Below are 72,089 nucleotides of genomic sequence, written 5' to 3'. Positions count from 1 at the left end.
GTAGTCGCAAGCGGGTATCAATAAATATTTGCAGTAACAGCTGAGAAGAAGAAAGGCCAGACATTACATCTAGTATTACAGACGTCAAGGAGGCAATGGATTGAGCCGGAATTACATACAGTTAATCATCTAACAAGCGTGTGGTGTGACGTACTTCAAGTGGAGAAGAATAAACAATAGTAGCGTTGTTCCTTTGTGAATCTCCGTGATAACGTTTCCTCAAATGTCAAAATCATATGTAAAGAAGTCAGGATCATAGTCATGTGGTTCATGGAAAGCAGCCTCATTGTTATTATTGTAAATAATGAAGTTAGAATTTGTTTCAATGTTAATTCTTGAGTAGCAGAAAAAGATCGGAAAACAAATAGTGAGCACAGCTCTTGTATGCGAGTTAAAGTCTTTAAAATTTAAGTTGAGGCCTAAATAACGTTTGATAAACTAAATATAGCATTGAGCGACACTAATTTATACAGGCCAGTATTAATCGATAACAGTGGACTTGTAAATCTGTATGAATTCGCTCTAATTATTTTGTTCGAGTTTCAGATTGAACCCAAGATGTTGCCTATATTTGTGAATAAGAAAGTCCATATAGAGGAGATGTTCGAGTAAACCAGTAGGATCCTGGTGGATCCGCAACTCTGTCGAGATGAATGAGATGGCTGAAAAAATAACCTGATGACCAATACCTGTGGAGAAGCGAGGAAGTCAGATGAGTAGTCGAACCTTGCCCTTCTTGTTTACTTGTAGATGCTTATAGTAGAAGTAGATCTTTTTAAATGTCACACAGGTGATATAAAGTGAAATAACTTGAATGTTCTAACGTGCTAGCGGTGTTGGTTTAACGTCATATAATGCTACTGCGTATATTAGAATAATGTTTTCCGTCGGTGAATATTAGGGTTAGGAGATCTTTTCTGCGTTGTCTTACGTGTTAGTGGAACAGCTGTGAAGTGAGTGTGATCTTGAATGCTACAGGTAAGTTTGAAGTACCGACGTGTGAGATATTTGATGTGGTGATGAATAATTCCGCGGAGTGTTGTGATGTGTTTTGTGGATCGATTCAGTGATGGTTGTATGAATAATAGTGAAGCTCTTCAAAGATATTTTAGCTCATTTATGTAGGAAATGATGAGTATTTTCGTTATGTGGTGGACATTATGTGGCGTAAAATATGTAGGGTCATCTAAAGGTATAGTTGACGGTATAATTAGAGAATGATTTATTGAGTGGTGAATTGCGGTAGTAATTTAATTCTTTGAGATGGCCAATGGTTAGGATAGTGTTATTGAGAGGTATTTCCGCCGCGTATGTTTGAGTTTATTAGATGAGCGAGTTTCGTAGCGTTGATTGAATGCTTTTTGAGGAGATTGGTTAGGCATACGAGCTGACTTGAGTTTAATTTGGTATCACATGGATAGCGGAATGTATTTTACGAACACACGAGTAGGATCTTCGACAAGCTACTCGAACGATAATTAGATTGTGGGAGTATTGTCACCTGTACTGTAGATCAACTTGTAGCATTGCTAGATGTAGTAAGTTGGCGATGTAGAAGTATTTTCCAGCAGGATGGAGTGGAGCCGATGCAACGCAGATCGTCTGGCATTTGATCGTTCACTTATTTATGACAGTAGTTGGTACTTTATTTCAGGTGCAGCCATATGATGCCGTTGGTTGGATGGAGACATGCATTTATTTATTTATGGAGCAATGATACTATTATTATGTATTTGAAGAATTTTTTGTTTTTGTGTTTATCATGCGCCGTTAGAAAATTCAAGTTATTATTCAGTTAGTTAGAAGGTTATAATGAAGTAATAGGAAAAGTAGAGCAGGGAGGACAGATTCGTCTAATAAATACGTCAGCGAATGAACAAACAAGATGAATGAATAGAAACTGAAATTGCTGATTTTCCATTATATTAATTTACATCTATTTAAGTGAATCAGTGTTGTATAATGATGAGATTTTAATTTAATGACTGACAATTATTTTTCAAGATGGACTTGATTGTTTTAATGCGGTGCGATAAGAGATGCACAAGGATAATTTATTTTACGTTGTTCAATTGTAGTCAGTTAATTTCATTTTATTAAAATGATTATACTTCCAATTTCTCATTCCAACTTTCATTTATGCCTAATTTAAGTGAACTCATTATTTCGAGACTGATGTTGGATCATTACCAGGTTAATTATTGATAGGATGTGACCGCTTTCCTTCCGAAGGGCCATGACCTGAGTGGAGGATCATGTAAACCATTGAATTCTAGTCGAGCGCATTATGAAATTTATTATCATCTTCGAACTAGGCGTCCTACGAACGGTCACAATATATATACATACACTTTCGCAACCGAAACAATTACAGACTAGACGCGTGACGCAGGAAGTGGGAGCGAAACCTACAATCCCGCGGTCGCTGCGAAGTTCGTTTTTCTGCACACACCAATGCGGGACGCGGGAAGCGGGAGGTAGAGCGAAATCTACAATCACGCGGTCGCTGCGAAGTTCGTCCAATACATTACTTCCTTCATGGCTATCTGTTTGAGGAAGTTCGTAATGGTTTCCTCACGTTCTGTTGCTTCCAGGAGTGAATGCAGAAGGCGGTGCCGATACTTTCTTTTTCGATATTCCAAAACGGCCTGATCCATAGGTTGTATCAAACTTGTTACGTCAGGGGGCAAAAATAAAGCACGAATTCAATCACATATTAGTTCAAGTTCATCTGGACGTGCCCCTGCGTTGCCCAGCAATAAAACAGCTTTAATAGCCAGACTTGGTCTCAGTAGAGGGAACCCACAGTTCGATGACATGGCGGAAATACGCAGGGAATGAAATGCTGTAGACAAATCATTTTAAATTTACGAAAATGAAAATCCAAATAACGATCGGATTTGCAAGATTCCACTCCACTCTATGTATGTTTGTTTCAGATTTATAGCTACTGGAGATTCCTATTCTACAGTTGGTCACCTTTCCCGGGTCGGATTCACAACATTTGGTGCTATTGTGCGAAATTTTCGCCAAGCCCTTTGTGACAGAATGCAAGGAATATACATGCCAGAACCATCTACCGAAACATGGATAGAATCAGCTCAAGCATATTACAGAATGTAGCAATTTCCAAACTGTATTGGTAGTATCGATGGGAAGCACGTTACTATAGAATATCCGAGGAACAGTTGATCAAATTATGTTTGTTACTTCAAGAAATTCTCTATTGTACTTTTATCAATTGCTGGTCTAGTTTACAAGTTCCTATGAGTTGACAATGTGCATTCTGCACAATTTTCTGAGAGAAAATTCAGCATATTAAGAAGATTTAGATCCACCGGAATCAGGACTTGGAGCCTTTGAAAATTTGACAATGATGCACGTCGAGCACCCGCTGTAGCCTTTGCTGACCGTGAGATTTTCTTTGACATGCATAACAACAATGTATAGAAAGTTTTAGTATACATCTTACATGTATCTGGAAGTTTACGAGTGGAGAAACGAGTCCATAAAAAAGTCACAAACAAACAGTGATAATTAAAGAACTGATACTTACCAGGTATACGTAGTTCTTTTCCTATTTCATCCCACAACATATCTTTCTTCCTTACATTACTCATGTCATAAAACATTAGGTGTTACTTAACGCACTCTCTCAACAGTTCAGTCGTCATTGCTACTGTCACAATGAATGCGGGACGCGGGAAAACGCTGCATGCTGCGAATTGAAAATGGTTCGCAGCAATCCCGCCATGTAGGAGGGGAGAGTGCCGCACCGGTGTGAATGGATCCACATCCCGCTGTACTCATAGTAGTTCGCGACGGGATCGTTCCTGCTCCCGCTTCTGCGTTCCGCGTTGGTGTGCGCAGACCTTTTATTTTGATATTCACCCGCACTTGTCCAGCCTCTCGATTTTGTGTTTAAAGTATTTCAGTCACGAAATTATGTATTTTCGATGCGAGTTGATATTCTGAGGTGTGGTTGTTATTTTGGAAGAGACGATTTTGGCTACTCTTGTCCATACGTATTGAGCCTCTCGGTGTTGCTTACACCTGTCTACGTATAACATACTCTATACATCTGTATATGTAAGTAACAATCCCATGTTTTACCATTTTTTGTTCATCAGTTTATTCATCTAATTTTCATGTGTGTTAATAAATCCCTCATGGTTGCACCCGTTCTTTCATTTGGGGAGGGGTACGGGTTTACGTTTTCCCTGTTTCCTGTCATTATTTGCCTACGTACGAGTCCCGCTCCACACTGTTTTAGTTTGTTCCGACCAGTCCACGAGGTGAGTATCGACGTGTGGATGGTAGCAGGAGGTTCGCTGTGGTGAGTATTGCGTGTAGTGTGTGTGAGTGAAGGAGGTACTTTTGGATGGTTCTACGGGACCCGGTACCGGTGGCCTACTGGACGAGGCCAGTAACAGCACGGTGCACGCTCCTAGCTAAGAGCGCGCTCATAACCTCACATGATATTACGCTGCCTACGTGTCCAGGCTTAACCTTAAAGAACTCGTGTTTAACCGCAGGCCGCAGGGGTTAACCGTAGACACCCTAGTTCGAAGCATGAGTCCGAGCTTAACCTCACAGATCCCGGGTTCGACCTTAGACCTAGGAGCGTTAACTTTACAGACTTAAGTTCGATGCTGAAGCTAACAGCATAACAGTGCAGGCTTAACCTTACACGATGTTAATAGCTAAAAATGCAGGCATAGCCTTACACTGATCAGGCGTCAAGCTAACATGTTGCCCTTCGCGATATCCAGGCTAAAAGTCCAACCTTAACGTTACGCTGACCAGGCGTTAACCTAACCGGTTGCCCTTCCCTACACCCTGAGATAAAGTACAGGCATAGCCTTACGCTGACGAGGCGGTAACCTAACAGGTTGCCCTTCCCTACACCCTGGCAAATAGTATAGGCATAGCCTTAAGCTGACCAGAAATTAACCTTACCGGTTGCCCTTCCTTACACTAGCTCCGGTACAATTTTACACGCTAACTAAAAGTCAGGTTTGACGTTACGCTGACCAGGCCTTAACCTAACCGGTTGCCCTTCCCTACACCCTAGCAAAAAGTGTAGGCTTAATCTTCCGCTGACCAAGCGTTAATCTAACTTAACCTCGCCGGACGTAGAGTTGAACTTGGAACAAGATGGCGGTTATAAGGCTTAATACGTATGCTTTATTCATAGGGACGTATTTCCGAAGGTGACCTTGGGGCTTATAGCTGAACTAGGAACAAGATGGTGGCTGCACATAGGACTAGGTAGATGGTTTAAGGCTTAATACATGTACTTTATTCATATTTTTAGTGTCTGTAACTTGGACTTTGACCCAGAAACGGAGATCGAGTTTGGGACTCCCTTGAACTAGAAAAGAACTACTGAGAGACTGAATTTCGGCACTTCGGCGATACTAACACGTATTTAGTAGGACGTAAAGCCAATATCATTATTAGTGGTGGAATCTAAACTTGAAACAAGATGGCCGTTACGCATGGGACTAGAGAGATGGTGTAAGGCTTAATACATGCGCTTTATTCATAGTGGGGCGTAATTTTGAAGGACACCCTCAGGGGCGTGGAGCTGAACTTGGAATTCCGAAAAAGATGGTGACAATACATGGTGCGTAACGTGCTATTGGGCTTTAGTGATTGGAATATTATTTTTTCAACATTTCGTGGCTATAGATTTGACCTCTAGAGACTTAAAATTGCCTACTGTAATGATGACATCACTTGGAGATTAAAACTTCGCGTTCAGAACCGAAGTAATATTCGCAGTACACATGACTGGGAATGGAACCCGGGGCTCTTCCCTTTGGACTGTTGATTATCTCGCCAAGTAAATAATTGTGCGTTCAATTTGAAAACACCCAATATTCCAGCTACAAAAAGTCGCCGAACCGTCTAGGATTCGAACCCGTAGCTCCTCTACATGGGTAGCTAACAAGCATGACTCTACATTAAAAGCTTGTGTGTTTAATTGAACCACCTGGCTTTAGCGTAAAAAATCACCGACTGAATTGGGTTTCGAACCTGCAGCTTACTGGGATATTCACACAGCTCAAGTGATATTGTTTAATTCGATACACTTAACGTTTGAAAAGTTCTGTAAATATAATTTCGAAGTTCCAACGTGATTTTATGCTGAATACTCAACATGCATGCACAGTAAAAAAGACAGAACAGCGCTTTAACCGTCTAAGCTATTCAGCTTGCCAATTAATTTGCTAAGTGTTGAAATTGCAGTCCCCGCTTCACCGAAAATTTAACTGTTAAGTGTCGAAAAAACACACAAAAAAACACAATGATGATAATAATAATAATAATAATAATAATAGTAATAATAATAATAATAATAATAATAATTATAATAATTATAATAATAATAATTTAGAGGATCCAACCCACATTCATACTCAATACTCAACATACACACCCTATACGTACATCACCTGCGCGCCCTTAACCGCACGGCCAACTTGATAGGTAATAATAACACTCGCTTTACGTCTTACTTACTACACCGAAAACTTTTGAAATGTTCGCTAATACCTTAGGGGCTTGGAGAATGGTGCACATAAGGGGCCAATATCTGGTGGTTTCAAATGGCAGATGGTTACGAGTTTGGCTAGTGACGAAACTGAAAGCGATGGAAGAGAAGCTCAAGCAGGAAGAAGACAAGGTGACAAACCAAGATAGAAGGCAGATCGCAGATCGGGCGGTGGGACGAGACGAGGTAAGAGTCGAGCTCAACGCAGGAGTCAGTGGACGGAGCAGTAGCAGTGTGAGAAATGAAACGAGGATTCAGGAGGTGGTGTTAGAGGGAAAATCTACAGCGGACACGTGCATAAAAAGGTGAAGGTTAGAGGGACGAATTGAAAGGAAGAGAAGTTCTGAACAGAGGAAGAAATCTAAGTTTAAGAGACCTGTGGGGTAAGAAAACTAAAGGTGCGGGGGACAAGGAGGGCAAAGTGCCCTCCAAAATGTTAAGAAAAGAGGGAATGGAGGTAGAAGGAGACAGAGCTATAGTAACGAGAAGTAAAAATAAGAGAGGAAATGACTAGATTGGAAGATATGGTTTGTAAATACTGAAATATTGTTAAGTAAATTAGGTAATAAGAAGGTCAAAAAAGTAGTGGAAAGCTTTGACATTGTGGCACTCAATGGTTGGAAATAGGAATGGAGATAACATGGCGGGGGTTGTGGTCAAGTATAAGTCCAAGAGAAAAGAGCACAATAAGGGTAGAACGCCGGTGGGGGGGGGGGGGGGGTGAGTGGGGCTAATGAAGGAAGAGATTAGTGAACTCGTAGAGGACGTTGAGAACGAGTTGGAAGATGTGGCCTGGCTTAGCTTTAACATGGAGAGGGAGAAAGGTAGGGTAAAGAAGGTATGCTTAGCTTTTGCATACTGCCATCCCATCTCCTTATACGCTAATGATAAATTTTTTGAAGATTTGTTATTTAATCTAGAATTATAAGTGTGAAATTTGAAGAAGATGGAATGTTGCTGTTTGGTGACTGGAATGCTAGGATAGGTGAGCAGCGCCCAATTTTCAAGAAAGAGGATGAAATGAAAATGAGGTGAGGAAGAAGTGAAGATAAAGAAGGAAATAGTTCCGGAGCAAAACTCTTAGAATTGTGCACAGCAGGAAATGTCTACATTCTGAATGGTTGGTGGGATGGCTATAGGTAAGGGAACTGACATATATTGCAGCTCAGGGTGGAAGCGTCATTTAGTAATTAGCTCGGAAGACATGTTAGGGAGAATCAAAAGGATGGAGGTAGGAGACTTGATTGAATCCCACAATGCACCGGTCTGGGTGATGATAGAAAGAAGTGTGGGTGAGGTAAGGGATGGAGAGAAAAAGAGGAGTATTGAGGAGGGTTGAAGTTATATTAAATATAAATGGACAAGAAAGCTAAAACAGCAATTAGATCCCCTTATAGGAAATGAGCTAAAATTAATGAGATGTCACTGGGAAGTAACTCTGAAGGAAGACAATGTTGACAGAGCGGTGGAATTAATTGAATACCCAATTAAAAGGGTATCTCGGAGAGATGAAAGAAGAGAGGGTAGGAAGGGTGGTATAACAAGGAGTGCACTGAATTAAGGAAAATAGTAATGAAGTCGCTGAAAGAATGTAGAAAACGGAGGGAGTAAAGAAAGAAAAGGCTTCTGTAAATTTAGGAAAGTACACAGACTTAAAATTGTTGAGAGGAAGAAATTCTGGATGAAGGAACGAACAGAGTTCATAAATAGAGAGTGTAGGTTGAATCAACCCGAAAGAGTCTGGAAAAGAAAAAGTAAATTCATAAGGGAGGGAAGAGGTTTGATAAACAGAACATTGATTAATATTCTTCCGCGAATTATTAGGAGGGAAGGACAGATGGTATCATGGAGAGGGGGAAAAGGTCATATGGAGAGATATAGAGGTAACAATATATGAACTTGATAAAGAAATATCAAAAGAGGAAGTAGTGGAGTTAATGGGTGAACTTAAGAGGAGGTCGGCGGGGTGAAGTAACGGAATCAACAACTTGTTTTGGAAAGAAATAGTAAAATACAGACAGATGATGGAAGGCATAGTAAAATTATTAAACAGGATCTTTGACGACGACGACGGTAAATTTCCAAAAGAGTGGGAAACAGGGATTATATGCCTAATCTATAAGATGAAAGGTAACAAAAATATCCCAAGTAATTATACAGGGATAACTTTACTGGGCTCCTTCAGCAAGATTTACACAGGAGTACTAGCTAACAAACTGATTGACTGGGCCGAAGAGAATTCGGTATTACTAATTTTTCAGGGTGGTTTTAGGATGGGTAGAAGGACGACAGATAATATAATGACAGTGAAGATGCTCCTAGAAAATTACCTGAATAGGGAAAGAGGTGAAGTATACTTAGCAGCCACAGATTTTTAAAAAGCGTTCGATACAGTGAGCAGAAGAGCGTCAATAGAAAAATTAGGAGATGGGGGTGTCAAGAAAGATTATCCGAGCGAATGAGGCTGTATACCAGAATATCTAATGTTGCATAAAAAATTGGAAGAAAATATAATAAGTAATCCGATAGATTGCACGGTGGGATTAAAACAGGGATGGAAGTTATTGCCGATTCTATTTTTATTATTCATAAACGATATATTGCAACGGCACGGAGGAAATAACTGGGCGGCGCCGGTATTAAACGAGTTAGAGATCCCAGAATTGATCTTTGCTGATGACGTGAATCTACTGACCTTAACAGGGGGGTATGCAGAAAAGCCTAAACTCGGTTTCGGAATATGTGAGGAAGTGGTCCCTGAAAATTAACGGGAATAAATCAAAGATGATAGTAATGCGTAATGATAGGGGAAGAAAGAATGAAAGGAATTGGGTGAATCAGGGGGAGAGGAATGAAGAAGTAGATAAGCTAGAATATCTAGGAGTGATTATAAATAGAAGAAGAGGATGGGAAAATTAAATAAAGAGAGCGAAATGGAAGGGGAGGCGGCTCTCTCAGTTATTAAAATTCTAGAGACAAAGTTCCCGGTGATACAAGTGGAGGCACATGCTTCCTCTAGTGCACCGTCACTGCATTGTCCTGCATGGGAGGTTTGCAGTGGTGTCCCAACGGCGTACTAGCCGCCAACTGATGAACCCCCTGCTGCACTGGGGAGAAACGCTGATAATTTCACGATTGAAAAAGGCTAAAGACTTAAGAGCTTGATTGTTTTTACATTTACAATCGATGAAACTAAATTATGGTGTCCTTCTAGGAACCTAATTTTTGAAACTTTGTATTGATTTGATTGTGTTACATCTTCTCTCCGAGCAGGAGAACAATCCCTGTTTTGATTTGATTGTGTTATTGCTTAATTTTATGTAGCTTGTAAATTTCCATAGTTTGCTTGGGTGTGGATATGTTGTTATTTTTCTCTGCTATAAAGATCAATTATGTTGTACACTGTAAGATCTGGAGAAAAATAAATATGATAATAAATAAATATGATGTGAGAGTATGCCAGTAATCCCTGTGGGACTAGCGTCGCAAAGCTGGGATCACTGATAACTGAGGGTCGAAAGGAACAACACTCTATCACTAACTATCTCCCTTTTCAGATGGACAAAAGCCGATTCGTAAGATAGAGACCAATTCAATTGTTTGTTCTTCTTAAGGAAGGTCTAGTGTCTCTTAGTGACGGGACTATCGAATGAAAACTACCGAATTAATCTATAGTCGTCAACTACCGTTATAACCGATTGTTTCAGTTTGCATTCAGTTTTCCATTCGGATAGCAAATTCCAGTTGTTACCACTAGTCAGCGCTAAAATCGGCCTCCACTTTCGTTTTGGAGTGAAGTCAGAGTTATTTATTATAATTGAATAGAAAACTGACTCAAAGTTGCATAATGATAAGTTCAGTTTTATTATTGTGCACTCTATCAATACCCAGTAGATAATCATGTTATAGTTTTAATAAATACTTTCCATTTAGTACCTCTAATGATTGAACATTAACCTTAAATGAATGGAATTATTTTCAAATGAATACTTTACTTCATGAATCGTATCTCTTTTGGCTGCGAACCACCTTGTCGAGGTTTTAAAAATGGTAGGCCTACACAACAGTTTAATATTTTTAGAGGGGGGGGGGGGAATCTGAAGCTTGCTTTACAAAAAAATATATCTTGCACAAACGGAAGAAAACAACATCTTTTTAAAATAACTTTTACAATATCTTTAAGCATAACTGATTTATTCATTTCACAGTTCTGTACAGATTATCACTTGTACAGACGGAAGTAAACAGGCAATTTTACTTATCGTACGAAATAACTCACCTTTTCACACATATGCATGCATCAGTAACACAATGCTACATCCACACTGACCGCGAAGATTGTGCTTCTACGACTACATTCTTATGGTGACTTGAAGAAATATTGGTATTTGCGCCTTTCTGTGTTAAAGTAGTGGCGTAGAGCAGGCAGTATAAGAGGATCGAGACGGCGGTGAGTCATACCCAAGAATCGTCGCAGTTGCTGTTGGTTCCGGGATCGTGAAATATTTGCAATTGCTTCTATATTTTTGGGGTACGTAGCAATATTATTTTTACTAATGGCATATCCGAGGTAAGATATCTCGGTCTTGAAGAAATTCCATATTCATCGGCTGAGGTGTAAATTGACTGGTTGAAGTCTATCAAGAAGCTGAATCATGTTTGTGTTACATTTTTCTAACGTTGACTTATACGCTGTCAAATCATCGTAATACATGGCTGACGAGCTAGCCAGGCTATGGCGCATTGGAATCAGCTGATGTTTCTAGTTTGATCATAGAGAATTAAGATGAAGTTGGAGAAAAGGAGGAAAACTTGAGGCAAATATTCGTTTATAGGACGAGGAGTAAGGGATTGTAATAATTTATCAAGGGAGATGTTCGATGAATTTCCAAGTTCTTTGAATATATTTAAGAAAACGCTAGGTAAAGAATTAATAGGGGATCTTCCACATCGGCGACAGACCAACGTGTAGATCATTGATGGATGTTTGGGAAGGAAACTAAAGGTACGATTCATGACTACATAGATTCTCTGGGTTGCGTTAATTTTACCTCTATCAATTAATATTAGGGCGATACAGATTAGTGGAGAAGTAGTAACGTGTAGTTATTACAATTAATTTTCAGTTCTTTTATTGTTAAAGGGTATGCTAACACTGTTATCATGTATAGAGTGATCTCTTGATTTACCGGCATTCGTAACGGTTTTCACGACAGGGATTCATTATGGTCTCGATTTCTTATCATAGATACTGTACAATAAGTTCTCCTCTTACAATACTTGTGTTGATTTAGTATATACTTAACGAGGTGATTTTTCGCATGTGTACTATGAAACAATAGCCTAACTTCATCGCAAGGTGGATCTATATTCGTTTTGATAGTATACAAATGCCTCGACATTGTAGTATGTTCGAGTGTCGATCAAACTGGGATACAGACAGTCAAAATTCTTTTGTGTAGTGTACCGACTTTTCGCCCGCTATCAGTTGGGTTTTATGACCGTAATGTCTTCTCAGATCGCAATGTAGTAAGAAACCTACACATAGATCTGCTTCTTCCTCTGCAAAATCGATTTTTTTTATATTGATTAGTCAGTCGCATGATTCTCCTATGAATCCGTTGTATAATGCGAATGGGTACCTTTATCGTTGACAATTGAGCTCATAACGCGCAGTGAATGTATCTGTTGTGTAACCATAGCCCGTGGAACGGTATATAGGCGAGTGCATATTCACTTTATTCCTTGTAGGTTTATTTCTTGAAACTAAGATTTATGCTATCAAGGGGTCCTTCATGCCTTGTTTTTTATAACTGTGTGACATTTTTGGATTGTTTTATGAACAACGTACTTTAATTTCATACTCCCTTCATATATTTTATAACAATAATTGTTGTTATTACACCTCTCATTAGAGGGCAAGGACAGTCATTAATGTAGTAGTGGGTCTGTAGTGAGCAAACATTAATTCAAGTAACGCACTGACCAATTACCGAAGGAAGTTGAACGTGTAATGTGTGGATCAAAAACGGACGATGACATGTTTCCAAGTAATGCATACAAATTCAGCCACGCTCAATTTTCTCACAGTATTTCTTCATTCCCTATCCCAAGTAGAATGAAGCGTCGAGGTCCACCGACACTGAATACTGCACTGGAACGCCATTCAAATGTGACATGCTGTATTCTAAGAAGAATGACAAAGTGAGACTCTGGCAAAGCAATACAAATGTTGAACTTATTTAATCTTGAGAAGAACGAGATGTATTGCTAGTTAACCGTTCTGTCTTCCTTCAACCAGTGCGTATTATTCAACATCCCTTTTGAGCTTCATCACTTAATAAATGAAAGTGATTCAAGCGACCACCTTCTCACACTATGCCGTTAAACATAGCACTGTTCCTGTGAAGGCAGCCGCTATGTGAAGACTCTTTTTTTTACAGATCCAAATTGCTACCAGTTCAAAAGATCATGTATACTATAAAAGGTGTGCTCGTAAAGTACGGTGATTGGAGAAATATCTCAGTGGCAGTATTTGGTAACACTGCATACATGCTCATGTTAATAGAGAGGCTTCTCGACAAGCGCCACGCAGTTGAACACACGAACTGAAATACGTTAGTCTGCTGCGAACAGTTGAACTTAGTGCATATGGAGACTCTTGTCAAAGTGTAATGGAGGAACGCATAAACATCACGCTTTGTTACAAATTGGGAAAAACGGCAACAGAGAAGCATGCGGTGCTGGTACAAGTGTAAGGAACAGAAGCTGTAATATTTTACTATTGGTTGAACCGCTTTTGGTATGGACAGGAAACTTTTCTTTTACATGTTGCTTTATATCGCACCGACACCTATAGGTCTTATGGCGACGATGGCACAGGAAAGGGCTATGAGTGGGAAGGAGGTGGCCGTAGCCTTAATTAAGTTACAGCCCCCATCATTTGCCTGGTATGAAAATGGAAAACCACGGAAATTCATCTTCAGGGCTGCCGACAGAGGGGCTCGAACACACTACCTCCCAGATGCATGCTCACAGTTGCTTGCCCCTAACTGTTGGAAACTCTTGATGATGCGCCACATCCGAGTCGATCGTAACAAGCAAATGTGCAGAAAACATTGAGCAAGTAGGACAAATGCTGGCTCAAAACCTCTGACTGTCTCTGACAAAGATATCAGTAGAATTAGATTGGCAAGGACATCATCATTTACAACATTCTGTGTAAGCGGACTATTTGTTCTGCGATTGTGTCGAGCACACTGACTGACGAGTTGAAGACAGCACGGATATAAATTAGTGGAGATTTCATTGACACATGTAACCGAGGTCAATCCTTTCTGAAAACCACTATCACAGGCGATGAGAACTGGTTGAGCCAGTTCGATCCGGAGACTTAGCGACTATAAAGGGAAAGGGGTTCACCGGGTTCCCAGAAGGAGTCGCCTCTAAACGTCCAAGACCAAGACACTTTTGATGGCGTTCTACGGCAGCAATGGCATGATCCAGTAGGAATTCGTACCGAAGGGTGAAACCGTCAAGGCTGTATTCTACGCGAAAGTTTTGGAACTGTTGCTACTACGCATTCGGCGTGGTCGGCCAGAGATGTACAGAACTGGAAATTGGAGTGTCCTCCATGACAACACCCGCCCACACACAGTGATCGGTGTACGCAACTTCTTGGGAAAGCGGTGCGTAACTATTCTCGAACAACTACTGTACCCTCGGATCTAGTGATTGAAGACTTCTTTACCTTTTTCTCCAGCGCAGGGTAATCCTGAAATGCACACACATCGTGCTCATGTCCAAAGACGTGTGACATCAGTGCTTCGGTCGATTTCGAAATACGCCTTTACTATCAGTTTCCAGCTGCTGTATACACGTTAGCAAAAGTGTATCGAAGCCAATGGAGACCACTTTGAAAAAGGACTAAACGTATTTTCGTTGTCAATTCTATCTTCTCCTTGTTATGGTACGTATCATTCACTGAGCATGTTAGACGCACCTTGCATACGAGAAGGTGAGAATGTTAAAGAATCCTGATGATGTACCTCGAAAGGATTTCCCAAGTACGAGATGCTAATTTTAACCGGTACCAAGTTAATAGAGTCAAAGTTGTTTGGAAGATATCGACAGTGTTCTTAAATAATTGCTCCTTGGACACTAATTAGACTTGAACACATTCAACGTCCAAGAACAGCAAATTATGAAATCAAAACTTTCAGTGTTTAACAGATGTAAAGAAACTACTTGGTAAGTTGCAGAATGGATATGCCTCTGATCACCCTGTAGTGAAAGATCATTCTGATTGTAAAATGTTGAAAGCAGGAAGAAATGCAAAGAGATGGAAACTAGATAAGGTGACATTGGGGAATAAACGTACTGTATCAGCGAGGAAACATAAAAGATGGCAAGAAACACTTCCAGGAAATGAGTTATGTATACTATAAACAAAAATGAGACGGTGTCTGTTTGTTTGTTCCGGATATGCTCGAAAATTAGTTGACCGATTGAGCTAAAATTTGGTAAGGATATGCCATGAAATCAAGAGTTACGCAAGGGATACCTTTGACTTTGACATATTCCACCGGTTCGAACTGGCGGGGAATTTTACAGGGTATGCCCCAAATTTGAGCAATGTTTGCTCTCTATCAACTAAAATAACGAATTACCCTATCGAAAAACTAAGTGAGTCGTGTGGCCTTGAAATTACACTCCCAGCAAGGAAAGTTATGTGCATTTTCTTCGTAACTCTAATGGTTTTGGAGTAAATTAAACTTACTTGCGTTTTCGGCTGTGGTCGCCTTCGCTAATGAATATGCTACTCATTTAGGGAATAAATCTTTGTTCGTTTGTGAACAGGCCAACTGAAACATGAGCGCCCCATTCCAAGAAAAGCGTTTGTGGGCCACAGTTGTATTGTTGAGAGTGCGAAACGCGCTTTTCAATATTAACGAGAACTTCTGTGGGCTTTTTTTTTAAATTTATTCAGCCATTCTCATGATCATCGTCGTGTTACATGTACATTCCTTTTTCTGTCTTTGTAATGTTGTTGAGGTGTAGGATTCATATTTAGTGGGTTTATAATTGAAAACCTCCCCGTAATAAAGAAACAACCAACAAAATTTGAACTTCAAACTGGTTTACAGTCAGCAGAACTTTGTCCTCCATGGTGTGTGGATGGAACATTAGTGCTTGTGTTGATTCATCACCAGGTGTAATACTGTACATCATTAAAATAGAGGCCATAGACGAAATCATATCTATACTTCTAAATATTTTCTTGAAATTTGTATTGTAGTTGTTGTTATTTTTATTATTACACTAATATCACTTGCTATCATTTTTGTTCCAAGTGCATGCACAATATTTATCTTCTTATATACAAATGAAGGAAATATTTGCAGATTATTTCCCATTCTGTCACTTCCTACTCATACATGATTTATAAAACCTTTTAAAAATATTGTTTTTAAAAGATGAACTCATTCATACATTTTCATATGCTATTGGTTCAAGTTCAAGACACTGAAAATAATTTTCCTTTCACCTGGTAAATTACTGATTTGTTCCTTATTTCCTTATTCCGGGCATCTCTTTAGTTCACATTACATTATCTGGAGAACCTGTGCATCAATCACGGCCAGTTTTGCATGGCGTGCTCTCAAGTGTGGATATTTATGTACCTGATTTGATGGTCTACAAGAGCGAGTTGTACTTCCGGGACATCTCAGTTTAAATCTGCACGAATAACGGGTACTTGAATTACTTAAAGAGAAGAAGGAATGCTGGAAAGATAAAGCAGGAATCAGGGGATAGTTCACGACATACTGAGCCTAGTTGGTGAAGAACGATACTTCATATTTTTGTATATTTTTATAATGAAAGATGTAGACGGGTCGTTAAGTGGGAAAGACAGGAAGAAAATGAAAATACGTTGCAATCTGACACGGCATTCACTGCCGTAAGTAGGAGCACATAACCTTAAATTGTTGACGTTACCATGAGAAGATTTTTTTTTTTTTGCATTGGGAAAAACAACCAAAGTTATTCCATGTATCACATAAGTTGCAAAACCCAGATGGGGAGCCAAGGCATTGTTAATTAAAAAATCAGATTAATCCCTGCCATCTTCACGATTGATCCCGTATCTTAGGTCCCAAGTTAGATCAGGTCTTCAGTCAGGGATTGGTAAACTGATGTCTCCTCTGCCCAGTTCTGCAATGAAAGTATCTATGTTACCTCCGGGAAGGTGTGTGCAGGTATTCCTAGCTATGTGAACTTAATGGCACAAACTCGCAGTTCTCGCGTTGGAGGAAGTAAGCAATTAAGGATAACATCTCGAACCCCGTCCGTTCAGACCAATGTACAAACTAGAGATTGAGGAACCAGGGAGTAAATTATATCAAAATCAGAAGTTATATTGCAGCTTACGGATTAAATGTCTACACAATTCAAGGTTTGAGAATCATGGAGGATCTTGGACAAGTTGCTATGTGTATGACATTAAGGGAGTGAAGGTGAGATAAAACAAAATGCTCACATTATAAATTTAAATCAAGATATTTTACAGACTTTTGTGATATTGCAAATTTAATCTTCATAGTTCATTGCGATGTCTCCAAAGCTGCTAAGCGGCTTCTTATGGTGATATTAATCCAATTTATGTAGGCTGAAACACGAGTATCGATCCGCATAATGCTATGATAAGTGCCGTTTTCTATCATTCCCTCTCTGCTCACAATTCCGACCTGCAGTCCGTCCATGAAGATAGGTCCTCCAGAATCACCCTGAAAGAGAAGGTTACCATGAAGATAAACATTTATGATTTGAAGAGTCCACTGTAAAAAATGATATATGGAAGTCATTTGGAGGCACTTTTCCTAAAAATAAAAATATAAAAGCAAAGACACATAATTTCAACCATTGCTACTTTAATGGTTAACAACGTCATTCATAAGCTAATGCTGAGTACATGAACCATATAATGAATCATATAAAAATAGACATTTTATAGCGATATTTTCAGATTAAATGCAGAATGAAAAACATGAAGTACACGCAATGTCAATCTTATTGAAGAAAGAAGTATGTCCTTTCGTCAATATTATAACTTTCTCACGAGTAATTTAATAGCCTTAAATTAGTTGTAAAGAGCCTCCGTGGCACAGGTGGCAGCGCACCCGCCTCTCACCACTGGGTTCCGTGGTTCAAATCCCGGTCACTCCATGAGAGATTGGTGTCGGACAAAGCGGAGGCGGGACAGGTTTTTCTCTGGGTACTCCGGTTTTCCCTGTCATCTTTCATTACAGCAACACTCTCCAGTATCATTTCATTCCATCAGCCGTTCATTAATCATTGCCCGAGAGGAGTGCGACAGGCTTCGGCAGCCAGCACAATTCCCATCCTCGCCGCTAGATGGGGGCTTCATTCATTGCATTCCTGACGCGGTCGAATGACTGGTAACAGGCTGTGGATTTTCAAATTAGTTGCCAAGGTTCAAATATATTAATAAGCTTGTATAAGGTTGTGTACTATTCTTTGATGAGCACAATAATAAAAACACATGGTATAAAGTATTTCTGAACTCAGTGTTGTGGATGTGAGGTGTACAAATCTCTGCCTTTTGGACCACAGAATTGAGCTAAATGTAACCGGTCTCTCTATTTATCCTGAGAAATTCGTCGCTTTTCTTTATAAAGAAGACATGGAATAAGAAATTTGCCTGCTGAAAAATTATTGGCTCCTTGTGGGATTGTGGGATTGACAGACCTTACGATATTTGATTCGCAGGCGTCGTTGAATGTAGATCTGTAACCTGCTTCAAACAGTAGGTCTTGAGGGAAAGGGACCTTTGTTTGTGAACATAAACTGCAATAAATATTGTCCAGTTTGCAGGAGTGGCTGATCTACATCGATAAACTAAAAGGACGATGACGTCACTCGGGCAAATTGAAACACGTGAATCCTGGCTTCTGGCAATTCTGTGTACGATTTTCTTGTTTTTCAGGGCCATGTCACGATCACATTCGAAGTAAGAATGTCGTCGTATTGGAAAATTGACTTTGATTGTTTGCAGTCCTTCTGCAACTGATACTACATAATATAAAACCTAAACGCTGTGTATTTCTTATTCTACCCGCCACAAAAGTCAGAAAACATTACAGGTGTTTAATCATTGCATCATATTTAGTAAAAATGAAGTTATGTGCAATTATACAACTTCCTTTTCCTGCTACAGTCTCAGGGTAGCAGTAGATAAATAATTCAGATGTTGAAAGAATACAATGACAACTGTCTTCTATAATATACCTCATTAGTAGAGATATTTGGCAAGTGTAGGTTCTTCTGAACATCTGTGCTTTATTTTCACGCATTTTTTTCCTTGCATAGAATGTGTCAGCTCTTAGTTTGTGAACATCATGATCTATTTCAAGCTTTTGTAGTTGTGATTTTAAATCAGCCTTTTCGTAAGGTTTCAAAGAACTCATCAATAACTTTTCTTCTATCGCCTTTCTATCGGCCAGATATATGTTGCAAATGCTACAGGTATCACTACGATGGTATACAAATGATATATTAACATTTGTAAGAAACTTTAGGTAAAGTTTTGCCTTTGTATATTTCATACAACTATATATAAAAGCCAACGGCCGTAGCCGTATTGAAACACCGAATCCCGTGAGATCTCCGAAGTTAACCAACATTCGGCGTGGTCAGGAGTTGGATGGGTTGCCACGCGCTGTTGGTGGGGGTAAGGGAATGGAGGAGCGGAAAGGAACTGGCCACCCTACCGCACGTAAACTCCGGCTCAGGAACACCTCTGTGGAGGTTCGGACCTGCCTTCGGGCAGAATAACCCTTACCTACCTATATATAAAATTGGATGTTGGTATATTTGAGATTAATAGACTCAAAAATTACTTGACCGATTACGCTGAAAATTTTACAGTTTATTCATATTACTTCTGAGAGTATTTATGAAGTGGTTCCAGCGACATTGGATGGGTAGTTTTATTATTATGTGTAATGTTATGTAAATTTATTAAATTGCAAAGCCGCACCAAGATTGGATCGAATTGACGGACAGACTGTCGCTAGGCGACAGCAGCTAGGCGCTTTGTTTACTTGGTACAGCCTATCGGAGAGAAACCGAATAGCATATTCTGTTAATAATATGGATTGTTGGCTCTCCCAGATGCTCTCTCTGCTCCTCTAAACTGTTGTGAATTGTTAAGACCTCCAAAATCACCTTAGCGATCGGTATTAGGAACATTACAGAAGAGTTGCAAGAGAAAGATTAGAAACTGTTAAGGGAGGTGTTCCGAACTGAATGGAGATGACCAAGTAAAGGCAACGTTTCAGTACCATAACTTAAGTATTCTTTATTTCGTGCCTCAAGAGTCTATTGCAAATGAAGGGTGAAATGCAAAAATGATGGATGTCCGTTTTTAATCGAAAATGTGCTGAGGGTGCCATTATATTCATTATATGGTATAGAATATGAGGTGAAATTTTGTACTTACACAATGCAAAAGGTCCAAAAATAACAAAAGAAGAAGTATTACATTCCCTCACAATATCACCTAATGGTAAAGCAGTAGGTCGAAACCAGATACCAGCTGAGGTTCTAAAAGTAATAACTGAAGAGAATGTCGACCAAATTGATAAACTTTTCAATACAATTTTTGATACTGGAATAATCCCAGAGGACTGGTTGCAATCGACATTCATCGTAATTCCTAAGAAGTCTCATCCAAAGAAATGCAGTGACTACCGTCTCATAAGTCTGATGAGTCATATGTTAAAAGCATTCTTACGTATAATACACGCACGCATTAGAACGAAATGCGAAATAGACTTGGATGACAACCAAATGGGTTTCAGAAATACCTTTGGTACACGAGAAGCCTTATTCAGCGTCAATGTCCTGCTCCAAAAATGCCGCCAACTACACAAAGATGTACAGTAGTGTGCAAATTGATTGGGACAAGACGATTTATTACTAAATGTATAATACAGTTAGGAACTTACTGAATATTAATAACTAATGTGTCCTCCTTTTGCTATAATGACCATCAAACACGTTGTGGCGTAGATTCGATCAGGTTAGAGCAGATGTTTCGTTGTTCCTCGTCTTGAAACCACACTTTTACCACATTTACTAACATGCGTTCCTTTGTTGAACAGTCCATTTTACCAAGACACCTTTTCACAATACTCCACAAATTCTCTGTGGGGTTTAAGTCTGGTGAATTACCAGGCCACTGAAGCACATAAATGTTGTTTTCTTCCACGAATGTCTTGACTGCTTTAGAAGTGTGACACGGGGTCAGATCATGTTGAAATGTTCCTCCACCATCTGCGAAGGTCTGTAGGAATGGCACAATCCTGCGCCTAAGGATTTTCATGTATTTGGTTTAATTAATTATGCCATTAACTGGAAATAGAGCCCCAGGACTACTTGCAGTGAAGAAACCCCAAAACATTTTTGGGGGGATGTTTTACAGTCTGTTCAAGACGCTCAGCTCGCACTGTCTCTATTGTGTTTCGCCTAACAATCCGTGCTCTGTAACCTTCATCAATAAAATGTGATTCATCATTGAAAATTACATGTTTCTAGTCATTGGAGATCCAAGATTGATATATTTTGGCCCATGCCAACCGTTTTTTCTTCATGGCAGGCATTAACAACTGCTTCTTTATTGACTTCCGTGCCTTCCGCCCACAATCAAGAAGCCTACGCCGTACCGTTGAAGAATTTATTTCAACCTCAGTAACCAATAAATCTCTCTGAAGGTCTTTGCTTGTCTTGTGAGGATGAATTCTACTGTTTCTAAGTAGAATTTTTTCAGTTTTAGGGGTGGTTTTTCGTTTCCGCCCACATCTGCTTTTTCTCTTTGGAGACAATGAGGCAGTGTCGTGATATGTCCTAAGAAGTCTTGAAACACTAGATTTTCCCACACCAACAGAGGCAATGTCTCTTATAGTCATAGATGTGTGTTCACGAAGAGCAACTATTTTTGCCTGCTTCATTGGTGAAATGTCCATTTTAAAACAAACACAAAGTTTTCCTCTCGAGAACAAACAAATAACACACACTGTTGTTATACAACACAAGCACTCAACTGAACTGGAGGGGGCCAACCCGATAAAATCGGCTACAGCTAACCAACTTCAATTCTTTTTTAAAATATGAGCTTGTCCCAATTAATTTGCACGCTACTGTATTTGCATGTTTCATTGACTATGAGAAAGCTTTTGATAGAGTGAAACATGAAGAACTGATAGAGATTCTCCAACGAAAACATCTCGATGGAAAAGACATACACATCATACAGAATCTCTACTGGGGCCAACAAGCAACAGTCAAAATCAACCAAACCAAATCATCAGATGTCAAAATCAGGTTGTATACTCTCGCCGCTCCTTTTTAATATCTATTCTGACATCATTTTTAAAGAAGCTTTTGCATGATGTTGAACTGGGTGTGAAAGTAAATGGTGTTTTGATCAATAATATTAAATATGCAGATGACATTCTGATCCTGTGCAACACTATAGAAGGCCTTCAAGAACTCGTGAACCAAATCCATGTCAAAGGTTTACAGTATGGTCTCAATATAAATGTAGAAAAAACTAAGTTAATGGTATTTAGCAGAAATAGTAATGCAAATGTCACCTAATCATTAAACAAACGTAAAATAGAACAAGTCCACAAGTTCAAGTACCTCGGCAGCACAATAACAGACAGTACGGATGCATGCGGGGCATTTATAAGTAGAAAGTACGGCGTTCGAGAGCCACCTGGTACCTGGCACAAATGATGAATGGGATGTCTACCAACTGATTTTTACAGGGGAACTACGGCCAGCGGGCAGTTTACATCAGAATATAAAGAGATAAGAAACGGAGTGTCGCTGGCAGCATCTTGCTCAGCGCTGCCGGTCTAATGCTCCCCTTGCATTAGTAAACATCGTTTTTGACCGCATAGTTCTAGGCTGGTGTATGGTACAGCCGCACTATATTTGCTGCCTGCATATCAACATTGGCTAGTGTGTTCAGCAGCGACGAATACACAGACATTATTTTAATCTGGACAAACTGGTCGGAATGCAACAGAAGCTCCAAACAGACGTATGCCTTCTACACACGTACTTAACCGAACAGTGTTAGTTTCTGTTTCATACATGCAACTCTTCCATCGAGTGGAATGTCTACACTTGTATAAATTAATAAGTTATTCTATTTCCTTTTCTACATCTTTGGCGTGTCTACAAACAGTAGCGGTGGTTAGGGGGTGGCGGTAGGTGGGACAGTCACCCCCTCCACCACTTTGTGGAATAAACATTACATTTTTATTCCACTTTAGCCAGCCGGAACTAGGAATTATTTTTAAAAAGCTGTTTGTACAAACCTTATTATCTTATCTGCTATTTCCTTCGTTTATTTTTTTTAATTATTAACATAGTTATTGACGGAAATAAGCACAAAATGCTGTTCGTCGCGGCTAACTAGTTTGTATAGCACTACGGAAAGTAGTGGAGACTTTGCATGTGCTGTGAGGAAGGGTAGTAGTGGTACATATGTTTTTGCCGAGGTCGTGGCCACTGAGTTATAATTCACCCACTTGCCGCACCCATTCATCAGTCTGGCAGTCTCTTTAGTGTATGTTAATATCTTAGTGAGTATTCAGATACTAAATGATTTTTAATTGCATAATCATGCCGTACTTATATTTAATTATACGGGGCGAGGTGGCCGTGGGGTTACGGGCGCGCAGCTCTGAGCTTACGCTCGGGAGATAATATTTTCGAATCCCACTGTCAGCAGCCCTGAAGATGGTTTTCCGTGGTTTCCCATTTTCACACCAGGCAAGTGCTGGGGCTATACCTTATTTAAGGCAGCGGTCGCTTCCTTTCCACGTGTAGCCCTTTTCTGTCTCATCGTCGCCATAAATCCTGTCTATGTCAGTGCGACGTAAAGCAAATTGAAAAAAAAATCACTTGTAATAGTATTTAATCGGGAGCATATACCAACGTTCCTAAATTATTTCTTTGTGTTATGTTATTTGTTAAGTAAATGCCCCGTACTATGTTTGTGAGACCTGGTGAAAATATTATTATATAGCAATGAATCAAAATCTCCAAAAACTCTTATTATGAACAATCCACGGGGCAGATTAATTTCAATTACATATAAAATAACATAATACAAACGAAATAATTTAGTCCGGTGAAAGTAATGTTGCTATTCTCTCGCGTTGAAATTACTATTACAATTAAATATCTCTTTTTTACAATTGACTTTACGTTGCACCGACACAGATAGAACTTATGGGAAGGAAGCGCCCGTGGCCTTAATTAAGGTACAGCCTCATCATTTGCCTGGTATGAAAATGGGAAGCCACGGAAAACCATCTTCAGGGCTGTCGAGAGTGGGATTTGAAACCACTATCTCCCGAGTGCAAGCTCACAGCTGCGCGCCGTAACCCCACGGCCACCTCGCCCAGTACAATTACACAGATGTACGGCATGATTATGCAATTAAAAATAATTTAGTATTTGAAAACACACTAAGAAACTAACAGAAAGTAAAGAGACTGCCAGACTGACGAATGCGTGCGGCAAGCGGGTGAATTATAACTCAGTGGCCACGACCTCAGCAGAAAATATGTACCCCTACTACCCTTCCTCAGAGCACATGCAAAGTCTCCACTACTTGCCGTAGCGCTATACAATAAAGGAAAGTTTTAGCATATAAAACAACAAGGCTTGTACAAATAGCTTTTTTAATATAATTCCTAGTTCCAGCTGGCTAAAGTGGAGTAAAATGTAATATTTACTCTACAAAGTGGGGGTGGGAGCGACTGTTCCTCCTCACCCCAGCCCGTAACCGCCGCTACTGTTTTTTTGCTATTGGCTTTACGTCGCACCGACACAGATAGGTCTTATGGCGACGATGGGACAGCAAAGGGCTAGGACTGGGAAGGAAGCGGCCGTGTCCTTAATTAAGGTACAGCCTCAGCATTTGCTGGTGTGAAAATGGGAAACCACAGAAAGCCATTTTCAGGGCTGGTGACAGCGGGGTTTGAACCCACTATCTCCCGAATACTTATTACTGGCCGCACTTAAGCGACTGCAGCTATCGAGCTCGGTACTACTGTTTGTAGATACGCCAAAGATGCAGTAAATGAAAACTAATAACTTATTAATTTATACACGTGTAGACATTCAACTCGATAAAAGATTTGATTGTATGGAACAAAAACTAATACTGTTCGGTGAAGTACGTGTGTAGAAGGCGTACGTCTGTTTGGAGCTTCTGTTGCATTCCGACCAGGTTGTCCAGCTTAAAATAATGTCTATGTATTCACCGCTGCTGATCACACTAGCCATTGCCGATATGCAGACAGCAAAAATAGTGCGGCTCTACCATACACCAGCCTATAACTATGCGGTCGAAAACGACGTTTACTAATGCAAGGGGTGCATTATACCGGTAGCGCTCAGTAACATGCTGCGAGCGACACTCCGTTTCCTATCTCTTTATATCCTGACGTAACCTGCCCGCTGGCTGTAGTTCCCCTGTGAAAATCAGTTGGCAGACATCCCAATCATCACTTGTGGATGCGGGGCATTTATAAGTAGAAAGTACGGCGTTCGAGAGCCACCTGGTATATTATATGATCTACACGATTTAAACTGTCTCTGCGACTGTCACCAATCAGCCTTGCGATCCCAAAAGCAGTGGATTCAACACTAATTTCGGTCAATTTAGACTATTTACTATGAAACCCCTTTCAGCCTCCCGTCTTAATGGAGGCTGAACGTGGACTTAAACGGTATTCAGAGCGTCACAATTCGTCTCAACGACACATGAACAATTAATATCGCTTATATTCCAGTATTTTTAAATGTCATCTCCTCCCATTTCCCACCCCCAGCGGGAGTTGGTATGTTTCATCGCTATAGTACCGAGATTCGCTGAGAGCTATTCTGGAACACACCCACATGTCGGTCACTTTTACATTCATTTTCACCTCTTCTCAACTACAGTACTAAATGCGGTGAAGTATGTTGCCAAATAGACATTATGACTTTTTCATTAAATAGTGATATGATAACTCATCACGGAACAAATAGTGAAAGGAGGACATGCACATGTAAAGTATGTCATAGAGAATTTCCAGGGGAGCATAAGCTCAAGAACTTAACAGACACGTCTACAACATTCAGAGGAGAAGCTATGGAAGAAGGAAGCGTGGAAGGGTACGCTTTCACCAAGAAGGAATCTCATCCCTCCCTGGGGAAAAAGTGTACAAATGTCAATAATGTAACAATACGTTTTAGCTTATTGTTTATCTCGAAAAACAATTGCATCCACTCGGAGGTGAGACTACACAAGCCTATAACATTCAGTAATACGTTTTCACGAAACAAACTAGGAAATAACCTATAAAATAATACTCTTTAAGACCTGCTCATATGATGAGTTAAACTGATCACTGCCCCTACATTCCAGGAGGCCATAGCCCTTAGGGGATTCACAAGGCTATTTATTTAATTATTATGTATTTATTTATTATGACTTAACATTCCAGAGTGTCACAGTTGAAGTCAGCGACCGGTATTATATATTAATATCAGTCATTTCCGTTTACTTTTATATTTTACCACGTCCGCTAGGAGTGCACGGTGTGTTTTACCCAAAAATATATCTTTCAGATAGTAAGTCATATGTGTACCAATTTTGTATGAGGGCTGTGTTGGAAGAAACACGCATACATCCGTAATTTCGAGCATTTTGGACAATTTCTTTTCCACCCTTTCCCATCTCGATGCAGATGGGGCTGAACGTGGACTACAACGATGTCCGGAGTGTCACTATTCTTCTCAGCGACCACAAAACCATGATTCGACATTATTTTCGATTATTTTTACATCTCAGCCCCTCCCACCCTACTCCTAGGGGCGCTAGGTTTACCATACCAGCTCGCAGTTTGTCTCCTGATAGTAAGTCGTAAGTTATCAAGTTTCGTTGAAATCTCTCCCGTAGTCCAGAAAAGTACGGATTCAACAGTAATATCGGTCGTTTTTAATTATAATTATATTTCGCCCTCTTCCCTAGAGCTTCCAGGGGTGTCTTGCCCCCGCACAGTATTACTTCCATATAGTAGGTAATATTTGTACCAAGTTCAGTTGACACCTATGCTGGAACATATATTCAAACATACATAATCTCGGTCATTTGGACGTTTTCTTTTCTTCGCTCCTTCTCACGCCCCTGCTGATTGGAGCTCAACTTGGCCTTAAAAGACATCCGGAGAGTCACTATTCATTTCAGCGACCACGAAAAGTATGCATTCGACACAATTTTCGATTATTTTCATATTCCACACCCCTCACCCCCGCCCCTAAGTGTGCTAGGGATGTTTTGACCCCCACGCGGTTTGTCTCCTGATAGTAAGTCATAAGTGTACAAAGTATGGTTAAAATCATCTCGGCAGTCCAGAAAAAATGGATTCGGCACTATTATTGGTCGTTTTTATATTTTCATTTCACCCCTTCCCCTAAAGTTTCTACGTGAGTCTGGTCCCCACCGCATACTTCAAACATAGTAATATTTACGCTAAATTCAGTTGACATCTGTGCTGGAAAACATACACATACATCCATAATCTCGGTCATTTTTGTCATTTTATTTTTTTAACCTTTTTCACCCCCTATGCCAAGGGGGCTGAACTTGGACTTAAAAAAATCCGGAGTTCACTGTTCATCTCAGTGACCCCTACAACTTAGGTTCCGACACTATTTTCGTTTATTTAAAATATCTCAGACCCTCCTACCCCCACCACAAAGAGGGCTGTACTTGGCCTTACAAAAATTCCGGGGTGTCACTATTCATCTCAGCGACCCCAAAACAATGGATTCGACTCAATTTTCTATTATTATTATTATTATTATTATTATTATTATTATTATTATTATTATATATTTTGCGAATGAGCCCATTAGGACTACGCAAAGTACTTAGAGACAGGCATTTGCCTTTCTTTGTGCCCACACTTCCTTCATTCGTTTGCTGTGTGCCTCTTTTCTCTCTTGAGACCATGTTGTTCCAGTCTTTTCTTTGGTTTTTCCTCTTGGTCAACTTGCCACTTATGAACTTTGGTTCTGAAGATAACCCGGCTTTGGATGTCTTCAGGTGTAATTCCTGCCAGTTTGAGATCTGTTTTAATTTCGCCAATCGATTTTATTGTGTCTGTTTTGGCTTTACTTCGGTTTTCATCTGGGTTCATCCTTTTTATATGTCCAAAGAATCTTAATCTGCGTTTTCTGATGTCGCTGTGAATGTTAGAAAATTGTTTGATTTCCTGTTTCCCTCTAAGGGGGTTCTGTTCATCTACGAGTTTTGGGCCTAAAATTTTTCTAATGATCTTGCGTTCCTTTTTCTGAATATTTTCTAGATCAGTTTTCCTGTTAAAAATTAGTGTCTCTGATCCATAGACGCATTCTGGTTTTATAACTGTATTATAGTGTCTTAGTTTTGCATGCTTGGAGAGACACTTTTTGTTATAGATATTTTGGGTGAGTCTATACGCAGTTTCCATTTTTTGGCATCTAACTTCATTGGCTTTTGTTTCCATTCCATTCTCCTGAATTATTTCACCGAGATATTTGAATTGCTGGACCCGTTTTATATTGCCATATTTTGTCTCCATGAATTTAGGGGCTTCTTTGCTGCAGGTCATGTATTCAGTTTTTTCAAACGATATTTGGAGGCCGACTTTTTCCGCTGTTTCTTTCAGGAGTTCGATCTGGTTTATGGCTGTTGAAACGTCACGAGTTAAGATTGCCAGATCGTCCGCAAATGCCAGGCAGTCTACTGCTAATTTGCCCCTACCAAGAGTGATTGGTTGGTCAATCTTGAGGACAGACTTCTGTTTGCGCCATTCCTGTATTACCTTTTCAAGGACGCAGTTGAAGAGTAGTGGAGAGAGCCCATCTCCCTGTCTTACTCCTGTTTTGATCGGAAAAGGGTCTGAGATTTCCCCCATGAATTTAACCTTAGATTTTGTGTCTGTCAATGTCTCTTTTACAATTGCGAGTGTTTTACGGTCTAGACCCTGTTCTTTTAATATCTGAAACAGTGATTGACGATCAACAGAATCATAGGCCTTTTTGAAATCAACAAAAGTACAAACTACATTTTTGCTACAAATTCTTTGATGCCTTAGGATTAACTTTAGGTTCAAAATTTGCTCTGGACATGAACGGCCTGGTCTGAAACCTGCTTGATATTCTCAAATTTTTGTTCTAGTTGCTGTTGGGCTCTATCGAGAAGGCACTGAGATAAAATTTTGTAGGCAACAGATACCAATGAGATTCCTCTGTAGTTATTTACGTCTGTAAAGGATGAATTAGTGCACTTTTCCAATCTTCTGGAATTTGTTCTGTTTCCCAAATCTCTTGGATGATACCGGTGAATTCTTGTATAGTATTAGGGCCTGCTGATTTGAGAATTTCTGCTATAATCCCATCCTCACCTGCAGCTTTATTCATTTTAAGTCGCATTATCTGTTTGGTAATTTCTTCTTCATCCGGTGGTACTGAATTTGGGTTTGTGAAGTCAGGTTCCTGCGGTGGAAATCTTTGTGTTGGCTCTGGGCAGTTAAGCAGTTCTTCAAAATACCTTGCAAGTTCGGTGCAGTTTTCTTGATTGTTCAGTGCAAATTGCCCATTTACTTTCTTAAAGCAAAGATTTTGTGGCTGATACCCTGTTAGCTTTGTTTTGAAGTTCTTGTAGAAATTTCGTGTGTGGTTTTTTACGAAGTCCTTTTCAGTTTCTAGTAGTTGATCTTTCTCGAATTTCCTTTTGGTCTGTCGGATTAATTTCGCTGCCTCTTTCCTGACTGCCAAAAACATTTTGTGATTCTTATCGGTCTTTTTGCTGTTCCACTTATTGTATGCATTCTGCCGGGATTGAATGGCTTGTTCACAGTCTGCGTTCCACCAAGGGTGTTTTTTTTCTTTTCTGCAGAGGAATCAGTGTTTGTGCTGTTTCAATTAGTTTGGTCTTGAGTTGGTGCCAATTGTTGTTGTTATTATTATTATTATTATTATTTTATCTTCGTCCACACCCCAAAGGGGGTTTAAATTGGACTAAAAAATCAGGAGTGTCACTATTCATCCAGCGACACCAGAAAACTATGGATTCAATACTATTTTCGATTATTTTTATATCTCCCCCTCTCGGCCCCCACCCCTAAAGGATAAAAATCCGGAGTGCCACTATTCATCTCAGCGGCCCTGAAAACTGTGGATTTGACACTATTTTCCATTATTTTTAAGTCTTATTCCTCCCTCGCCGTAACCCGAAAGAGTGTTCAATATGGACTTTTTAAAAATTCTGATTGTGACTATTCATCTCAGTGACAGTGAAAACTGTGGATTCAACACTATTTCCGATTTTTTTAAATATCTCACCCCACTCGAACCGCAACCCTAAGGGATAAGAAGTCCTGAGTTCCATTATTCATCTCAGCGCCCCCGAGGACTATTGATTCGACACAATTTTCGAATAGTCTTGCATTTCACTCCTCCGCGCCACCACCCCAAACGTTGCTGAAATTGGATTTTAAAAATCATGAGTGTCACTATTCCTCTCAGCGACCCCGAAAACTGTGTATTCAACATTATTTTCGATTATGTTTATCTCGCTCCTCGACCCCCACCCCAAAGGGGTAAAAACAATCGGAGTGCCACTAATAATCTCAGCGATCCCGAGAACTATGGATTCGACACTGTTTTCGATTGTTTTTATATCTCACTCCCCCTCACCCCCACCCCAAAGGGGACTGAACTTGGACTTTAAAAAATCCGGAGTATCACTATTCATCTCAGCGACCCCGAAAATTATGGATTCGACACTATTTTCGATTATTCTTATATCTCACGCCCTCGCCCCGCCCCCCCCCCCCCCCTGACTTCTCTCTCCCTCACGATGTTTGTCTCCTGATACTAAGTCACAAGTGTATCAAGTTTGGTTGAAATCGCTCTAGTGATTTAGGAGATGTAATACATACATACAATGACATTTATATATATATAGACCTATATTTAGATTACATAGACTCGCCCTTGCTCGCTGGGAACCCCCAGTTGCTCTTCGTTAAGACTGGGTCATTCCACTGTTGATATTTTATGTCTTCACAGTTTCATAAATATTTTACACATCTAACACAAAGGTACATTCTTCAAACTGGACAGACCTACCAAAGTTGGTCCTATGACATGAAAGTACATCTCGAAGAGGAAGTGCAACTAGAAAACCATCCCCTATTAACAGTAATCAGAGATAAAACATGGAAGGGATAAGACAATTCCAAAAATGAAGGTATCTGCCAAAGAGAGACAAGGGCCACGAAGGGCATGAAAATGAAAGACTCCCTAGGTGTCGATACCTAATATCGTCGGGGTCGGAAATGAACAAGGGTTGAACAAGGGAGGTGGGACAGAATAGACGAAAGTGAGGAGCCTGGCACAAGTAAGTGGAAGCAATGCCAGGACGCAGCTAAGGGCCCGTGGTCGCCAACCCACGCTCCCAAGTTCGCAGCCCCTGCGGCCCCTTTTAGTCACCTCTTATGACAGGCACGGGATACCGTGGGTGTTATTCTACCCCTCCCCCACACAGGGGATTATAGAAGTGTCACTTCAATTACATTGACATATAGCACCTAGCCTCTGATGCACCTTGACCTGGTTTCAGGATGACAATCACTCGGGTCTTCCTCCAAACTATCCTCGAGATTTAGGTTTTCAACTAAGATCTTGTACCGTTTGTTTCGGAGGCCTTTTTTTAACTTTGTAACTAATAATGTAACTTATCCCTCAGGTTTGCCTCCCGGTATTTCTGTGTCGCCCTACACATGCGCTGAAAATCTATGCTCATTACTTGAAGAGTTTTATGTAGTGATGCAAGATTTCTGTGCCTCTATGTTAGGATATTTTTTCTGCCTTGTGTAGATTGGGATTAGCCCTCATTTCAATCGTCATCCATCGTTGCATACTTCCTTTTAAGGTTGTGATTAAATTTCCTTTGTGCATTGCGCATGTCTGTAGGCGCGATTACTATGTAAATATTTTTGAATTGTGTTTTCTTATTTCTTTTATGAGTTTTGATTTGTTTATTTTTTTAAATAAATGTGTGTTATCCAAGGGCAATTACCCTCTACGTCCTTTCTTCGCAATACTTCCCATTACCTCTCAGTGTTCCATGACGCTTTCCGCATCTATTCTGTAGTTGTCATGTTTCTAACCAGTTTTTTTAGTGCATCGCTTCTGTTGAACCTTAAGTTTCGTTTACTGTGTTTACTGTATTCATAAATTTATTATCAATATTATGTTATTTGTATAACCAAGCCACTTAACGGTTATACAAACCTTTGGTAACCTTAGGCAGTTATTGAAGAAATAAATAAACCACCCCTTCACCCTGGTACCTAAGTGTTTAATCTACTCCACTCTCATATCATCCAATCACCTTGCCTCGCCTATCTTGGACTTCTTAATGGCTCCTTCTATTCATTCATGGTGATGTCTTCTGTGAGGTCACTCGTCTCCACGACGGATTGCCTTTCCAAATTCGCTCTGCTTATGCGCCCTCCAATTTTCCCGTTCAGCAAAAGTTGACGACCAGTAGCATCCGAGGACAAGTTGACATGCACCGGGGATTTAATAAAGTCATTATTAAGCTTTTTCAATAGTCTCGAAGCTTTCTGGCAACTGTTAGAAATATCCAGTTCTTCGAGGGTGGAAATCCAACGCTCCCTTTTGTTCGCAGCTAATGATGTTCACAAAACCAAACCTTTATTAAGGGTTTCTTCTCCAAGTGGGTCTCGAGCAAGTAAGTATTCGTATTCAGATAACACAACTGACGTGTCTCTATTGAGTCCAGTAACATAGTTTGTACGACATCCACAAGGAGTTAAGAGTCTAGAACTCTTCTTTACAGCTTCCACAAACAGACCGTAAACATTTCTAAAGTTAACTAAATCAGGTACAGCATCTTACAAACAAGTAGTGAACAAGTTCCAGTCAGCTTTCTTGAAATTAAATCGTCTACGGTAAGTATAAACATAGGGCGCTCTGCCGCAATAACCTAAACTATGACTGGTCAGTACTACTAATGTGGCAGGCGGGGGGGGGGGGCAATGCTCTTCACACACACTGCTGAACGATTCCTTCGCTCACAAAAATTAGGTCTGGATTGTACCTCCGATTGCATCGTCCCCTATTAAAAGAAGAAGGCAGTTTGTCATCATGGATCAAAAGTAGCTGATTAGCCCTTGCCCACTCCAGCACTGCCTCTCCATCATCATTGTCGAGTTCATATTCCCAGACAGAGCTGTGGCTCCTGAATCTCCAATAAAAATAAGCACAATCTGATTGTCATAATTTCGTGACCTCTGGAAGTGGAATACACTGCCAGGTTGTTTATACACAGATGAAAGAGTACAGCGATTCAGCTCAACTGTAAGAATCTCTACATCATCATCCCTCCGCGAAATGTCAGTTCATATAAGAGCGATACAAGGCTTAACAAAAATGGCACTACAATAAAGTTGATCATGTATCTCTACCACTAAGTGCATACCTCTTAGCCGATGCTGATTAATGTCTCAGTGTGTTTCTTGTACACAAACGATGTCATAACAATGTATTTTATAAATAACTTGGAAAAGATCTTCTTTTTCCGAAGATATTCCCTGAATATTTATGGACATAATTATCAACTGGTTTCCAGAAAAGGACCGTTTTAGTTTCATATCCTTCAACGCGTCTGTTTGAAAAGGATCAGCCACCAGATCATTCCTAATCATTCTCTGACGTTTCTCAGGGTACGCCCGACATTTTTGTCTCGATTACCCTGAATACATATCGTTGCAATCTACCGAGAGGTTCCTTTCCTATAGCCCGGTGGACCATTGAAGTACGTAGGGTAGAATAACGGTGTAGCACAAGTAATGTATTTAGTATCAAGAGATAAGAACTCACAGGAAAATATCGTAACAGCATTTCGTTTTAGAATGATACTTACCGAACACGCGGTTCCAGTAGTGATAGTTGGAAAGAAACACAGGGTCTTAGATTCATCGTATCCAATTGCAGAGCATAAGCTTTGGTTGAGAGGAACGTGCTCCAATTTCTTAAGATACGGAGAGTCAACTGTGCTGTCCGTAGTCTGGAAACAATGCAATAGAGAAAGGAATTAGATTTACTGACATTTTCCAGTGCTATAGATTTCGTTAATAAGTCGCATGTCTCTCCATTCTGTAAACAGACGAATTTAATTTTAATATTCAGTAATTATCCTAATGTATTGAGCTTGTTGAATTCTATGAACGGCTCACACATCTCGGTACCATGGTAAGTACTTCGTTTCTTTTGTGACGAAGAATATATCATCTGTCGTAACAGGAAATGTGTTCATCGTATGAATAAATATTCTAATACAACCGTAAACAACGAAAGTTTTCCTCAGCACCATTCTTTCTGATCGAGTTATCTAGTACGAATTAGCATAGCGTTAAAACATTGAGGATACCACAAGTAGGATTAGCAGAAATGACTCTGAAATAGTTGGGTATCAGGCAGATAAAAATGCTTCAATTCTCTGTTTAAATTCAAAGGTAGTTTGCGAATGGACCAGCAGTCATCATGTTCCGTCGTTCAAGGAACAGATATGCGGCGACAGTTAGTAGTAATACTGCATGTGTTTTGTTTTATGTTTGATATGTTGTTCTTAGCGACAGAGAATCGTAGAGGTTGTCACGAAATTAATAAAATATCAATAGATTTATCGTTCGACTGGACACATTTACTTATCGCTACAAATATATTTAGCAAATCAGCCACTGACTGCTACAGTTATCGTTCTGGGCGATACTTACGGAAGTTGCTCCCCATCCAACGTAAGTGATTTCGTTGCTCGTCAGACGCTGCCCTTGTACAGGTAGAGAAACGGTCTTGAAGTAGGGGTCAATAGTGGACATCGATCTAGGTAGCTGTGGGAACAATACAGTGTGTTAAATACATATTGCATATTCCACTGCAAGGCTTTCTGTTAGGGAAGTGATTTTCTGGAATTCCATATTCATTAAATATAGCTGAGGTTCACATATCCCTTACAGACCTGGTATTCACATTTGTGACTGCCGTTTCTGAATTGTATTAACACTAGAGTTTAGTTGTGGTGGAGTTGGGACCCATGTCACATGATTGTGAGAATTCGGAGGATCAAGTAGGCAGTGCCTTTTCTTGACGTTTTCCAATACTGGCGTCGGCAATTCCAAAAACATTGACCGTTGTACTTGTTAAATATCAGCATGACTACATCTCATCACTTTTTTATTACTGAACTGAATAATAAATAGTAATATTCACTAGTAAGTTCTTGGAAAACGTTTCTAAGCGCTTTGGTTTGAAATCTATATTGATTTCATTAAGATATACCAGGTGGCTCCCGGACGCCGTACTTTCTACTTATAAATGTCCCGCATGCGTAAGTGATGTGTGGAGTGTCTACCACCTACTTTTAACAGGGGAACGACTGCCAGCGGGCAGGTTCCGTCAGAATATGAAGAGATAAGAAACAGAGTGACACTCGCAGCATGTTACTCAGCGTTCCCGGTCGAATGCACCCCTTGCATTAGTAAACATCGTTTTCGACCGCATACTTCTAGGCTGGTGTATGGTACAGCCGCACTATATGTACTGCCTGCTTATCGACAATGGCTAGTGTGTTCAGCAGCGATGAATACACATACATTACATTTAACTGGACTGCCAGGTCGGAATGCAACCGAAGCTCCAAACAGACATATGCCGTCAACACAAGTATGTCACCGAACAGTACCGTGTTTGTTTCATACAAGCAACTCTTTTATCGCGTGGACTGTCTACACGTGTATAAATTAACACGTTATTAAATTTCCTTTTCTGCATCTTTGACGTGTTACGAAACAGTTGCGGCGATTAGGGGATGGGGCGAGAAGGGAACGTCGCCCCCGCCCCTCGCCACTTTGTGGAGTAAACATTACATATTCACTTTAGCCACCTGGAACTAGGAATTATATATATTCTTTTGTTAATTGCTTTACGTCGCACCGACACAGATAGGACTTATGGCGACGATGGGATAGAAAAGGCCTAGGAGTTGGCAGGAAGCGGCCGTGGCCTTAATTAAGGTACAGCACTAGCATTTGCGTGGTGTGAAAATGGGAAACCACGGAAAACCATCTTCAGGACTGCCCACAGTGGGATTCGAACCCACGATCTCCCGGATGCAAACTCGCAGCTAATTAGTTTTAAAAGAAACGTTATCTGTACAAGCCTTTGTTTCTTATCTGCCATTTCTTTCCTTTATTTACTTTAATTTTATTAACATAATGTTTGGCGGAAATAAGCACCAAATGCCGTTCGTCGCGGCTAACCGATTTGTATAGCGCTACGGCAAGTAGTGGAGACTTTGCATGTGCTGTGGGGAAGGGTAGTAGGGGTATAATGTTTTTGCCAAGGTCGTGGACACTGAGTTATAATTCACCCGTATGACGCACGCATTCGTCAGTCTGGCAGCCTCTTCAGTGTCTGTTAGTTCCTTAGTGTGTATTAAAATACTAAATAACTTTTAATTGCATGATCATGCCGTACTTCTATTTAATTGTACCGGCTGAGCTAGCCATGGAGTTAGGGCCGCGCAGCTGCGAGCTCGCACCCTGGTGATAGTGGTTTCGATTCCCACTGCCGGCAGCCCTGAAGACGGTTTTCCGTGGTTTCCCATTTTCACACCACGCAAATGCTGGGGCTGCACCTTAATTAAGGCCACGGCCGCTTCCATCTCATTCCTAGACCATTCCCGTCCCATCGTCGCCATAAGACCTATCTGTGTCGGTGCGACGTAAAGCAAAATAGTAGAATATTTTTTTACAATTGGTTTTACGTCGCAACGACACAGATAGGAATTATGGCTACGATGAGACAGGGAAGGGCTTCGCGAGGAAGGGAAACGGCCATGGCCTTAATTAAGGTGCAGCCCCAGCATTTGCGTGGTGTGAAAATGGGAAACCACGGAAAACCGTCTTCAGGGCTGCCGGTAGTGGGATTCGAAACCACTATCACCCGGGTGCGAGCTCGCAGCTGCGCGGCCCTAACTCCACGGCTAGCTCAGCCGGTACAATTAAATAGAAGTACGGCATGATCATGCAATTAAAAGTTATTTAGTATTTTAATACACACTAAGGGACTAACAGACACTGAAGAGGCTGCCAGACTGACGAATGCGTGCGTCATACGGGTGAATTATAACTCAGTGTCCACGACCTTGGCAAAAACATTATACCCCTACTACCCTTCCCCACAGCACATGCAAAGTCTCCACTACTTGCCGTAGCGCTATACAAATCGGTTAGCCGCGACGAACGGCATTTGGTGCTTATTTCCGCCAAACATTATGTTAATAAAATTAAAGAAAATAAAGGAAAGAATTAGCAGATAAGACACAAAGGCTTGTACAGATAACGTTTCTTTTAAAACTAGTTAGCTGTGAGTTTGCATCCGGTAGATCGTGGGTTCGAATCCCACTGTGGGCAGCCCTGAAGATGGTTTTCCGTGGTTTCCCATTTTCACACCATGCAAATGCTGGTGCTGTACCTTAATTAAGGCCACGGCCGCTTCCTTCCAACTCCTAGGCCTTTTCTATCCCATCGTCGCCATAAGTCCTATCTGTGTCGGTGCGACATAAAGCAATTAGCAGAAACAAATATATATATATAATTCCTAGTTCCAGGTGGCTAAAGTGAATATGTAATGTTTACTCCACAAATTGGCGAGGGGCGGGGGCGACGTTCCCTTCTCGCCCCACCCCCTAATCGCCGCAACTGTTTCGTAACACGCCAAAGATGCAGAAAAGGAAATTTAATAACGTGTTAATTTAAACACGTGTAGACAGTCCACGCGATAAAAGAGTTGCTTGTATGAAACAAACACGGTACTGTTCGGTGACATACTTGTGTTGACGGCATATGTCTGTTTGGAGCTTCGGTTGCATTCCGACCTGGCAGTCCAGTTAAATGTAATGTATGTGTATTCATCGCTGCTGAACACACTAGCCATTGTCGATAAGCAGACAGTATATATAGTGCGCCTGTACCATACACCAGCCTAGAAGTATGCGGTCGAAAACGATGTTTACTAATGCAAGGGGTGCATTCGACCGGGAACGCTGAGTAACATGCTGCGAGTGTCACTCTGTTTCTTATCTCTTCATATTCTGACGGAACCTGCCAGCTGGCAGTAGTTTCCCTGTTACAATTAGGTGGTAGACACCCCACACATCACTTATGCATGCGGGACATTTATATGTAGAAAGTACGGCGTCCGGGAGCCACCTGGTATGTATATATAAAACTGATCATATTTAATTTTAGGTCAAGGCTGTTGAATCAACCTTTCTTTGATGGGCAAGTCAGATTTATCGAATGATCCAGACTGCATATTGCAGATAATTGAAGGGGTCACATCAGACCTCGATTTAAGTGACAGTGGTGGTGATGACTGGGCTCAATCCAGAGAAAATAATACTGATGTTGATCTCGAAAGCAGTGAATGAGATATTAATGTAGGAAGTGACTATCAATGTCACTACTGATCTGCGTTTAGGAGAATCGCCCAGATGGCAGATTCCCTATCTGTAGTTTTCCTAGCCTTTTCTTAAATGATTGCCAAGAAATTGGAAATTTATTGAACATTCCCGTTGGTAACTTAGTCCAATCCCTAACTCCTCTTCCTATAAACGAATATTTGCCCCATTTTTTCCTCTTGAATTCCAGCTTTATCTTCATATTGTGATCCTTCCTACCTTTAAAGACACCACTCAAACTTATTCGTCAATTGGTGTCATTCCACGCCATCTCTCCACTAACAGCTCGGAACATACCACTTAGTCAAGCAGCTCGCCGCCTTCCTCCCAAGTCTTTGCAGTCCAAACTTTGAACATTTTCATAACGCTACTCGTTTGCCGGAAAACACCCAGAACAAATCGAACTGCTTTCTTTGGATTTTTCCAGTTCTCGAATCAAGAAATCCTGGTGACGGTCCCATACTCTGGAACCATACTCTGTTTAGGGTCTGACCAGAGACTTATATGCCCTCTCCTTTACATCCCTACTACAACACCTAAATACCCTCTTAACCATATGTAGAGATCTGTACTCTTTATATAAAGTCATTTCTATGTGATTACCCCAATGAAGATCTCTTTTTTTTCTAGTGGTTTTACGTCGCACCGACACAGTTAGGTCTTATGGCGACGATGGGATAGGAAAGAGCTAGGAGTTTGAAGGAAGCGGTCGTAGCCTTAATTAAGGTACAGCCCCAGCATTTGCATGGTGCGAAAATGGTAAACCACGGAAAACCATCTTCAGGGCTGCCGACATTGGGATTCGAACCCACTGTCTCCCAGATGCAAGCTCACAGCTGCGCGCTCCTAACCGCTCGGCCAGCTCGCCCGGTAATTAGGATCTTTCCTTATATTAACACCTAGGTACTTGCAAAGATCCCCGAAAGGAACTTCACTCCATCAACGCAGTAATAAAAACTAAGAGGACTTTTCCTATTTGTGAGACTCACAACCTGACTTTCAACTCAGTTTATCATCATACCATTGCCTACTGTCCATCTCACAACATTTTTGAGGTCATTGTGCAGTTTTTCACAATCTTGTAACTTATTTATTACTCTGTACAGAATAACACCACCTGCAAAAAGGCTTAACTCTGATTCCACTTATTTACTTATATCATTTATTTATTTATAAATATAAGAAATCGTAAAGGTCCAATAATACTGCCTTGAGGAATTCCCCTCTTAATTATTACATGGTCTAATAAAATTTCGCCTACTCTAACTCTCTGAGATCTATTTTCCAGAAATATAGCCACCCATTCAGTCATTCTTTTGTCTAGTCCAGTTGCACTCAGTTTTGCCAGTAGTCTCCCATGATCAACACTGTCAAATGCCTTAGATAGGTCAATCGCAATACAGTCTCTTCGACCTCCAGAATCCAAGATATTTGCTATATCTTGATGGAATCCTACAAGTTGAACTTCAGTGGAATAACCTTTCCTAAACCCGAACTCTCTTCTATCGAACCAGTTATTAATTTAGAAATCATGTCTAATATAATCAGAAATAATGCTTTTTTCAAAGCTTATATGCAATGCATGTCAAACTGATTGGGCTGTAATTTTTAACTTTATGTCTATCACCCTTTCTTGATACACAGGGGCTACAATAGCAAGTCTCCATTCATTTGGTATAACTCCTTCATGCAAACAATAATCAAATAAGTACTTCAGATATGGTACCATATCCCTAACCGTTGTCTTTAGTATATCCCCCGAAACCTTATCAATTACAGCTGCTTTTATAGTTTACAACTTTTGTATCTTTCTGTAAATATAATTGTTATATTAGGTAAATTTTAATACTCCTTTAGTATTACTCATCTCCTGTATCTGTACATTGTCCTTGTAACCAACAATCTTTACACACTGCTGACAGAATACTCCTTCCTTTTGAACATCTTCGCATAAACACTCCCCTTGTTCATTATGTTTCCTGGAATATCCTTCTTGGAACCTGTTTCTGCCTTAAAGTACCTAAACATACTCCTCCATTTATCACTAAAATTTGTATGACTGCCAATTATGTTTGCCATCATTTTATCCTTAGCTGACTCCTTTGCTAGATTGAATTTCCTAGTAAGTTCCTTCAATTTCTCGTTCCTTCCTTCCACAGTCATTTCTAACTATATTTCTTTCCAACCTGCACCTCATTCTTAGTCTATTTAATTCTCTGTTACAATATAGTGGATCTTTGTCCTTCCTTACCACCTCTAAAGGCAAAAAGGCTTCAACAATTGCTTTAAACCCATGCCAGGGTCTGTTTACATTTTTATTTACCGTTTTCCACCGATCACCCATCATGTCTGTTTTATCATCCGTATGGTACTGCCTAATAGTCCTTATTTTAAGATTTTCCTTTCTATCACATTTTTAACTAGGACAAAAACAGCTTCGTGATCACTAATAACAAGTACAGCAGAAGTGACAGTGGCCCGGAGGGACTAAATACACCATTCCATTCGAAAAATCTTCCTGGAGTTCACAACACTAGTATTCAGTTCCAGGAACTTCGAACTCCAGGAATGTACTTCCCAGAAGACTTCTATGAGACAGCAGCACAGTGTACTTGCTAATACTACTTACAAGAGAAAAGCGAACAACTATGACCGCCGCATACGCCAGTGGAAATTAAAGTAAAGTAAATTAAAGAAAGTTCAGCTGATAATTGATAATGTTAGGAACAGATGCCTGAAAATCGAAATGGAAGATGAATCTTACAGTATCGACGAACAGGAAAATTTCAGGAAAATTTAGTATGAAGCAGTACGTCCAGGGGAAATCCAGGACAATTGGTCTGAAGACTCCCAGACCATGAAAAGTGAAGGGAGTGATGTAATTTTAACTGTATAAATTTCAACATTAAAAAATAGGCGTACCTCTTACCATGACTTGATGGTTGCAATAAATTGGAAAAGAATTCTGTGTACCCTCACGAAAGTGAGTATTTATCTTTGTAACAGTTTAAACCTAACCCTCACAATTATAAAAGATTCGCTTTCCCATAAATTCCAGATTTTGATTTTCAGAAATACTCAAGATATGTTCCACTTAGATTAAGAGAACACATAGATTTTAAAAATTACATTAAAATATGAATTAGTTTCTACTTGGGTCTCTAAGGGTTAAATACATTCATGCGAAGAAACACAAAAGACCGGCAGGGCCTTGGCCTACCAAGCGACCACTACTCAGCTCCAAGGCCTGCAGATTACGAAGTGTCGTGTGGTCAGCACGACGGACACTCTCGGCCGTTATTCTTGCGTTTCTAGACCGAGTCTGCCATCTCACCGTCAGATAGCTCCTCAATTCTAATCACGTAGGCTGAGTGAACATCGAACCAGCCCTCAGATGCACGTAAAAATCCGTGACCTGGCCGGGAATATAACCAGGCGCCTCCTACACCGCGGGGCCAGCACATTGATACATGGTGTTCTGTTAATGCATTGACGTACGTACTGTCCACGGATGAAGGGCAGCCAGAGACTATCTTGACCACCCGTCGTGCGTGTCTTTCAGACACTTTCACTTGTACATTCAATATTTCAGCAATTAAAGTCAGTTCCAATTCCTGTTAGCGCATAGTAGGATAATAATACAAATCTGTCTATATTTAATTTTAACTCCACTTCTATTATTTCACTTAACCTCTTGTACTTCAGAGCAGTTTATAATTGTAGTGTACAGTAGTTATTTTATTGATAGTATCTTTATTTACTTCTTTTCCCGGTTGAACCGTGTTTTTGTTTTCTGTACATTCCGTACAGTTTGCCGACGTTTCGAATATATTGCAGTATTCTTTGTCAAAGCGACAGAAATACCGCTACTCGGTCCGAGGTAATCAGTCTCTCAGGTAGCAATCACACTACGAGAATGGTTCCTCACCTTGGCCTTATATAACCTGCCCTTTCTGGCTGACGTAAGCCCCCTGGCTGTCTCGTGAGAATTCTGGAAAGTATTTGTCACAGCCAGGTAGTGGGACACATCCGTCACACCAAGAACCAAAACACAGATATTTCAGTTGTAGCCAAGCATTCCTAGGAAACACGATACGGAATATCATTTGACAAGACCAAGATCGTAGCAGCTATCCCTTTGAATCTGGCAAGGAAAATCCGTGGTGCCATCAAAATCAAGAAACACCCGAATAATATGAATTTGGAAGGATATAAAATCAGCAGTTCTTGGATGCCTATCATACATCAATTACGAGATACAGTCCTCAATATAAACACCCAGGACGAACCTCTAATTGCATATCAGCTTTATTATTTTTCAGATTGTTAATTATTCTTTAATTTCTTCAGTAGTGGGTGGTATTTCTTCTTCCATATTTTAAGATGTTGGAGAGATTTCCAACTTATGGTTGGGTTAATGGCAGTTTCAAAGTTTATTATTATTATTATTATTATTATTATTATTATTATTATTATTATTATTATTATTATTATTATTATTATTATTATTATTATTATTATCTATTATTTTGTATTCAGTTATTTTAAACTGTATTTCATTGGAAGCCACCAAGTGATAATCACATTCATTTATGGTACGAGAATTAATAAAATTTTAAATGTTTAATAGAGTAAATACATTTTTATGTCAAGTTAAGCTACAATTAAGGCCGAAGCGTGTGGCAAACATTTTTTTTAATTACAAAAGGAACGCTCTACAATATACACCACATTCAAAGGAATACAAACGTCGTTTAACAATCTGGCGATTGGTGGTCTGAGGACTTGTTCTTTATCAAGCTGTTTCAAGTCACATAGTAAAATGGAGTGATACCATTGCAAATGATTTCGTTATTTTACATACTCATTATATCTATGGCTTTGGGACAGACCGAGGAGATGGAGTTTTGCTCAGGGGAGTTTTTTTTTTTTTTTTGTGCCGATGAATTTACCGACATGAGATTGACGTATTTAAGCACGTTCAAATCCCGCCGTTATTACTTGAATTAAACACAACAGACTGGTGACAGAACGTCAACGTTTCACCGTCTGAACAATTCAGCCCTCTTTTATTCCTTCTTCAACGTAGTTGCCGTTACGATATTTTTCGGAGTTGCTGCTCCCGCAATCCCCTACGCAGTGAGTAGCAATTAAACGGATGACATCAGCTATGTCTGTGACTAATAGATATCGTACACTGTCCTACTGATGTGGACGTGGAAAACATTAATTTAACAGTTTAGTGTCCAGAAGAATATAGAAGCTAGTTGAGGATAGGTTCTCAAAATCATCTTGAAGAAAGTGTTGATCCCAGTGACCCTCAATAGTACAGATCACCTGTGGGTGTGGGTGGAAGAATAAGACCCACGGTATCCCCTGCCTGTCGTAAGAGGCAGCTAAAGGTGGCCCAGGGGCTCTCAACTTGGGAGCGTGGGTTGGCGACCACGGGGCCATTAGCTGAGTCACGGCATTGCTTCCACTTACCTGTATGAGGCTCCTCAAATTTATCTGGCCTATCTGACATCACTTGGTCAATTGTTCTTTTCCGATCCAGACGGTATTAGACCAATCGAGGCCTAGGGAGTTTTTCATTTCCACGACCTTGTGGCCCTTGTCTTTCTTGGCCGACACCTTGATTTTCCGAAGTGTCGGATCCCTTCTAATGTTTCTGTTTGGTTAGTGTTATATAGCGGATGGTTGCCTAGCTGCACTTCCTCTTAAAACAATAATCACCACCACCACCTCAATAGTACAGACCATATTCTCCCGGTATTAACTATTGACATAAATAAGCCCGCCGGGTGGCCATGATCGTTAAGTCGTCTGGTCTGACACCGTGATTAGCCGGTTCGAGTCCCGTTGGTCGAAAAATTTTCACAATCAGAATATTGGCGGGCAGGGTAGGGGAGGCGGTGTTATACCATTTCTAATCACTACAGTGCATGCCAAAAGCCTAGATAGAATTCCAAACTTCTCCGCAATGCTCGTATGGCGTGAAGGCATATGATGCTGTTGATGGTGATTCGTCCGTCGGATGGGGACGTTAAGCCTTGAGCAGAGCCCTTTTTGCTATTCGACAGGAGTAGACTACGTGCTGGCACCGAGTTTCAAGCTCTCCCTTCCTGCTATCAGATATCACGTCATTCATTTCATCTAATTGACTCCTCTGAAGAGGTTGATGTCAGGAAGGGCATCCGGTCATAAAAACCCGCCATGTCAGATTCAACTTAAGTCATATCCGACCCCGTAGAGAAACGGGACAAGGGTTGGAAGAACAACATTCACTATTAATATAAATATATCATATTAGTAGTGGTCATCAGAAAATTTGCATCACAGAATTAGTGATACCTAGCAACCATGTGAAGTACTCACGGATGGCTATGACTGAGAGCCATATAGAAGCCCTCATCTCATAGTACTGTAGAGAACTGACTATTTCACTGGTGGAAGTTTCATGGGCCCCAGTCAGTTTCCCACTTTGGATACAGTGATTCCTACACTTTTCGTCAACTCAAATTCCGTACAGATGTCTCCGGAAACCGATTCGTAATATGCAAATAAAATAATAATTGTCAATTGGAGTTTCGTTTATTGAAAGACATATTTATGATCACTCCATTTTCAAAAAAGGGATATTTGACACCATATTTTTGTTCTCATTCCGCCATCAACTACATACACTAGTGTACAAAAGTTAAGCATAATCACTAAATGAGGCCATACCGCCTGATACGAATGTCAGGCGGATTGCTGAACAAACGGAAGCTAACTCACACACCATATGTCACACAACTTGTCCAAGAAAAAAAAAAGTGTCAGAAAGGTCCTGATAGCTAAGGTACACCTCTGACAACAATTAACAAACATTGACAATGTCATCCACAACAAAATATGCTGTTAATAGGGTGTATGGTCACTCCCAGAAGCCACGCATGCTTCGCAGCGACGTAGCATGCTCTCTATCAGATGGTCCAAGAGCTCTTGTGGCAGCCGATCCAATTCCTCCGAAAGGGCAATGCGAAGGTCTTGGAGGGTCCTTGGTGGAAGCTGACGGGATACAATTCGCCTCCCCAATGCATCCCAGGCATGTTCTATAGGATTCAGATCCGCAGACCTCGCTGACCAGTCCATGCGATGAATGTCTTCCCCAGCCAGAAATTCGTCCACCAGTGCAACGCGGTGCGGTCGGGCATTATCGTCCATTAAGAGGAAGTCTGGACCAACTGCACCTCTGAATAGTCGAACATGTGGTCTCAGTACCTCATCCCTGTATCTCCGAGCGTTAACAGTGTTCCTTGGACCACCAACACGATGCCACCCCACACATGGCGTCACCACCACCTTACTGGTCCCGTTCCGCGATGTTCCTGTGGTTGTATCGGCTACCCAGTTCTCTCCAGATTAATGCGCGGCGGGAATTTTTCTGCAAACGGAAGCGGGATTCAACTGTGAAAAGCACATACCTCCATTCATTCCCGGTCCAGTTTCGATGCTGACGGCTCCACAGTAAACGGGCCCGTCTCTGTGCTGGAGTGAGCAGGTCGCACACCGATGGGCATCGGGAAAACAGCCCTGCTGTTTTGAGCCTCCGGTACACAGTTTTCCGGGAAACGGTAACCCCTGAGACAGCTGCAAGCTCCGCCGACAATTGTCTTGCAGGTGCACTCCGATTTCGTCAGGCGGTTAAGGCCAGATATCGGTCCTGCTGTGGTGTGGTTATCCATGGTCGATCTGGTACTGGCCTACGACTAACATCTCCTGTGTCTCGAAATCGTCTCCAAAGCCTGGAAATGACACTTTGTGGTACATTTAAGGATACGGTGACTTCGGTCTGTGTCTGGCCTGCTTCCTGGTGGCCGAGTATTCTATCCTCCGAAACGGAGTCCAAATGGCTTTGTTGTACCATTATGTTGTCACGTTCACCACGAGGCTACACTCCCTACACTATAACAGGGCAAACACGACTGAGGGAATATGGGGCGCAGGCACTGGCTGTGTTTACCTTGCGGTTACGCCGCTAGTCAAAGCAGGGAACACTCCTTTCCCATACAGAGCGAACACGCAAGGTTGGTAGGTGCATATGTCGTGCGATTTGCGGTCTATTTCCTGTTGCCCTGCTTACTCGTAACTTATGCTAAAATTCTGGACACTAGTGTATTTTCACGTAATTTTAGTTTATCAGCACATCTAAATCGTACGCTGTTTTGTACTTACCCTAATAAGACCGATGTCATTGGAAGAGTCTTTTGGGTTATATTCGGCGTGCAACATCCCTTCAGTAGACGGAATGAAGCTAGACGATCCCTTGGCAGGATAAACATTGTAGTATTTCAACCGGTTCTCGGGTACCCTAGGAGAGTGAGCAATATTATACTAAAGTGTGTCAATAATGACGCATTGATATTCAAGTTACGAGTATATTCACAAGATCAACAATTAATAAATGTACATACACGAAGAGGCAATGCGCAGCTGTCAACACCCAGTAGTCGTTGACAAGTGATCCCGCACACGACGCATCAAACGTGAAATAGCCCGCCGACGTGTAGTACTTCACAATGTATACCTGAAATGAAGAAATAATGGTGTAATGTTCAATGTAAAGCTAAGACGAGAAGAAGATGTAGTCATTTATCAAGATATAAACTCATGTCATCGAAGTGGACTGCTTTTCGCTGACGGTCTATCAATCAATCAATCAATCAATCAATCAATCAATCAATCAATAATAATCTGCACCTAGGGCTGTCACCCAGGTGGCACGATACCTATCAATTGTTTTTCTAGGGTTTTTTAAACGTTTTCTAAGGACTCGGAAATTTATCAAACATTTGCCTTGATAATTTATTCCAGTCATTTTCTCCCCGTCCTATAAATGAATGTTCGACCCAATTTTTCCTCTTGAATTCCAGCTTTATTTTCATACTACTAATTTTAAAAGCTCCACTCAAGCTTATTCATATACTTATGTCATACCACGTCGTCTCTCTACTGAGAGCTCGGAACACATATCCGAGCATCTCATCTCCTTACTCCCATGTCTTCCAAGCCGAACGTTTGCACCATTTTCGTAACACTACACCTTTGTCGGAAATAACCCAGAACAAATTGTGCTACTTTCCTTTGGATCTTTTCCAGTTCTCGTAGTAAGTGGTCCTGGTGTCTGTCCCATATACTGGAACCATACTCTAACTGCGGCCTTATCAGGGATTTATACGACCTGCCCTTTGCATCGTTACTACAACCACCAAATATCCTCGTAACAATATGAAGAGATCCGTAACCATTATTTACAACCCAATTATTATGATCACCCAAATTATGATCTTTCCTTATATTAACACCTAGGTACTTACAGTGAGCCCCATGATGAACTATCACCTCATCATTCGACATATTAAAACTGAGAGAACGTTTCCTCTTGGTGAAACTCAAAAGCTTACTTTTGACCCCGTTCACTACGATAACATTGCCTGCTCTTCTTCTCACAACATTCCCGAGGACTTATAGCAGCCAATCACAATCGTGTAATGTACAGTATTTATAAATGTACACAGTGCAACATCATCCGCAAATAGCCTTGTCTGTGATTCCTGTTCTTTACTCGTATTACATGAAGGTCCAATAATACTTCCCCCTGTGGATGGGGTGTTAGAACAACACCCACGGTATGCCCTGCCTGTCATAAGAAGCAAATAAAATGGGCGCCAGGGTCTCTTAACTTGGAAGTGTTGGTTGGCGACCACGGGACCCTTTGCTGAGTCCTGGCATTGCTTCCATTTACTCGTGGCAAGAACGCTTGTTCTTTCCCGACCCCGACACTTCACCTCTGAGTTCTATTTTCTAGAAATGTCGCCACCTTTTCAGTCACTCACTCCTTTATCTACTCCAATTGCTCTAATTTGTGTCAGTAGTTTCTCATGACCTTCCCTATCAAAAGCTTTGAATGGGGCAATAGCGGCAAAGTCCACTTGAAGTTCTGATTCTTGTTGGAATCCTATAAGTTAAGCCTCACTGGAATTACCTTTCCTAAACCCGAACTACCTTCTGCGAAACAAGGTACTGTAGTATTTTCCAAACATGTCTAATACAATCAGAAAGAATGCTTCCTAAAGCTTACATGCAATTCATGTCAAGATGACTGGCCTGTGGTTATCGGCAGCTCACCAATACGGCGTCAAATCGAAAGACCTACACCAGGCCTTTCCGGAGGCCACACTTATAATATCTACATATATAAAATAAGAGTTTTGTCTGTACATTGCTCAGAATTTGAAAAGAATGGTATTTCTGTATCGGTAATGTCCATAGTAACAAGGAAATGCACTTCATCCTTTTCCGTAATTTCTGTCTGTCTGTATGTGTGTACGTATGTACAGACATCACGAGAAAACGGCTAAAGAGAATTAAATTAAAATCGAAATGTGAAGTCGGAGGATGAGCTGCTACAATCTAGGCTATAAATAATTTTACTCGCGCTGTGTGAAATGGTAGTTTAGGGGAAGGCCTAAAATTGAATTCTCAGATATTTATATTTTTAGTGATCCTATCGATAAATACTACATAACTAAAATTATATAGAATTAAATTTCCGATCATTTATGTCATACATTGTTACCATACCGGCTTTGTTAGTACAGATATTCATGAATTTGTATTTTTGTTGCCAAGTCCATATCAACGCCGAGCAACGAGAAAATAGGTTAACAGAATTTAATGAAAGTCGGTATATAGAGTCGGGTAATAAGAAACAACAATCTAAGTTTATAAACAATTTTATTCACCCTGTATGAAATTGTAGTTTAGGGGAAGGCGCCTAAAATTTAATTTTTAAATACCTATGTCATTGGTCCTATCGAAAAGTACTACACAACAAAATTGATAGAGAATACAATTTCCGACCATCTATGTTTAATTCAAGTTTACCGTACCGACTATGATAAGAGTCGGAAGAAAACTAAATGTGAAGGCCTACAATATTGAAAGCGCATACCATTGATCAACTAAAACATTACATTGACATTGTTTGTGGTGATGTTCTTTGTCTCTTATGCTGCCGCTCAACTCAGATAGATGGGATTACTGCTGCGTACTGAGTATAACGGCCTGAGTGAATATTGGTGGGAAATAGCTGGGGAGTTAGAAAACTTTCTTCTTTAGCATGTACGTAACTCACTGGTTCATCATAGTATTCCAGCTATTCGATCCCTACTCTGATGCGCTGTTTTGAATGAGCAGTGTGCACTCTTAAGGCAGAGGCTCACTTAGTAGTAGTAGTAGTAGTAGTAGTAGTATAACCTGGTCTAGAATTACAATTTAGGCATATTCTAAATTACAGCACCACAATTCAATAAATATAACTCACAATTCAACCGTTAAAGTGCCCTTTCTTAAAAAGAGCTTCTTCCTCTTCACTGTTATTAAATTCTACGTTCATTTTATTCCAAATTAGCAGTGAAGAGGGTGTTTCTCCTCTGGCTTGGAGGAAAAATTTGCCTCCAAGTCAGATAGATTTTTCCATCGCCAGTGTAGTGAATTGAGATTTTCCGACTCATCGGGTACTCCTAGGAAACAGGTTAGTAAAAGGTCATCGTTTTTACCCTGGGACTCTCCAGTCTTCGCCCCCCCCCCCGAAAAAACGAAGAGTGTTCACGTGTCACGGCTGCCTGCGGCCTGGTCATTCCAGCTCTGGAACTGTGGACTGTTAGATCGGCAGCGTAGTACTGTTCGTCAAAAGTGAGAAAATGTGTGGTTTTTTATTTGATCGAGTATTTCATGTGAAATTATTGCTTTTACTCGCGCCATTCCTACTGAGGTCATTGTAATGACCTATGTTCATTTCAGTTGGGAAAACCACTAAGGCAGTCTTTCTAAGGATGTAAAAAGGCAGGTGAAGAGTGAGTGTCTGCCATTATAATGCAATTCCCCAACCTGATTGTGACTGATGGTAGGCTACCGGGCCTACCATTACAATGAAAATTCCATAACGCAGTCTTCAAATGAGAAAAGACGTTTGGAGATTTCTCCGTCGTGTTTCCAGGGCAACGTTAAGAGCTATGCAATTTAATACAGTCTTGCTCACAATGTGTACTCTACCTAACCTACACTTCTGTATACAATGTAGAATTCCGTAGCGAAGCACGTCTACATCAGCTAGTATCCACATATACTACTTCGTTAGTATTAGTCACTTCCACTATCTGGACATTATCCTTGTAACCAATCTTTCACACAGCTGACTGAATACTTCTGGCTTCTCTAAATACTGGCATATACTGTACACTCCCTCTGTTAATTAATGATTCCTGAGATGTCCTTCTTGTGGCATGTTTCCGCCCTCTCTACGTATCCTCCATGTTTACTGCCAATTATACTTGTTGTTGCTAGAGGAACTAGCGAAAAGATGACGAAAATGCAGGAGTCACAAGAAAACACAGAAAAAAAGAATGCAGGAAGTACGTGAGCAAGAAGAAAACACGGAAAGCAGGGTGCAAGAAATTCACGAATCACAAGAAAACACTAAGGCAGAAATCCATGAATCACAAGAAAATACTAGGACAGAAACTCGTGAATTACAAGAAGGAATGCAGGAAAGCATAAAGTTGGAAATCCATTAATTAAAGAAAGAATGCAGGAAATTGCGAGGAACGAAATTCGTGAGTCACAGGAAAATACTAGGATCCGTGAATCACAGGAAAGAATACAGGAAATCACGAGGAAGTAAATCAGAGAAATGCAAGAGTTTACCAGAAAAGAAATATGAGAGAAGGAATTAAGGTTGAAATGCAAGAAAACTTCAGTAAAATCACTGATATGGTGCAACAGAATCTGAAGATAATGCAAGAAGAACTCGTGTCGCTAGGATCTAGGATATCCGAAGTACAAGGGGATGTACAAAATTTAAAAAGGAAGTGAATGCAGCGATGAATGAGAATAAAAGGAGCGTTCAAGAAAATTTCGAGGAATTGTAGGCCGAATTTAAAGTGAACATTCATGAATTACAAGTTCAAGTTGATCAGGACGTTAAGGAACTCAAAGAAGAGGTTGACGTAATGTAAGGAAAGATGAATCAAACGCTAGTTGGGAGGAGAAATTCAAGAGAATGACGGATGAAGTGAATCGTACCAACCAAAACATACAGAAGGAGATAATGCAAGCTGGAGAACAGATTAACGACAGATTTAATCTAGTAACTGAAGAGTCGGATGAAAATAAGGGCTTAATGTTTCATTAAATAAAAGGGCTGAAGGATGATTTAAATGCTATTCCAAAAGATGTGCAGAATTTGAGAACTGAGAATGAAACAAGTAAAAATTTTATATCTTGCTTGGTCGACCGCCAAACATCAACTGAGGACGGAAGAAAAACTAAAATAAGTAGCCAATTTGAGTTGCCACAATTTAGCATCGATGTAAATGATAATGGGGTGATCACACGGGAAAATGAGACACAGATTATCAACATAATATGGACACATGAAGACAGGCCGAAGAAGTTTAATGGAAACATAGGATCCAGCATGACTCCTCCCGAATTTCTTAGGGAAATAGAGGAATATTTCCGAGAGGTGAAGATATCTCCAGGACGTCAATTGAAGACAATTGAAAGACATTTAGAGGGAGCACTATTAATTTGGTACAAAGCTTTCAGATATATTTTTGAGCTGCAAACAAGCTTTCCTAGAGAAATTTTGGAGAGTTGAGATTCAGCAAGGGATTAGACTTGAGTTGTATTCTAAGAAATATTCCCTGACAGGACCGAGTAGATTCGCTGATTATTTTACAATGCAATTCCACCGGTTAAAAGAATTCAATTCACCAGCCACAGAAATGGAAATGGTTCGAGCAATTTTTTATACAATTTCCCGCAGACATACAGCGATTGCTCACTGCAGCGAACGTCCAACCTGCAGTTCAGGCAGAATCAATACTTAGGCAAATATATTGTATGACAACACATGTCAATATTCGAATTGTGAGACACGCCGATCCAACGGTGACCGTTGTGACATCGGAAATGAAGGAGGAGAAAGAGAATGGTAGGTATGATCAATATATTCAAGCAGAAAGACCAACAATAACTAAAGATCATCGAGGAGGAAGAGACCAGAACGTAAAAGGTGATAGACCACACCAAAGATTGGTATTATTTCTTGACGAGGATCGAAAGCATCCCGGGTATTACAGAAGTGCGAGATGGAATCGATATAGGGATAAGTGGCCATATCATGAGAATAGATATCAAGAAGACACAAGACGCTCGGATATTCGACAAGAGGAGGAGATGAATAAAGAGAAGAAAAGTTATCTTGATGAATTAAGGAAGCAGCAGGAAGGAAAGCAATGGGAAAGAGACACGCAGAAGCAGAACATTAATGCCGATTGTGTGGGAGCTACAAGCCTTCTGTATCAGCAACAACAAAGGAATGAACATACAGATAAGGTACTGAATTCTGGAGCTACGCCGTTCACTAATAACGGTCAAGACAACGACGGGGTGAAAAAATTCGTTTTGGAATTAAGACTAGAGGATGCATTTAACAGACTAAATTTTGAGCATGAGCAGCACGAATGGATTGTAGCAGGGATTGTCCTGGAATTTGAACCTGATGAGTTGTTATATGAAGACTGTCAACCTGGTGCAATAAAATTGTAAAGAGGACTACGCGTCATCTCGGTAACAATACTCGGCACTCGAGTACTATCGTTATTGGATACCGGTGCGAGCATTAGTATCGTATTATCACATAATTTTATAAAGGTAATCCAAACTATTGACTGGTTTCATGTTAGATAATCAAACACATGTTTTTGGAAGGCTCCCGTTTGGAATTTGCGACTCAGGTGCTGCACTTATTCGAGCCCTAGATAGGAACTTGAGACCCGAATTTAAGGAATTTATCACAATTTATGTTGATGACATAGTACTAGCAACAGCTACTTTTACGGAACATACGATTAAGCTAGAACAGACTAAATTTTGAGCATGAGCAGCACGAATGGATTGTAGCAGGGATTGTCCTGGGAATTTGAACCTGATGAGTTGTTATATGAAGACTGCCAACCTGGTGCAATAAAATTGTAAAGAGGACTACGCGTCATCTCCGTAACAATACTCGGCACTCGAGTACTATTGTTATTGGATACCGGTGCGAGCATTAGTATCGTATTATCACATAATTTTAGAAAGGAGATCCAAACTGTTGACTGGTTTCATGTTAGATAATCAAACACATGTTTTTGGAAGGCTCCCGTTTGGAATTTGCGACTCAGGTGCTGCACTTATTCGAGCCCTAGATAGGAACTTGAGACCCGAATTTAAGGAATTTATCACAATTTATTTTGATGACATAGTACTAGCAACAGCTACTTTTAAGGAACATGCGATTAAGCTAGAACAGTCGTTAGGCAATCTAGATGATGCTGGTTTGAAAATTAATCGAGCTAAATCAAAATTCTGCCAACCGGAGATCTTATTCGTCGGACACGTAATTGACGGTACTGGCATAAGACCTCACCCCATTAAAATCCCGGCTATATGTAATTTTACAAAGCCCAGAAGGATTAAGCACGTTCGACAGTTCCTGGGGATGACTCAGTTCTTTGCTAATCATTGTCCAAAATATACAGGGCTAGTAGCTCGTCTGCAAGACCTATTAAAGACTAATAAAAGATGGCGTTGGAACGAATGTCACGACCAAGCTTTCATCAATGCAAAGAAGTTGCTAGCTGACAACATTAAACTTTGATATCCAAATTTCGATCTCAAATTCATCATTCAGTCTGATGCTTCATCAGTTGGAGTTGGAGCTGTTTTATATCAAGAGAGCGGACACGGAGAGAATGATAGAACCTATTTAGCGTTTGTCAGCAGGAAGGACTCATGATCTAAAGTACATTACTACCGAACTTGAAATGTTACCTATCATCCACGCATTACAACAATGGAGGAAGATGGTAATGGGTATCCATTATCTAGTGAAAGAGTATCACGATGGGCACTTTATGCACAACAATTCAACCTGCAAATTGAGTACTGTCCAGGTAAAACTGACGTGTTGGCAGACAGTTTAAGTCGGAATCCAACGGAAGAAATCCGAGAAGTTAACGTAATAGAAATTACTCAAGAAGATGAGGAATGCCTGGAAAACGTAAAACGGTTACCGGAGCTACAGTTCGAAGATCAATAATTAAGCTCAATCATCGAGCACTGTCAGAGGAGATTAGCGAATAGCGATCTTGGAAATCGGATGGATGACTATGTATCTGCAAATGATATCCTGAACAAGTACATATACAAAGATAAAAGGAAATTAAGAGTGGTGGTACCCTGCAAATTGTGATGTGGACTTATCTGGTATATTCACCGAATTATTGGTTATGGTGGATTGGACAAGTTAGTTGCCACGATTGGAGAAACATTTACATGGACCGGGTTCCGAAGAACCATAATCGGAATCATTAAGACTAGACTTGCGATACATGGCAGAGGATGAAATACAATTATATTTTGTTGTATCAGTCATCGATACCAGTCATACCAAGTCACCCAAAAGAGGTGTACGCGATGGACTTGTATGGAGGTTTACCTGTTGGTAGATGTGGAAACCGTTTCGTACTGGTTGACCTTGACGTGATGTCGAAGTTCGTGTCACCTCAGCCCATTTGGAAGGCAAATTCCAAGGCAATTATTAGGATTTTGGAGAGAGAAATAGCACCGAAAATGGGTAAACCGAAGTGTATTAACAGACCATGGGACGCAGTTTACGTCAATTGAATTTTCGGAAGCATTGAGAAAAATGAATATCCAGCATCGATTTAGCTCTATAAGACATCCAGAGTCTAAAGCAGCAGAGAGGGTCATGAAGGAAATATCGAAATATTGCCGAATTTTCTGTCATGAGCGTCATTGGACGTGGACCTCATTTTTACCGACAAGTGCTGATTGTATGAACTTTACGTGGCACGAATCCTTTGGTAATATTCCTAGTGTCGTTCACATGAATGAATATGCGAAACTTCCATGGAATGACATCATCGGTAGGCCAATTGAGAAGAAATCCGATGTCGAATAAAACATACAGCAAGCCCAAGCGTGCATGAAGAAGCAAGCTGAAAGACGACCTAAAAAGCTAAGGCACAAAAGATTCCGGAAACCCTTGGAAGTTGGAATTTTAGTTCTTGTAAAGAAACCGCCCACGTCGAATCCTGCAGCGAGATTTAATTCTAAGTTCGCTCATCTTTACATTGGACCATTCAAGATCATCGAAGTACTAGATAACAACGCCTACAAAATACAGAGCTTAGATTTCAGTAATTTCCATCTTCAGTGCATCCAACTTGAAACAATATCACGTTCTTATCGTCAGTGAGGAGGATATCAACGTCTTGATGTACGCCGAGGAAGATGATGATGTATGGCATGAATATGTGTCAACGGACGAACAAGATAGCGAATAACGTAGATAGTTCATAGAAGATCGGAAGAACAGGATGGTAGATTGTATTTCGAAGTAACTGTGCAAATAAATATGAAACCTGTGCAGATGATTGGTAGCGAGTTATTTTACAATCCAGCACGATATTGTAGAAGTCGATTTCATTAAAAGAAGAGGTCATGACTAAGTTATGCAAAAGTATGATATTTCTCCTGTCATACGAAATTTCATTTTGAGTGAGGGGGAATATAACCTTCCAATTGATTTTTGGTCGATGCATATGTTAAGATAATGTCATTGTAAGTAAGATTCTGTTTAATTTATTGCTCAGATATATGTTGTTTGAAGGGAATCATGAAGTGATTATATGTATGTGAGTTAGAGTCATCTACGGTCGTTTTTTCATATTAGGCGTAGTCTTCGCGAGTGTGATGATAATATTATCGCGTGTTACGATCTCCGCTACTGCACGTATACTTCCTACCTTCGCATGCTGGTTTTCGCCGATCACGCCACCACTGCTTCACTCACTCTTCTGCTATGCTCACATGTCGTCTGCCTACTCTGTTCATCACGTGATCCTGAAGTCATCTTCTTCTCCACGCACCGCCTTCTCCGCCTGTGTGTGTGCTTGCGCTAACCTCTATTGGACACGTGATTATGACGTTTCTGGAATATGCTGGCTTTAAACTTCTCTATTCTTCTCGACGTTTCTGTACACTATATAATCTCGCTCCACCGCTCTAAAAATTGAGTCTGGCTTCGTTACGCAGTGGTGGAAGCACCCATACAACTACTACGTTCTATATTGTCATTTACCATCTGGACTTTTATTTTCTTCAGGTTATCCGGTGAGCAAGTTTTATCATAATGTTATTTTGACATTAAATTCTTCATTGGGCCATCTGTCCCACTTGATCTTTACTTTTGCCAGCTTATTACGGCATCAAAAATATATATGCAGGACATTATTTTGACTAAAACCTTTCAAACACGAACTGTACTACGGACAATGGAATTTTGAAATCACAATATCTGCTTCCTTGGACCAATGCTACCTTTTGATATAATAATTATAATAACACATTCTGCAGCGTAACTTCACCCGACGAAGAGAATCTCTTTCCCAGTTCCATCCCTACTTCATTTTCCTTTTCCCTTCTTTTCACATCTTATTTCAGGTTGCTTCCTCTATTTCGACTTTTATTATTCTTCATTGTACCCTCAATACTTATTCATACGGCTTTGATGTATTTCTAAATATCTATACTGTAAATGTGGCACATTTTCCTTGTCTTTCAAAGTTTCCTCTATATATGTCAGTCTAGAAAATTCTTGTCTGCGATTTACTAAACTTGTTGAGAAATGTTTACTATTTTATTATTTGTTAAATACATATCTTATTTACTTTGTTAAGTTCGAGATTTTTCTTGTTCCTGTCACTTTTTCTTGGTCCTATTCCTTCTCACTGCACGAATTGTGCCGTAAATTATTATTGTTATTATTATGATTATTATATCGTGCTGCTTCTTCTACCACATGTATGCTTGAGCTATATATATATCAACTAATACAGTATACTATTTTATCTCTGCATCGTACGTACCTACGACGATAGCTGAGGGCATCTGTATGATATCTGAACACCCTCACAACAGTATTATTTCTGAACACCCTCACTACTATATGATAGCCGAGCTCCCTAAGTACACGCGTTGATATTGAGTTAATAGTTGTACCAGGATGAATAGTATTCGTAAAATAATGTGCCTGAGTATGTTTAAAAATTAAATGAGAATTCGTTGAGCATGACATATGTATAAGATAATAGAGGTTTTGTAATAAGATCGTCGAATAATATGAATGATTAATGTTGTGTGGTTTTATGAAGAATGATTCATTGGGGTTACGCATTTAATGGAATAATGCAATTTCAGAAGTCCCGGTGATGTTCCGTTTGAAGCAGAGATTGGTTTCGTCATGCATATGAATTTAATGGTAATAATGTGTGATAACTACTTGGGCATGAGTACGATATTTGCGATAATGTTTTCGAGGTGTATCGAAGATGCTTGTATGATGATCGTCGAAGATACCTTAATTTGAGATACAATATAGGTAATTGCACACAAATATCAAAGGATGAGATAAGTCCTTCGCTATTTAATGACACCATGGTGACCCATGTCACAGATGAAATGTGTAAGCATTACTTGTGAGTAGTGTGTAGATTGATCTTCCTGCTAGCTGATATTCTTCTAATAGATTATAAAGTTGGTTATTAGAGTTGAAAGTAGATTTTTCCAGGTTTCTTTCGCGGAGGATACCAGAGGCTGCAGAGTCATCGGAGATCTTGAATAATTATTTTTAGTGATGATTTTATATTCAGTGGTTTGTTATTTAGGTTCAGCTGCTGACGGAGTTCATGGGAGGTTGATTTCATTTTGATTGGGCAACTTTTAATGTTTGGAAGGATCATAACGTTGTCCTATGTTTCTTGATCACTTATTGATATGAGCGATAGCGATACGAACAGGTTATTGGTGCGTTCAATTTGCTTAGCTAGATGTTTTATGAACTAAATGATAATTTTAAGATAATAACGGGATATTGAGACATATAGTTTGAGGTCAGTGAACATAAGTGCCAAGAGAACAATATTTTATTAATTTTGTTTATTAACAAGAAGACAGATGAAGAAAATGCTGGACTTATATTTTGAATTAAGCCTCCAGCAGTGTGAATGTTGATAACCTTTGTGATTTGTTGGATTTTTAAGATTATTTTTGCCACCAACATGTCTGATCGTGATAAGAATTTGATGATGTAAAGAGCATAACTAACAAAATGTTACGGATTGGGTTAGTTTTTGTTTAATTTGACTTTCAGTTACTACTAACATCCATTTGTGTTGCTTCTCTAATTAATATTGTAGTTGTTATTCCGAATATGTTAATTATTAATCGGAACATCCTTCCACGAAATGAATCAGTCTCGAATTTCTCATTGATAAGGTTAATATCATAATGGTCAGTCAGTCAGATCTTAAGGAAATAAACGGTGCGATATTGTGACCAGGCTCGACGAACTTTCACGTCTCTTGAGTGGAATCTTTTGCATCTCCGTGTGACACCAGCCGAGTAATAGCATTTTCAACTAGACCCCAGAAATTAGAGATGCGTGAAAGGTCACAATAGGCTCTTTAGAGTGTTAGTTATATTTCTCTTTTTTGTTCGTGATGTAACGTCGGATTAACAAATTGGATGATTTCGGCAACGCAAGGAAGAAAATGTGATAGGGCTAGGAAGGAAGCGGCCGTGGACGTAATTAATGTACAGCTCCAGCGTTTGCCTGGTGTATTTAACGGCTCACAACACCTATCCTAAAGTAAAAAAATTTTGAAGAGTTTTATTTAACAAACGAATGCCGTAAAATCGTGACGCCTTCCCGAAGTTGTACTGCCACTCTCTCCCCACCATTCTCCCCAATACGGTACGTGTTCCTACTATGGAAACAACTGCGGAGTTTATGGAGTTTTAGAGAACTTACCACTCCTGGAAATTCACCCTTCTCAGCAGGTTCCCCTCCAAGTATTCGCTCATTTATTTTGCAGACGCCGTCTGGATCATTGCCTGTGAACAGAAATATGTCGGGTAGTTAACACTGATGCTTTCACGGTCCGTACTTGTACACATGATATAGGCTTTTGGGCTTATGTCCTGTCAAGACAACAAGGTGAAACTCTTTACGCTTCTCAGAGAACTTCGTTCCGCGTCTTTAGAAGACGCCCATATCATGTATACATGTCGAATAGTCAATACGAACCCCGTGGAGAAGTGCGGTTTATGTGCTAAGGTTTGATACACTTCAATAGCACATTAGATAACAAATAGCTACGAACAGTGATACGTCTGTTACATCGATTGTTGGGTTTACTTGTCATTCGCTGGACGTTGAAAGTGTTCAGAATTATCGTAGTTAACTACTGAAATTTGTTTAATTTTGTGAGCCTGATCCACTTAGAAGAATAAATGTTCGAGTTTAGTGTTTGTTAGATGTAATCAAGGACAGTGATACGTATTCAAATTTCATATTAAGTAGTTTCTTCGTGTTGGAGAGATTCTTCTAGCTTACACACGTTAGGTTTAATTCCTTTCGATTTTGGGTTGGGGTATGTTTAAATATCATTAGGTTTGGTAATAGAATATTAATAAAGACAGATTGTTGTACGGACTTCTACCTCCGCAGCTTCTACATTCGTGCAAGGAATAGACACGGTATTTCATTAGACCTATCACGATGGTAATGATTCTTTAAATAAATAACATGATGCAATTGTAAATTTTATTAAAAGAAGTTAAAGAGAATAAAGGGTATTTTATTGGTAAACTAGCTAAAGGTGTTAGCATCGGCGGTGGTTATTGATGCTCATCTTATTAAAATATAGCTCTGACGTCGTACGAGAAAGTCTCCCATAAGGCTAACCCTCGTTCACGTCGTGCAATGGCATGAAGTAGGGAATTGCCTGTAGGGATGATATACAGCGGGGATTACATATGCCCCATGACCGCTACGGTAGCTGTGAAGGCCCTGCGGGAACCTTGAAAAGTGATGGCTAACGCGGCTCTATTGAAGATCTCAACGGCAACAACGGCGGAGAAGGAATCTTGTGGTACGCCGAGATTGGGGTTTAAACAAGGAAGAAACTACTGCCTTATAGTAAAGAGGGATCTTTAAAAGCTAAGAGAGATAGCCCTGCAGAAAAATTCTGCGGTCTAGCGCAGACAGGAGGCAGCCCCTCCACTGGACTAGGGAGCAAGGGGATACGGTAGTTAGTGAGAGGGAGGGTGAGGAAGTGGAAAAGTTGTGTGAGATAGTTGGCCTAATGTTTTAAGGGCAAGGACTATGAGAGGCCAAGAGTATTCATCACAAAGTGAGATCAAGTGAAGTATCCGTGAGTTAGAACAGCAGAGGGAAGATTGGGAACGAAAAATGTTACGGAGAAAGGGTGGGGCATAAGGAAATGGAATGGTAGAAAAGCGAAACTTATTGTTCAGGATAGGATGAGGGTCTCGAGTGGGGAGAGATTGGAAGCAGATTTGTTAGCCGTCAGAGAAGTTAAGGGGGATCAGGATAAGAGGAGATCTAATGAGGTGGAAGATATTGGGACTCTGGTCCCGCATGACGCCATTATTAAGTATGTGGAGGGAAGGCTTTTATTGAGAAATTAGGTTAAGACAGATGCTTAGGAAAGTAGAGGTGAAGGAGTGGGGCGGGGTAATATGTAGGTGCTAATTCTCCACGTTGGTACGAACAACGTAGGGTAAGCAGGAACAGGTACTAATATAATGGAAGAAGTCCGGTACATCGAGGAATGAAGGTATCTGGAAGAGAAAGGGAAGGACCACGAAGGACGTGAAAATGAAAGACTCCTAAGGCCTCGCAAGTTTAATATCGTAGGGGCCAGAAGAGTTAACTAAGGGAGGCAGGAAAGGGAACATGAAAGTGAGGAGCCTGACACCAGTAAGCTGAAGCAATGCAGAGCACTGCAACGGAAACCGTGATCGAAAAAGCACGCTGCCAAGTTCAGAGCCCCTGGGCTCCAGACGACAGGCAAGTGGTACCACGGGTGATATTTTATCACTCCCATACACAAGGTGTTACGACAGCGTGGGAGATGTTTAAGGGAGCGCATAATGTGTAAGACGGGGACTGACTGGAGTCTGTTCGGGGATTTAAATAAATTGTGATGGAAATATGTGTGAGACTTTCCGATCTTTTACTAATGAGTGGGGTGATAAGAATCTGCGTTCTTGTGGTCCTCTCTTGAACTCCAGATGTACGTCTGAGTTGGGTGTTTCTTTAGCACAGTAATAGGGAGGTACAATCAGGGAATCAAGGTGTAATGGTGAGCGGTGATAGGAGTAAGGAGACCTTACATTCAAATAAAACACAAAATTGTTAGTGTTAGACTGTACAAGCATTGTAAAGAAAGAAGTAATTTAGTATATATTTTCAAGATATTGCAGTTATGCTGGGTGAGAAGTGATATTATAGATGAGGATATTTTCTCACTTAACTGGAGTGTTTAACGTAGAGACGGGTAGGAATGGTAACAGGGAGAGTGTTCATATTGCTGAAAGAAAATTTGTTAGATGCTAAAAACTTTAAGGGTGAGAAATATGGAATTATAGATGTAATCCTCATCTCTAAAGATAATACCCAACTTGAAGTTTTTGCGGTGTATAGACCTAGAAGGGATAACGCTGATGCTGATGTGTAATTACTTGATAATATTATTAGCTATGTGGGGAACGAAACAGAATATAACGTGGCTGCAGCGGGCAATGTCAGTTTACCAAATGTTAACTGGGAAGGTAATGAAAATGACAGAAAGCGTGACGAAAAATTGGCGAATAAGTATAGTCGGGAAGGACAGTTAATTCAGAAAGACATGCAACTTGCCAGCGAGTAGAATATTCTAAACATGGTGTTGAGATGAACGGCTCGGCTATGTAAATTGAAGTGAGAGATGATGTAGGTAACATTACCAAGTTTTGATAAGAGAAGCATGTAGGAGTTTAAAATAAGTAATTTTGATCAGTAAAACATGGTAAATGAATTTTTAATCAGTTATGGGTTGGGTTGAAGGCATTAGTTGAGAAGTGTAAAACTAGGTATATGTAATTAATGATGGTAAGAAATGGTAAAGACATACTCTATTATAACAGAGAAATGGAGCAGTAGCGTAGCAAGAATTTGAGTTTGCGGGAGGGGAGGGGCATAAAGGTAGTTCTTCATCCAAAATTTTATTTTGATAGGAGTTCAGACTTCCAGAGTTCAGGTGGTATAGAATACCTAAAAAGGAAATGAGTTTTCTCGGATCCAAGTAAGAGCGGAGGATTCATGCACATCCCGGAAGCTAAAAATAATATAAACTATAAATAAAATCCTTAATAAAAGCGTATTCGTTAAAACTCCTGGGGTGTCTGGACTGCATGGTCGACATCCCTTCCCCAAGCCAAACTATGCTTTTCCCATCCCAACATAACTATAGCATTTCATATGTTCCAAGTACAGTACAAGTGAAATTAATGCAAGAATATATAGTTTGAGTAAAGATACGATATTCTGGTTTAGAATAAATACGGTCATTTTATTATTATAATGGTCATGTGATGAGAGCTATAAAGAAGTGACATTTTATACAAATAATGCGGCAAAGATAATGGTAAAGAAAAATATACATCACAACATATGCTAGTTAGGGTTTACCTTGTCCTATTAGTTCCCCTCGCAAGCCTGGGGTACAGAATATAGTAGTATAATGTTATAGGTTTGTGTCGCTAATATTCGTATGCATAATTGTTATTAACGTGCCAGAAATCAACGACATGGAGCCGTTGCCAATTCAATACCGTTTTAAGGGCCACCGACTCAAGCCGGGATTTGAACCTGCGAACTCGGACTCAGAAGGACAGCGACTCAACCAACTGAGCCACATGAAAAGGAGGCGTTTGTGATTATTGTTATAAATAGATGCAGTTAGTATTCTTACAAAGGTTTTATGGGGAGCATTTATTAAGGCACACTTTTTCCAACTGTCTTAAATGCACGAGACCGGACGGAAGAAGGCCTGCAGATTAAGAGGTGTCGTGTGGTCAGCATGACGAGTCCCTCCGCAGTTATTCTTGTCTTTCTAGACCGAGGCCGCAATCTCACCGTCAGAGAGCTCCTCAATTATAAACACGCGGGCTGAGTGTACCTCGGACCAGCCCTCAGATCCACGTAAAAATCCCTGACCTGGGCGGGAATCGAACCCGGAGCCTCCGTTAAGAGGCAGGCACGTTACCCCTACATCGCGGGGCCGACTGTTTACTTTTAGGTCTCCTTATTTTAGAATTTGAATTACGACACCCCGCATTCGATTGTCGGCACTGACAGTACTGACAGAGAGAAGATACAGCGTTGTTTGTGGGTGCAATATAGTTGGCCTCGAGTCTCCCGTAATCGAAATATCTACGACCTGGAAGGCAGTCACCGTCACGGGGCGTAGTACCAAAGTGCTTCCTTTTTTAAGAAGACAAATTAAATGATTCTACTTCCACACAAACGAAGAACGATATTATCAATTTCACGAACAGTTTCAATAATGAAGCCGGTTTATATTCAGAGTAGAGAAGGTACGATTTCGATTGTTGAATATAAATACATGGTTACAATCAAAACCATCAATACCTACTGAAAATCTGGCATTGCACTCGGTAGGACCGGCTTTCTTTTCATATCCACCGAGCAAGTTGGCCGTGCGATTAGACGTGCACAGCTGTGAGCTGACATCCGGGAGATAGTGGATTCGAACTCCACTGTCGGCAGCCCTAAAGATGGTTTTCCGTTGTTTCCCATTTTCACACCAGGCAAATGCTGGGGCTGTACCTTAAATAACGTCACGGCCGCATCCTTCCCACTCCTAGCCCTTTCCTTTCTCATCGTCACCATAAGACCTAAGCAAATTCAAAATAAAAAATCTTTTCACAACCCCTTCCAAGAGAAAGTTATATTCAGGCCACTGACCTGGACTAATACCCCACCCACTGAAATTATTTTGTGCGTATATCACTGCATCCGCTCACCATTTAACTTACAAGTTAAGCCCAAAGAATGGTTGTATACTCAAAATACACCACCATGAATGATGTGGTTATAGCTCAAAAGTACTAAGGAAAGGTAAGGGACGGGATAAAGTGTTTTAAGTAGAATTCGAATCAATAGAATATGACTCCCATTTTTAAAAATATGTTTCATGCATCGACTGCGATTAATAAGAAGATAGAACCATTGGAACTGAGTTATCACGCCCGCTAATTACAATAAAAATTACCCACAATTTTGATGGTGCCATTTGAGGTTTGAATCAGTCCCCGGGCATTTAAAAATATATAGATCTACCTATAGAAATTAGGCACGCATCGCGACCTGCCTTGTCTTATCTTAGAATAAAAACCTTTTTCATAACTTACCGCGGATGCTCCTTTGGCTCCTTTATGACAAAATGGTTCATCTTCAAAAAAGTTACTTGCATGGCACGAAATGAGGAACTAAGCTGCAGATCACAATCCTGCAACAGTCTTCCCAACGCTGCTACCTAAACACAGACATCTCTCAACCACGGTAATACCCCAGAACCCCTAGCACATTGTTGTTTTCTGGAACCGATGTGCGAAATCTGATACGATGTTGTAAGCTTTCAACTGTATCTGACCGTGGCCCCCGTTATCTCGGTGGTCACGTTCCGGCCCCGTACTGAGTAATCCCTTGCTAATTGCCCTTTGCCTCATCCCTTGACATTTGTCAACACACGGTTGTATTCCCAATACTGAGGCCTCTATAGGGAAATATCCCCGCGCATCACAACCCTAAGTGGTTTCCTTTCATCCAAGCAGTACAAGTATGGCGAAATACACCACCAGAAATGATGTGGTTATAGCTCAAAAGTACTAAAGAAAGGTAAGGGTCTGAACATTGCCAGGTTAATTTAACGTTTCGGCGTAAGTTTTTAAGTTGTTCACACCATACGTAAAACAACGGCTGATCCTCGCTCTAGTTTCAGGAAACATTTTGGGGGGGAGCGGCTCCCTGCCCCCCCCCCTTGGCTATGCCAGTGAAATGGAGGGATAAAGAAGGAGGTGCAGGTTATGAAAAGTAAATAATTATTGCAGAAATAAGGAGAGACTGAAGTAACTTACTGCGATTTAGGATCTACGAAAATAGTCAGCTAAAGATAACATGATGGAAGACATAACTGTCAGTCATTTGAATTTTAGGAAAAATGGAATTGAATGTACAGGTGCGTTAAGGCAGAAACAGGTTATAGGAGAGACATTACATGAATCAATGACAAAGAATGAGAGTATGTATGTGAGGACTTAGATAAAGCAGAACTACAGAAGGCCACTGCCGGCGGTGTTATCAACTTGAGCACGTCAAAACGGGGATTGATGATTCGCTTCAGTATTGAGAACATGTGTGTAGAGTTCCGTAATATTAGCTGCAACATTGCCGAAGTGGATTGACAATTACTGGTAGGGCTACATAACAGCCATTTCCTATTCTAAATACAGCTATTCTGTAATCCAAGGAATATGCAACAAGCGTGATTTCTTGATATGAAAGAAAAGCATCAGTGCTTTATTGAATGAGAAAGGCAAAGGCCCGTTGGCCTTAAATCCAGAGGGGCATAACATAAAAATCCACCACGAGACACCAGCCGTATACCAGAAGTAGTGAGGAAAGTGAAGACCTATCGCATGTAAGTTGGCGATGTCTGTTTCAACAGTTAACACCATAATCAACAAGAACCTGCAATTAGAAAAGCGTCATAAGGACCGAGTTCTCAAGTTCGTCACCTTTCGGAACGTCACACTAATGCAAGAAAACTGTATGTCGGCTATCTGACAGGAGACAGATGGAACATTGTGGTGACAGTAGACGTAGCATATGTGTACCTTAGTGACTGTAACAAACCCCGCTCGATTTACTACAGCCCTAGAGAAAAAATACCAAAGATTGTATAAAGAATACCAGGAAAGTTTTCCATGGGTTCCATGATCATCGCTGGATACTGCTACAATGTCAACTTAACCATTCGCCGTGTCGCTAATAATGTGAAGTTTTAACACCAACTTACAACACAGACATCCCAGAACTGTACGGGAAGTCGAAAAATCAGGTATGTGTCCATCAACATAAAGCATCCAGCCACACCTCTCGTTAAACTCATCTATTATTAGACAGAATGGAGATGGAAACTGGAATCCATGCAATTCCTTTTAGTGACATTCCAGTGAAGGCACTAGATGGGTCACCTATGGACTTCTCTGCATTTGGACTTCTAAAAAATGGCCTTATGAAATAGACGTCCACGCACTGTCAGTGGCATTTGGAAAGCCTGCCAGGAGGAGTGGGATAATATAGATATGCTAGCTCTGCGAAAAGTCTTCTGCAATGGAAATTATGTTGTTGGGCTATAGCTGGAAATGCTGGCGTTCCAACTGAGCACGATCGTTGTTGGAAACACGGCTTTTCATAAGCTAATTACCCTTCAAACATCGTCCCCAGATATCCTGAACGACCTTCTGTATTCAGTCAGCAATATGTTATGATTTTGGTTGTAAGGATAATGTCCAGGTTCAACAGGTCTCTAACACTTGCGAAGTACTGAAATTTACCTATCATAATAAGAACATTTACAAAAACGATACAAATTTGAAAGCTAGAAAAGCAACTGGGATTCAAAAGATTTCAGGGGATATACAGGTATTAGAGGCAATGGGTTGGGATGTAGTGCCATACTCTTTGGAGGAAGGGGCTATCCCAAGTGAATGGAGAGTTGCCATAGTACCTCCACTGCACAAAGGTAAGGGTGAAGAACATAAAGCGGATAGTTGCAGGCCATTCAGCGTTATATGCGTAGCTTGTAAGTCACGAGAATGCATTCTTTCTGATTACATTATACACATGTACGATATTACTAACTGGTTTGATAGATGGCACTATGGTTTTCGAAAATGTTATTCCAGTGAGGCTCAACGTGTAGAAAACCAGCAGAAATTTCATATTCAGGAGTTCAAATTGACTGTATCTCTATTATCCAAGTCTTTTGAAAGGACAGATTAAGGGATACTGCTGACGTAAAGGAGAGTTATTGGACTAGGCAAAAATGTAGTTAAATTGGTGGCTATATTTCTAGAAAATAAAACTCAAGATAATTAGAGTAGGTAAAGCATTATCTGGTACTGTAATCATTAAGAGGAGATTCCGCAGGGTAATATTATTGGACCTTTATATTTTCTCATATACAAAAATGATATGAGGAAAGAACTGGAATCACAGATGATGATTTCAGATGATCTTATACTGTATAGAATTGTGAAAAAGTTACAGAATTGTGAGCGACTGCAAAGAGACCTCCATAATGTTGTGAGTTGCTCAGCATGAATGGAATGATTGTGAACGGTATGAAAAGTCAGGTTGAAAGTTTCAAAAATAGGAAAAATCCTCCCGGTTTTAATTATTGTGTTGATGGGATGAAAGTACCTCATGGGGAACACTCTAAGAATATAGGTGTTAATATAAAGAATTATCTTCATTCGAATAATGACATTAACACGGTTGTAAATAAGGGTTACAGGTCTCTTCATAAGGTTATGACGGTGTATAGTGATCGTAGTAAGGATGTAAAAGAGATGGCGTATACGTCTCTGAAAATATTCCAATTGCACCATGGTTCCAGTGTATGGGACTTACACCAATATTAACTGATACAAAAACAAAAAGGAATAAAAAAAATAGCACGATTTGTTCTGGCTGATTTCAGACAAAAGAGTAGTGAATATTGAATTTTCACGACCGTATTGTAATTGAAACCGACTTTCAACCTATTAGGTCGTGTTACGTACATTTATTACGAGTAGAAGGGATGTTAAGTACAGAACTAAAATGGCCAACCGAATACCAGTGGGATCCGAACCCACAAACTCCCGATTTCGCGTCGGTTGCTCTACCAATTGAGCTATGGTGGATTAGGCCATCTTTGTTCTGTTGGAAAGGATCTTAGCTACAGATCTGGCACTACTGCTAGCACACTGTAGAGTGCGTTTAAGTCGCCCGTTGAGGGTCAAGTCAATGAATATTGATTTTTCACGACCGTATTGTAATTGAAACCGACTTTCAACCTATTAGGTCGTGTTACGTACATTTAGTACGTGTAGAAGGGATGTTAAGTACAGAATGAAAATGGCCAACCGGACACCAGTGGGATCCGAACCTACAACCTCCCGATTTCGCGTCGGTTGCTCTACCAATTGAGCTATGGTGGCCTAGGCCATTTTTGTTCTGTTGGAAAGGATCTAAGCTATAGGTCTGGCACTACTGCTAGCACATTGTAGAGTGCGTTTAAGTCGCCCGTTGAGGGCCAAGTCAATGAATATTGAATTTTCACGACCGTTGACGCCTTCCCTGTTATTTTTTCTAATAATTTTATTTACTCAATAAATCCTTTTATTTCCTTTTCAAAAGATATGTTGTTCTTCTTTTAAATAGTTGGCAATTTGATACCAGGTACTTTTATCATTTTCCATCAGTTCAGGTAAGTTTCTTTCTAGTTTGTTTTGATGATGTTTAAGGGTGTCTGATTACGCTTCCTGTACGTAAGAGGACCTAATAGGTTGAAATTCGGTTTCAAAAGAGTAGTGTTAAGAAAAAGCTTTAAACTTTGGGTTTGGAAGACTTGAAGGTAAGGGGACGAGATGCTTGACTAAGTGGTATGTTCAGAACTGTCAGGGGAGTAATGGTATGGAATATCATTAGCAGAAGAAACTGTAGTGGGGCTTTAAATACTAGGAAAAATTAAAATACGAAGATAAATTTGGAGTTCTGGGGGATAAATTCCGGCAAATATTCATTTAAATGAAGATGACTTATGGATTGGAGTTATTTACGAATGGGAATATTCGATACATTTCCAAATTCCTTGAAATCATCTCAGAAATGTCTATGAGAATAACTAATTGGGAATGCGCCATTTGGGTACCAGCCCTAAGTGCAGATAAATGTTCAATTATTATGTATACTTATATTTTCCATCCTCTTTCCTGTTACCATGATCTGAGCTGAGTTAGGTCTGCATGTCCTAATCAAACACAATGAAGGTAGTTCCTTTCTGAAATTGTGTGTCTGGATGTCTTCTATCGTTATCAGTTCTCTACTGCCTACCTTAATATTTTACTACTCTTACGATGTGGACACCAGCATACGACACTTCGTAGTAACTTCTCTATCTCTTGATCTAAATATTATTCAATCTCCTAAAAAAGAATCGTGCATTTTTAGTCGTCTCTATAGGATAAATTTGCAAATAAGAGAAAATCGTAAGATACACTTCAAATCTACTGAAATTTGAATTCGCTTATCTCATTTCATACCTACCCAGTACAACTGGAAGTATCAGAAGTAGTAAGGACTTCATGGTGGAACTGATGATGTTTGACTGAAACCTCTGCTTTATATACCGTAGGGCTACTCCGATGAAGTACTTTACTATCTTTATTGCTGTGCACAAAAGAGACTCGTAAAGCAGGCGTACTGCACGAGTTAGTTGTTACAAATATCCATTGAGTTTTTAAGATCATGCTTTTCATAGTAACTTATTTTATTTGTAAGTCGTGATAATGAAACCTAGGTCCATTAAACCAGAGGTTATTAGTGTGTAATTGCTGTGTTCTAGATGAGACGAACTTAATGTAGCTGCCTTCAAGAAAAATCGATTTCTAAGTTCGGCCGTACGACACTATGGTACTCAAAGGGTTTTGTATTTGTTGCACCTCTTAATTTGAACGAAATAACCCTACAGGACGTAATGAAAATGTAGATCAACTAGAACAAATGAGCTGGATTAACTAATGAAAATACATTAGAAATTTGTTAGGAGCACCATATTTAACAGCAACTAAAGTTCTTTATGATCAGACTAGGATACTGTCTTTGGAATTAGAGCTTAAGTTCAACGCCACTGTTTATATTTTCAAAAATGTTGACAATCAAATTCATAACAATGTTATCATACAATATCATCTATATATATATTGTACCATTTCACTGTCCGTAATTGATAGTCTATTGGAACTAAAATGGACGCAAGTGCCAAATTATAGGTAAATACGATGCATAAACTCAGTCATCTATGTCAATGAAATACAATATCTGGCGTGACCGAGGCAGAAAAGATCAAGATCAAGTGCCTAAGACAAGTAAAAGTTTAGAATCGTTAAAAAACTGTTATTGAAAAACTGCAAATTGAAAGAGCAAACCCGAGCAATGATCGCATTTAGCTAGAGATACATATTGTGAGCAGCAAGTTAAGACTTACAAAGAAACTCAAGAGATTTAAGAAAGAGAATTGACGACATATTTATTAATTGAAGAATGCAGAAATACGAAACCGTAAATAAAGCGGCAAGTCAAGAAGAAAGATTGCAAGAAAGGCTTGTATTGCATCTTCAAATCGGCAAGGGATAACCATTGATATAATTAACAAGAAGGAAATCTTTAGGATACGGGAATTAACTAAATTAGCATATAAAATTAGCAATTATATAACAAATATCTGAAACAAAGTCTACAAGCGTTATTAGAATTAAAGTTAAAACGACAGACTTGATATTGATGTTACCATGTTAGAAGGCTAAGTAATCCGTATAATGACGCAATTGACTTCATCTGTATTTATTTATGTTGCATTTGCGCAAGACATGGCGTTCAAGATGTTCTAAGAAGGCGATGGCCCGATGTCCGGAGGATCCTTACCTATCCCAGAGCATCCTAATGACCGGCGAGAGGATGTAATTGCCGTGCCGGAACTACAGATGTCCTGGAGCATCTAATACAATCCCTCTGGAGCGGATGGAAAAAGATAAGTCTTCCTCATTAGTGCAGTAAGTTAAATCAATCTTGCAGATTTCAATAATATCTTTAATTTGTTGGTGAATAAATGGTGAGGCGTTGTGATCGTCAAATAAGCTCAGTATGTTAGATTCTAGCGAATTAATGATATATTTGTGTCGAAACGCAGGGATAATAGGTAGTCATCTGTATAACATAACCAATCCTTGGCCAGGATATGTGTGAAGTGAATAACATGTGCTATCGCAGTGACATTTAATCAAATGATGAGGTTATTATATATGAATTATGAGATCTATAACGATATAATAGTTGAGATTATAAACGAGTAAGGGTTAATATACTGTAATATGGAGATCGTACAGTGCCGTATAAAGATCAGAATTGGATTATATGAGGATATGAGAGTAATATGAAGTGAAACAGAAATTGATTGAGAAGAAATGGATTAATCAACTGGAACAATGATGGTTAGAGAATTCTGTGCGTCAAGTTAAGGTACATGAAGGTTATTTGCAAGAGAACGAAGAAATATGATATTGAGATGTGAAGAAAGTGGTATATGAATATTGAATTAATATGAAGAAGAATAATGAATAATGAATGTGATATGCATTATTTCGTCAATAAGGAAGGAAATAATTTGTTATGAAGGTAAAAATAAGAAGGTTGACGCAATGCATGGTTAGTAATGTACTTGATACCATGATGTGTGATAGTTAATAGGTATTCCATATCCAACATGTGTGAAAACGTATTATAAAGTTTATAAGGATTTTAGGCACCAGCAAATCATAGAGATAATTCATTGTAGGGAAAGTTGAGTAGGATATTCGTCAGAAATTAGCCCATATCTCTACTATAAGATGATTATTTGTTGAACAAGTACATGGCACTTATTTAATCCTATGCACAAGTATGATAAGCTTTCCATG

The 72,089-nt window shown here is 40.0% G+C and overlaps 1 protein-coding gene across 2 annotated transcripts; it reads right to left on the bottom strand.

Annotated features, from left to right (window-relative positions):
* Positions 1-17,094: 17,094 nt before the first annotated feature.
* On the bottom strand, positions 17,095-69,755 carry LOC137496976 (cationic trypsin-3-like). 2 transcript variants are annotated; one of them, XM_068225215.1, is made up of 7 exons: positions 69,682-69,755; positions 59,245-59,327; positions 46,712-46,824; positions 46,473-46,608; positions 34,510-34,623; positions 33,657-33,800; positions 17,095-17,346 (listed from the first exon to the last, which is right to left on the bottom strand). In XM_068225215.1, the coding sequence occupies exons 1-7, from the start codon at positions 69,719-69,721 to the stop codon at positions 17,164-17,166; spliced, it is 813 nt and encodes a 270-aa protein (XP_068081316.1). In that variant the 5' UTR covers positions 69,722-69,755; the 3' UTR covers positions 17,095-17,163. The 2 variants fall into 2 exon arrangements, with proteins under 2 accessions (XP_068081316.1, XP_068081317.1); XM_068225216.1 differs by lacking the exon at positions 34,510-34,623.
* Between the last annotated feature and the right edge of the window lie 2,334 nt (positions 69,756-72,089).

The sequence above is a fragment of the Anabrus simplex genome, chromosome 1, assembly GCF_040414725.1.
Source record: "Anabrus simplex isolate iqAnaSimp1 chromosome 1, ASM4041472v1, whole genome shotgun sequence".
NCBI classification, from domain to species: Eukaryota; Metazoa; Arthropoda; class Insecta; order Orthoptera; family Tettigoniidae; genus Anabrus; species Anabrus simplex.
Note: the sequence above shows the minus strand (reverse complement) of the source record. Positions and strands in the feature narration are given on the sequence as shown.

What these genes read in the sequence shown, in the direction of transcription:
- LOC137496976 (XM_068225215.1), bottom strand. Translation starts at nt 69,721, where the DNA reads ATGAAGTCCTTACTACTTCTGATACTTCCAGTTGTACTGG. An exon ending in GCTGCGCATTGCCTCTTCGT is followed by an intron (nt 46,609 to 46,711) that starts GTATGTACATTT and finishes TCACTCTCCTAG; the next exon opens with GGTACCCGAGAACCGGTTGA. An exon ending in CTACTGGAACCGCGTGTTCG is followed by an intron (nt 17,347 to 33,656) that starts GTAAGTATCATT and finishes CTTCTCTTTCAG; the next exon opens with GGTGATTCTGGAGGACCTAT.